Below are 63345 nucleotides of genomic sequence, written 5' to 3'. Positions count from 1 at the left end.
TTTCATTCTGTTTTTCTTCATCCTCCTCCTATATTATAAGTAATAAGCAGTAAATGAAAATAAAGTGAAGTACCTTGATTGTTTTTATAGTCTAACTTTTTTTTTTTTCACAGACCAGTTGAAAATTGCAATGGGTCTTGGCGGACCACTTAATGATCTTTCCAAATATTATTTGTACCGTTAGCGAACTATTGTAAAGCACTTTGGATGAGAGTGCTTTATGAAAAAAATTTAAACAAAATTGTGGTGCGGGGTCTGGCCAGGAGTTAGAGTGTGGGAGGGGGCTCGGGGTTGGGATGTGGGGTCTGGGAGGGAGATAGGGTGCAGGAGCGGGCTGGGGGTGCAGGGTCTGGCCAGGAGTTAGAGTGTGGGAGGGGGCTCAGGGCTGGGGCAGAGGGTTCGGGTACAGACCGCTTACCTGAGGCAGTTTCTGTTTGGTGCAAGGGGTGCAGGTGGCGATGGGGGGGCAGGAGTTCCCATTTGGTGTTCAGGGTGGGGATAGGGGGTGCAGGAGTCAGGGCTGAGTTTGTGTGGGGGTGCAGGAGTCAGGACAGGGGGCTGGGGGCGTGGGTGCCACCCTAGTCCCCTGCCCTGAGCAGCTCAGGGGCTTGGGTACACAAGGGACAGTGCACAGAGCGGGGGGGAAAGCTCCGGGTTGGGGAAGTCCCAGTCGCAGCCACTGGGTTACCTTACCTGGCTGGCTGGTGGATGCGTCCCTGCCCCGCCGCTGCTCCTGTTCGCTGCCAAAGGGAGCTGTAGTGGCAGCAGCACGTGAGAGCTGAGACCCCCCGCAGCCTGCCGCTCCCTTCCCCTGGCCTCTTTCCAGGAGCCGCCAGCAGCAGTGCACGCCCGGGACTGCACCTGCGCTGCCAGGCGTCCAGAGGAGCAGGGCAGCAGGACAGGCCCAGGCGGACGCCCCAACAGGGGAGCGCGCCCACCTCCCCTACAGCACTCCCCCAGCCAGCCCCTCACCTCACCTGGCCACCAGCGCCGGCCTGCAGCAGGAGTCCTGGGAGAGCGCACTGCACACCGCACCTCCTGCACGGCTCTTAAACGGCTCCCTCCCTGCTCTCCCGCACAGCTCCTGCACCCACCCCCTCTGCGCTGTACGGGGTGCTGGACGGTGCTGGGCTGCCCGGCCCTGGGGCCCCCTGTGTGTTTCATTGTAAATCCGCCTCTGACATTAGAAATGAACTCTAGGGTAAGAATGGGGAGGTGAACAAAAGTGCTGAAATTCAGTGACACGAAACGGCCACATGGTCATACCAGAGCTTTGGAGGTGGCCATGCTGGCAACTAACCGATAGAATTCTGTCTACTTTATTTACAAGAGCCAGTTGTCTCTCCAAATGCAGCAGCATTGCAAGGGTTAAATGGGAGACATGCCCCAAAGCACCCCCGGAAATGTAATGCTGTCATTGCCCCGAGGGAGCACCCGTCGGGGAGTTACCCAGAAATTATTTATTGTTCATATTCAGGGGCGGCTCTATGTATTTTGCTGCCCCAAGCGCGTGCCCGGGGCGGCAAGCCACGGGAGGTCTGGCTGATAACACGGATTCGGCAGCATGCCCGCGGGAGGTCTGGCTGGTAACACGGATTCGGCAGCATGCCCGCGGGAGGTCTGGCTGGTAACACGGATTCGGCAGCATGCCCGCGGGAGGTCTGGCTGGTAACACGGATTCGGCGGCATGCCCGCGGGAGGTCTGGCTGGTAACACGGATTCGGCGGCATGCCTGCGGGACGTCCGCCGGTCCCACAGCTTTGGCGTACCCACTGCTGAATTGCCGCCAAATCCGCGTTACCAACCAGAGCTCCTGCAGGCATGCTGCTGAAGGTAGCCTGACTGCCAACCTCACAGCGACTGGCAGGCTGCCCCCCCCCCCGTGGCTTGCCGCCCCAGGCATGTGCTTGGATCACTGGTGCCTGGAGCAGCCCCTGTCCATATTACAATAGCACCTAGACCTCCCTCCCTGCCCCCATCAACCAAGATCACCTCCCCTTTCCGATTATGGCAGACAGCACACAGACCCACACCCTTCCCTGCAGTCAAGATGAAGGACCTGTTGTGCCGGGTGCTGCCCAGACACACAGGGAGAGACAGTCCCTGCCCCAGCTGAGATCAGGGCCCCGTTGTGCCAGGCGCTGCACAGACACACAGGGAGAGACAGTCCCTGCCCCAGCTGAGATCAGGGCTCAGGTTATCTGGCCCCACTGCCTGTAAAATCTTCCACAAACTTGTCAGCGTGTTGCAGGTTGGGGTTGAGTTTTTCGTTTCTTGTCCCAGTTCCTCTCCATGAGCTGCGTCGGAGGGCGGAGACGAAGGACTCGTGAGATGTAATCTATCCGATTGGCGCTGACAAGGGTGTAAAACAAGGGTGTAATCCCCCTTCCTGGGTGGGGCCTGGGGATTTCAGCCCAGTGCCAGAGGGATGTTCGTGCTGAGAGCAATGGCGAGGGTGACAATGGCAGGAAGTTCACTGTTGCGTCGCAGTGCCTCTCAGGCGGGCACGGACAGAGCCCAGCAATCAATGTGATTGGAAGCAAAGTCATTTATTTCTCTCCAGCATGCTCTTATATACAATTATGACAGGCAATCATGCAATTGCTAATTGGTTAATAAGATACACACAGGCACAGCTGTAACTTCATAGGGTAATTATCATCCTGTACTACTTTCTAATTTATTATCCTGTTTACTGCCTAGTTGGCAGATAAGAACCAGCCCAAGGTCAGCGTCCTTGAAGCCTAAACAACTCAGCTTCTAACATACCCATCTGCCAAATTCCCACAATTCCCCCCTTTTGTTAAAATCAAAAAGAAAAGGAGAGAAGGCATTGGCAGGACATTCCCAGCTTATAAAATCAATAGTACAATCTACACAAGCCAAAGCTAAAAGGCAAATAAAAACACCAACTGCCTAACTAAACCGTAACAATATCTTCCGCAATGCCCTGCTTTGACCTAATACATCCCTCCTCCAGGTAATGGAAGTGGCCCAAGGGGCCAGGAGGGTTCTGCCAATGTGCGTGCCACACAACAGCAACGGCGGCCACACAAATAGCAAAAATACAAAAGGCAAGCAGCAAGGTTTACTGGTTGTCTCCTTCAACCCTTCTCTTGCAAACCAAATCATTATTTTTTGTGATAGCTGCAGCTGTCCTGGTTCGCGGTCCCTGTTGTGTGAAATGGTATCCAAATTTAAGGATATTTGTGTTCTCCTCAAGCATTTTGGCAATTTCCGTTTCTACAGGTGTTCCCAACTGCTGCCTCTGGTTATCGATTCTGACCTCTGACAGGGTTTCATTCTCTTTTAGTGCATCAACCAGTGCCATAATGCCAACCCCAGTGATGAAATTTGATTCTATATTTAGACTTTTCAATTTTTTGTTCACTCTCAGCATATCTGCAAAAGCAACAGCAACAGGGTCATTGCTTCGAGTGGCTGCAAGGCTGAAACTCTTCACATGGGTGTTGGTTTCCAAAGCTTTAGCAAATTCTTTCAATGTTGGAATCGGGATGTTCTTTATATTATTCAAATTAACTTCAACAAGACGAGAGTCATTATCTTTAATCCTTTGCAAACTCTCCTCTACATGTGTGGGATTTGGTGGTTCATCTGAAAATGGTATCGTCCTTTCACCTTTTACTACGTCTGTGAAGCTTTCATTGCTGACACCATTACTACTTCCTACTATGTCACAGAACTGAGTGTTTGTTATCAAGTTGTGCATTCCCAGGATAGCTGCAAGGTCACACAGTTCTGTATCTGTGGCACTTGTCAAAGCTTCCTCCAGTTCTGGATCAAGAAACACTTTTTCTTCCATGAAAGACTGTACAGGCTTCTGCTTGGGGATAAATATTTTCCCTTTCTTTTCCCCTGTAAAAGGAACAAAATCCTCCCTGTCTTCCTGTTCCAGTGCTTCCTTCTCCAAATAAGCAAGGAGTTTCTTTCTGTCAAAAGTGCCCGAGGCCTTTTTAGCAGTCTGGTCTTTCTGTCGGAAGCCTGCTGGCAAAAGTGCATTCTCAGGGTCAAGGTCATCCAGAACAGTTTCCAGTTATTTCAGTTCTTCTTCTGATAGCTTGCCAAGAATTTCATCCTCATCAAGATCCTTGTACTTGTCCAAATCTTTTCGGAATGGAAGCGTCATGTCTTAATAGTAGAAAGTCACTAAATTTTTAAACTTCCAATAAAGACTGATTTCTGTTCTTAAATGAAGCTCCCGGCACTGGCAGGCACCCAGCGTCCTCCACCTCTCCTCAGCAAAACTGTCCCCCTCCCCCCCCACACACACAAAAAAGGGCATGCAAAACAAAGCAAAAAAAAATTAATAACAGGGCTCATCTATAACCATGCAATTCATAACATACAACACCAACAACATCAAACACAACAAACATAAATTAACAAAAATAAAACAAAAAAATGGTGTAAATTCTGCAGGGTTCCCCCCTTCTCTAGTGTACACCAACCTGTAACAAATTTCTATTACCAATCCATCCCTCATGTGTCAGGTGATCAAACTGACACTGAGGGGGGGGGGGGTCCTAGCAGGAAAAACACAACATAAACCACATAAACATTTTAACAACACCACAACAATTCTGGCCAGAAAACAAACACCACAAAACAAAACATAAAACACAAATCATAAATTACACTCTATAAATAAATGCATGGTACATTAAATGCTATGCAGCTAGCAACAATTTTCTATAATATCTAAAAAACAAAAACAAATCTACCCCTACTGGGCAATCAATCATTAAATAAAATATACAAATACCCTTATTAATATCAGGCAAAACAGGGGAAAATACTTCATCAGTAAATCATTTACATTAATACAGTTGCTTCTGGCTTGCTTCTGGATTCAAAGCTATTCACAGCTTAAGGGTTCTTACTATTAACTTCTGCTTTTAAACACTAAAAAAAAAAAAAAAAAACCATCACCACTTATATGCCCTTAAGCCTAATACAATTACAATTACATAGCACTATATACATTCTTCAGCTAATACAACAAAATTATTCATAGCCAAACAATTACAAACTAATATCTTTGCCTAAATTTATACACAAACATTTCAAAAATACCAAAACTTTTCTCTTAGCATCTTTACAAAATTCAACTGCTGTTCCCTCTAGCAACCACAAAATTAACTTTGTACTCTCCTAAAAATTACTAGCTTGTCTTCCAACAGCCACCTTTCTCAACTAAATCACCATTCCAAGTATCCCCCTGAATATTTGAAATTCCTAAGCTTGTGCTTAATTACCTGTTCTGTCCCCAACACCCTCAAAAATTTCCAACCAGTTTTCTAAATTCTTTGTCTCTTGCCTGCCGCCTGGGCTCGATCCTTTTTTCTTCTCCAAATTCTTTGTCTCTTGCCTGCCGCCTGGGCCCGATCCTTTTTTCCTCATCAAGTTCTCCGTCTATGGCCTGGCCGCTCGGGCCCGATCCTTTTTTCCTCTCCAAATTCTTTGTCTATTGCCTGCCGCTTGGGCCCGATCCTTTTTTCCTTGCAGAAACGTTCCGTCCATGGACACTAGCTTATCCCACCATCAATTTAGCTAGGAAGGTGTACTTCTTAACTAGCCCCTACCCTTCTGGTCTCTTCTGTGAACAATTATCTGTACTTTCCCACCGTGGGGGCTACATTCTCAAGAATATAACTTTAATTACAACATCTACTTTCAATCTATCTATTTCAATATAGGCTACATCTAGTAACAAGCAATCTTACAACTACCAATAATCAGCACATAACACAAAATTTACAAAAATCTAAAAAGGCTAACAAAAGCACTTTACATAAAGGTACTTTGGGTCACATAAATTCAAAGCCATTCTCCCAAATTACCTAAATTTATGCCTAGTAACCTACAACTCCCCCCTGTGAGAATACTCAGCAAACTTTTTGGCCGAGTTTTCTCAAACTCTAAAAACAAAAAACAATTAGGCTCTAGAAAACTGGGGTTAGTAATGGGGGTGGGGGAACATCATTTACAATCCAGTTGGGGGTGGGGCAATACATGCTAAAATTTTTATCCAAAACACAGGGCGCTGCCTGTAGAATAAATCCCAGAATCCAATTAATATCACATTTCTTAGCAGGAGTCCCAAATTTCTTCCTGCCAGTGTACAATTCTTTGTTTCTTCATCAGGGTCAATTCTCAATGTCCTTTTAGTCAGGAATTTCTGGACTTTGGCAATATCAATGATGTGAGTATTTTTTCTTCTTTTCCAGCACCGTCGTGGTTCAGCTTCTATGGGGGAAATTATCAGGACATTATTCTGTAGTGGTTTTGCTTCTTTCAAAAAAAAAATCCAATAACACAATGGGGGCTGCAGCGGACAAGGGAGAGGTTTGCTAGTACGTCACCTTGTCCTTTTTTCCTGCTGTTTAAAAGCACAATGGAGCTAAAAATATATATATATATATATATATATATATATATATATATAGGCCAATCATCAGTAGCAGAATTCTCCTGATGTAAAGGGGTCTCTTTGCAGTAAGAAGCATGGGTCCAGGCAGTCAGTCTCCTGGTTCCAAGGAGTGGTGGGGGGCTGCTAGGATCTTTGGGCAGCTCTTCCATACCTGTGAGAAGAGACAGCCAACACATTCCGTTAGTGCCTGGCAGGGTTTTTCAGCTCTCATTAGATTTTTGGGCGGTTTTTCAGCTCTCATTAGTCTTAGCTGTGAGCAATATGTCCTTGACCGGGGCCAGAAAAGAATGAGCTGTCTCCGGTTAGCTCATTCTGTTCCTTTTCTTTCCCTGCTTGGCTTCTTTTAAACTGTAAATCCTGTGTCAGAACACCCAGCTGTTGCTGCTCATACCGGAGAAGCATAACGGCTTTCCCGGCACTGTCCCAGGCTCAGACCAGCCAGCGTAGGACGCCTTCTCCGGGCTCCTGCCAAAACAACTTACTTGCTTGTAGGTCCGAACGACCTCCGGGGCCACGGCACGAGCCTCTGCCTGCGCCGTGCACTCCAAAGTTTTCCCGTCCAGGGCTCGCTTCCAGCGGAGCATCTCCTCTTCGTATGCCCAAAGGGCGGTCCGGAGCCTCTCCAGCTCCCCCTCTTTCCACGATGATGCTGGAAGACCTTGCATTTGATCTAACTTATTATTAATGGCCTGCAGCTGTTGACATCGGCGCTCCATTTTCTTATAAAAGGCATTAAACTGGGTAAACTGAATAGGCGTAGTCAAATTGGGATAGACCTGTGATGGCACGTGTCTCACTTGAGCCTTCTTTATTTCCCCGCATTCGTGACACCCCCAGGTCCCGTGGACACGGCATGGCTTGGGAGGGGGTGCATACGGCAAAGCTGCTTTTATAGGCTCGGGCGTATCGGGGGGTAGCGGGACCGTAGCAGGATTAGTTATATCGGGGCCGAGGGCCACATTGGAGGGTAATGGAACCATAACAGGGGCAACATTATCCAGGTCGGAAGCCAAAGGTATCACCGTGTCCTCGCCCCCGAAAAACTCCCTGGCTCCAACCAGCAACACAGAAGGCATTTCGGGCGTTGGGCGGAAAAGCTTAGAAAGGGCCGCCTGCACTCCTGCCTCGGCCGCGAGAGTTTTTACTATCTTCTTTGTCTTATTCCATACTGGACTCGGGGAAAAGGCTTCCTCATCGCCCTGAGCCACCGACTTCCAAAGCTTGGAGCCTAGCCGCTCCCACACAGTTTTATTAAAAATTGTACTCGGCTTAACAAAAAGTTCCCTTCTCTGTCCCCACCGCAGCAGGCAGGATAACGTATCAGAGGGGAGCTTTTCTCCCTGCCGCTTCATAATGTGCAATAAAGGCTTCTGTGTTATCTTTTCTTCCGCTGATGCAGCGGTTCCCATGTTAGCTGCTCTGCCCTTCTCCTCCACGGCTTATAGCCGCCCTTCTCCTCCGCGACTTATAGCCGCCGCTTTCCTCCGCGACTTATAGCCGCCGCTTTCCTCCGCGACTTATAGCCGCCCTTCTCCTCCGCGACTTATAGCCGCTCTCCTCAGGGCTCAGGTGCGCCTCTCTTTTCGGACGCCCGGGGGCTTCTCCAGCACTCCCCGCCGCAGCTCCTCCGCCTGGAACAGGCCACCGACTCTAGGCCTCCGACACTATCATCATTCGATTCGAATCACGTCGGGGTCACCATTTGTTGCGTTGCAGTGCCTCTCAGGCGGGCACGGACAGAGCTCAGCAATCAATGTGATTGGAAGCAAAGTCATTTATTTCTCTCCAGCATGCTCTTATATACAATTATGACAGGCAATCATGCAATTGCTAATTGGTTAATAAGATACACACAGGCACAGCTGTAACTTCATAGGGTAATTATCATCCTGTACTACTTTCTAATTTATTATCCTGTTTACTGCCTAGTTGGCAGATAAGAACCAGCCCAAGGTCAGCGTCCTTGAAGCCTAAACAACTCAGCTTCTAACATACCCATCTGCCAAATTCCCACAGTTCACTAGCCCCACTACCGGTTTGCAGCAGCTGCTGTCAGAGCTCCGTGGCGTGGATCTTTTTCCGGTGCTGGTCCCGCTGCTGCCTGGGACTCGGCGCTGGGACCCACACACGAGACTGGTAAATTTCCACTGCTGCTTATGGCGGCACTCGGGCAGGGACCCCCCAATTCTTCCCCACCCGCTGCACAGCTTGGCCCCTGCAGTGCTGTCCCCCCCTCCAAGGCTCTCCCTCCTCTCTACCCCCCTCGCTGCCAGGGCCGAGCCTCCTCCCTGCGGGGGCCACTGTCCCCCTGTCTCTGCCCCCTTGCTGGGTCTCCCCCAGTCCCTGCTAGGGTAGAGCGCATCTCCCTGCCCCTCCCTCTGCTGGGTCTCTCCCCCCCCCCCCACTGTTCCAGGCACTAGCTGACCAAGCACGTGCTTGGGGTGGCACCTTGGGGCAGGGGAGGCGCAGGGTTTGGGGGTTTTTTTGGTTCCTCGGAGCCAGGGCCGGCTCCAGGCACCAGCATTCTAAGCTGGTGCTTGGGGCGGCATTCTGCAAGGGGCGGCAGTCCCTGTTGTTTGTCCCCAAGCAGCGCGCGGAGCCCGGGTGTGGGGAGGGGGAGCAGTCCCTGTGCCCTTAGGGCGGGAGGCGCGTTTCCCGGCAATTCTGCAGCAGCTTCTATGTTTAGCTGTCCTGGGCGGCTTCAGCTAAATATAGAAGCTGCCGCCAAATTGCTACCGGTGCGGAAATGCGCCTGCCGCCTCCGCCGGAATTCGGTGCGCTGCTTGGGGGGCGAAAACTATAAAAAGGCCGGTGCAGGGACGTGGCACTGCGCTGCGGAATCCTGCACTACCCTGCCGGAGCCTTTGCTCCTAGCCCGCTCCCGGGGCATTTTGCTGTGGGGGTTGCTGATCTGCTCCGCTGAGCGGGGCTGCAGCAGCGGGACCCTCTCCCCGAGCCGGGCAGCTCCCGGCGGGGCCGCCCGTCCCCTCGCTGCTCCCTCTGCCCGCCAGCCGGGTTCGCTCCCAGCCCGCTCCCCGGGGGGCTCCGGCTCCGGGGGACACGAGCCTGGGCGAGCTGCGAGCCGGGCTCCGGCTCCCCGCGGAGCGATCGGGGGCTGCGGGTCTGCGCCAGCAGGTGAGGCGGGGCTGGCGTTGTGCACGGACCGGGGACGGGGCGAGCAGGGAGCTGGGTGGGTACATCGATCACACTGGGGAACCGGGGTCTATTGGGGCGGGGCTGTGCGCTGATCGGGTGGGGAGGGGTCGGGCGGGGTAGTGGGGAGGGGGCTGTGCCCTGATCGGGTGGGGGAGGGGTCGGGCGGGGGGGTCTGTTGTGGTGGGGGCAAAATAAGCGGTTAAACTGCAGGAGCTGAAGTTTCCTCCTGAGACAAGAACTCCGCTGCCGGGTAACAAATCAGGGGAGCGGATGGTTTTGGGGTGGGAGGGAAAATGACGTTTCTCTGTACTGATAAAAGCGTCCCCGTTGTTCCCTTGCTACCCTGGGCAGAGTCTGTTTCTTTGCCTTTGAACTGATGGGCAAAAGCATCCTAATGCCCCCTCTGAACTGCCTCCCCACAGCCAGGGGTGGCTCCAGGCACCAGCGCTTGGGGTGTCAAGCCATGGGGGGGGGGCTCTCTCTGCCAGTCGCTGGGACGGCGGCAGGCAGGCTGGCTTGCCTGAGGAGGGTCTGCTGGTCCCGCGGCTTCGGGGGACCTCCGGCAAGTACAGCTCTGGCTGTGGGTCAGGAGGGGGGATTATGGCAACACCCTGTCTCTGGGGATGAACACAAGAGCTTTGGAAAAGCTCCATCTGATCGTGGGTGGGGCCAGCCAGCCCCCCAAGCAACCGCATGGAAAGGGGACCCTTTCAGCCCTGCTGCTCCAAGCCCTTCACTGGTGGCTCCCACTCCTTGGCTGTCTATGGGGCCAAGTCTCTCCTCTCAATCCCTCCACCCTACCTCAGCTTTTCTCATCTGCACCCCAGATCCCCTGCCCCAGGGGTCTCTCGAGGGCTGAGTCCTTCACTTCTAACCCTCGCACTCCCAGCTACATCTCTGCCCCTCTATGGGGGTGGGGCGGGGGAGGAGTGGAATTTCTTCCTTTTGAGCCCAGTAACTGGTGTTTGGCTGAGGCACTTCTCCACTCTATTTGCAAGGGGAGCTGAGCTCTTTTCACACCCTGGCCCCTGTAATGGGTGCTGGGCTGGTCTGAAAATCCAGGCTGTGGTGCAGTGTGGAGAAACCGGACTGGAAATCACCCAGCAGCAGCGACCCCAAACTCCCTGTCCCAAGGGTTTGCATTGGGAGGAACCTGCTAAGTAAGAAACTCCCTCCCCGCTGCACATCCCCGTCCCCGGGCCAGCGAGGAGGAAGGACCCTGACCCAGTTCTTGGGAAAACAGCAGCAGGGAAGCCAGGCGCAGCGGGAGAAATCCGCAGGGAGCTGCGGACCGAGCAGGCTGCAGGAGCTGAGGCGGGGAACAGGGTGGGTGAGGCAGTTTTGGCTCAAGGGGGGGGGAGGGGCTCCAGTCTTGACTATAACCCGCTCCTGATTGACACATTGTTTCCGGCTGTGGTTGTGAACAGAAGCTCCATAGCCCCAGGCCAGGTGAGAGGGGACGGGACGAGGGATCCGAGATCCGAGCTTCTTCCCGCTCCGGGCTGGGCGGGACTGTATTTGTTTGGGGGGGACCAGGCTGGGGCAGGTGGATATTTTGTGGGGGCTGTAACCAGGCTGGGTGGGTTTGTTTTCAGGAGGCGAATGGGGGGGGGGCAGGTCCGATCTTTTGGGGTGATGGGGGGCACAGCGAGCTATGTAGAAACGGAGCATGCACAGTGTGGCTCCTGTTGATTTCCCAGCCAAGCCAGTAGGTCATGGGCTTTCAAACTGTGGGTCGGGACCCCTCAAGGAGTTGTTAGGTTATTACATGGGGGGGTCATGAGCTGTCAGCCCACACCGCAAAGCCCGCTTTGCCTCCAGCATTTAGAATGGTGTTAAATATATATAAGTGTTTTTAATTGATAAGGGGGCTCATGCTCTGAGGTTTGCTGTGTGAAGGGGGGTCACCAGTACAAAAGTTTAAGAGCCGCTGCAGTAGGTGGTGTCTTGGTTCTTTGCTAGCCCTGCCCTGTGGCTGTGGCCTGGCGGGAGTGAAGGCGAGACCCCTCCCCCAGTCCCTGCTGAGCTGGGTGGGAAATGACAGGGCTCCGCACGTTCTGATCTCTACAGTTCTCATCTCCTCTTGTGTTTAAAGAACAGGAGATCTTGCTGCACCTTAGAGACTAACAAATTTATTTGAGCATAAGCTTTCGTGGGCTCCAGCCCACTTCATCGGATGCATGTAGTGGAAAATACAGTAGGAAGAGAGAGATACAGAGAACATGAAACAATGGGTGTTACCATACACACTATAAGGAGAAGAGGAGTACTTGTGGCACCTTAGAGACTAACAAATTTATTTGAGCCAGGGGGAGCTATTATCAGCAGGAGAGAAAAAGAACAGTTTATAGTAGTAATAAAAATGGCCCGTTGCCAGCAATTGGTAAGGAACTGTGTGTGTGGGGAGGGGGTTGGGGTTTAGGGTGGGAAATAAGCATGGGGAGATAGTTTTACTTTGTGTAATGGCCCATCCACTCCCAGTCTTTATTCAAGCCTAGTTTGATGGTGTCCAATTTGCAAATTAATTCCAGTTCAGCCGTCTCTTGTTGGAGTCTGTTTTTTGAAGGGTTTTTTTAGTTGTAATATTGCGACTTTTAGGTCTGTAATGGAGTGGCCAGGGAGATTGAAGTGTTCTTCTACTGGTTTTTTGATGTTATAATTCTTGATGTCTGATTTGTGTCCAGGCCAGGCCTTGCTTATAGACAACCCCCAAACTTGAATCAAATACTCACCAGCAACCACACAACAAAAATACTAACCCAGGAACCAATCCCTGCAACAACCCCCGTTGGCAGCTGTGTCCACATATCTATTCAGGGGACACCATCATAGGACCTAATCACATTAGCCACACTATCAGAGGCTTGTTCACCTGCACATCTACCAATGTGATTTATACCATCACTGCCCCTCTGCCATGTACATTGGCCAAACCAGACAGTCTCTAATGTAAAAGAATAACTGGACACTGAGTTAGTATTAATGAGCAATGGAAAGGTTCAGCCTACCAATCTGTGCTTCTCCAAACTATTAGTAATTTGGGGGATAAAATTACTTCATGATCAACACCTTAAAACAGCCCTTTCATTGCATCCAAAAACACCACAGAACTCCTTCCAATGGATTATTGATTTGATCCTCAGGAGATGGGTCTATCACAGGAGTGGGTGGGTGAGGTTCTGTGGCCTGCAATGGGCAGGAGGTCAGACTAGATGATCATGATGGTCCCTTCTGGCCTTAATGTCTGAGCTTTGCTTAATAACTTTCTGTTACTTCCTTTGCAGGAACGTTCCATTGGGCCTATGGACAGACTCTCACTGAGCACTGACTGATCAGATAAGTATTGTCCAGTCACTCTCCTCCTGCTCAAACAAACTCTGTTCCCAGTCTTGGTTCTCTGTAGGTACCATGGATTCTTTAGAGGATCTTTCTGCTCTCTCCCCTCAGGTTCAGCTCAGAGACCAGATCATCATTGGTCCCAGGAAATGACAGTCAGTTTCACTACTGGGGAGGATTAGGCTGCCCATCGTCTGCTGGGACATCTGATAGCTTAGGAAGGGGTCAGGAATCACAGAAACAGATGGGAATCAGGTGAGTGGCTTCCCTTCTGACTGACCCCAGGGATTCAGGCCTGGCTGCTCTGGTGAAGGTTACAAACCAGTTCACTTTGTAGCTCCCCTGTTCTCCTGAGTTTGTTGATTTCCCAGAGCTGGGAGGGAGCAAGGCCTAGATCTTCAACGGTATTTAGGCGTTTAACCCAAAATCTGGAGGGGTGTTTCAGTTTGATCCCAGCAGTGAGCCTGCCTAGTAGATGGAGAGGGGCCCCCCAGCTGGAAGGAGGTTCTCTGGCTGTGGGCTCCTCTCTCCATGAGTAGCTGTGAGCACGGTGTGAAGATACAGCTGGTCATAGGGTTCAGGTGTTCTCAGCCTAGGAGGGTTGTGAACGGCTGTCAAACAGCTGCATTGGTACCTCCCTACTTGAGAGCGGGGTCCCAGCTAGACAGCAGGTCTCAAGGGTTGGGGTCCCTGGTATGGAAAAAGGTTATAAACCTGTCATGGTGATAACCCTGCATCTGTCCAAGTAATGAGAGAGCAGGAGCGAGTCTGTTTGTGAGTGGGATTGATCAGGGCCACGTTATCGACTCAGACTAGGGCCCTGGCTCCTGGAGTCACGTGACTACCTCAGACTGTTGTTGTTTTTTTGCATCTCAAAGGGGTGTTAACCCCAAAACCTGCTGTTGGGGAGCCCCCCCCCCATCAAGACCACTCCAGTAAAGGACTCTGCATGTGGCAGGAGGGGACGAGTGCACCATCTCCTTGCCCTCTTCATTCCCCTGCATCATGGGAAGAAAGTGGTGCACAGACCCTGGAGTGGGAATTATGGACTTTTGTGAACCCTGCAACCAAGGGGAGATGCTGGGAAGAGGACTGTGGCCCAGGAAGGGTGAAGGGCTTGTGTTAATTTGTTTGGATTCTCACTCCTCCCAGAAGAGGGAGGACACTTGTTGGCATGGTGACTGTGGAGAGCTACACGGAATTTATTACCCAACTGCCGAGGGGAAACTGAGGCATGGCCAGAGCTCAACTGAGGAACAGGCTCCCCAGATGCCAGGCCAGGTAAGGGCCTCTTCCAGAACCCAGTCACTGAGAACTGGTGGCTGTGTGGATTATTTTGATGCAGAGTTTTATGGTGCTTTGCAAGGTGGTGGCATCAAACTGTGATTTCATATGTGGTTGTTCAGGTTATTGTACCCACCATCCCCGTTGGTGTGGATTGCCACGGACTCGCAGGGGCGAAAGAAAAATGCAGGCCTGTTATTTACCAGGCTGCACGTGGCAACAGACTATATTGGTAAGGGATGCAAGGAGAGTGTGGGTCACGATGCAAACTGCAGACACACACACACACACACACACACACACACACACACACACACACACACACACACACACACTAAACTTAATCAATTTAAAAGTTTTATTGGGGATAATTACAAGGGGTAAGGGAGCAGCGTAAGATTAGCTAATAGAGTTAATGAAACTTAAAACACACAATGACTAAAATATCTACTAACAATATTTATAAACAAAGATGCAGCATTTAGTAATAACTGATACTTACAAATACAAACCAACGCATAACGACCGGCAAACGTAGAAGCTCTATTTGAAACACGTGAGCTGAGAGAGAGGCTTCGAGGTGATCAGGCTCGGTTACAGGTATACACGGGTATACACAGGATACACGGGTATACACAGGATTCGTTTTTCTTTCTCCTCTCCCTGCCTGCACATGGCAGGCAGGCCATAAAGTACCCACTATGACATCATAGAAGTGTCATAGGGGACGGGGCCCAAAACCTGTTTGTGTTCGTTTCTGATTGGCACAAGCAAAGTTTACACCATGTAGGGGAGCAGGTGCCTTAAAGTCTGGCTTCGCCCCCAAAAGGTGAGGAAATGCATATTGGTTTAGAATGCGTTCAACACTGAATGACAAAAGAAGAGGCCAGGGCAATACCGGTATGGGCAAGTTTTACAGGATGCAGACAAGAACTCATCTCAACAGTGGGATCTGTGTGCTAGCAAAGTGGTGTGACTAGCACCTGTCTGAGCTGCCCATCCTCTGCAGTATCTGAGCATCCTCCGTGGGAATCAGTGTTTTTTCCTTTGTCTCTGTTTCCCTCCCCAGAAGGAGAACTGCCTGTCTCACTTTACTGTTCTGTATTGACACTCTTCACTGTGGTGTCTATGCACCTCCCATGTAAAATCAATAGTTAGACCCTTAGTGGTCTTCATGGAGTCTCCTGCACTCTTCCCTTTTGAGGTAAAACTCTGCGTGGGGCACGTTTTGGCTTTTTTTGAACTGGTTGGCTGGCTTGTTTCAGAGTTTTTTGTTCTGTTATTGGGGGGGAGGGGGTGTCAGTGTTGAGTGTCGTCATTGTTACAGGGCTTCCCCTCTGCTTGTTGGGGAATCTCTGGCTGGGCACTGCTGCACCTGGACCTTCCTCAGTCTCTGCTAGTGAATTGACACCTTTAGTTTCTTTGGCTTTAGTTGAAATGTAGCAGCCTGGTACAGGGAGACTCCGTGCTCCTTGTGCTGAGTTTGCTGCTGAACGTAAGAATGGCCAAACTGGGTGAGACCAACGGTCCACACAGCCCTGTATCCTGTCTTCAGACTGTGGCTGTTGCTAGATGCTTCAGAGGGAATGAACAGAACAGGGCAATTATTGAATGACCTGTCCAGTCCCAGCATCTGGCAATCAGAGGCTTAGGGACACCCAGCATGGGGCTGTGTCCCAGACCATCTTGGCTGATGGCCATTGATAGATACATTCATGGAGGATGGGTCCAACTCTTTTCTGAACCCAGTTATAGTCTTGGCCTTCACAATGAGTTCCACAGGTTGACTATGTGTTGTGTGAAGCAGTTCCATAGGTTTGTTTTTAACCTGCTGCCTGTAGCGTCATTGCGTGACCCCTGGTTCTTGTATTATGCAAAGGGGTAAATAATATGTTTTCTCTAACATTCAGGATTTTATAGACCTCTGTCATATTTCTCCCCCCCCCCGAGTTGTCTCTTCCCCAACTGAACAATCCCAGTCTTCTTAATCTCTCCTCGTATGGAAGCTGTTCCACACCCCAGTCATTTTTGTCACCCTTCTCTGTACCATTTCCAATTCTAAAATATCACTTTTGAGATGGAGCTGCCAGAATTGCATGCAGTATGGAAGGTGTGGGGGAGCCCTGGATTTGTATAGTGGCATTATGATAAGAAGACAGAAAATATCTCTCCCGTTCTAAAGTCTGTTAGCTGTTTTTGACAGCCGCTGCACAGTGTAGCTAGTTCTTTGAAAACATCTGCTTAGTGCAGGGGTCTCAAACTCAAATGACCACGAGGGCCACATGAGGACTAGTGCATTGAACCAAGGGCTGCATCACTAACACCCCCCACTTGCTGCCTCTGGCCCCATCCCCACTCCACCCCTTCCATTAGGCATCATACCTGCCCCACGTCTTCCCACCCCAATGCTGCACCCCCTGGGGGTGCAGAAAGAGTGCAGGGTGTGGCAGGGGCTCAGGGCAGGGCATTGGTGGGTGGGATGCAAGAGGGTGAGGGGTGCGGCAGCTGGCTCAGGACAGGGAGTGCAGGAGGGGTGTGGGATGTCACAGGGGGTTCAGGACAGGTGGTCAGGGTGTGGGATGTGGCAGGGGGCTCAGGGCAGGGGTTGGGGTGCAGGATGCGAGCTCCAGCCCAGCGCCGCTTACCTAGCGCAGTCTACCCTGGCCCCCCAGCTGCTCCGTTCCAGGAAGCAGCTGAAACCCTGTCCCTGCAGGTGCAGCTGTGTGTTTGAGACCCCTGGTTTAGTGACTCCAAGATCTTTCCTGAGCGGTAACAGCTCATTTACTCCCCCCGTCATTAGCTCTGTGTAGCTGGGATTGTTTTCCAACCTGCCTCCTTTCCCCAGCGCGCACAGACAGCGGGCTGAGGGCGGGAAGGCGGGTTCTGCACCCTGCAGTGCGGGCCCTGGCTTGTCCCTGGGTCAGGTTCTCCCTGGTAGGGAGGAGACCGGGACGTCCTTCCTAGGCGCGGGGTCCCCGCTACTAGCGCCGATTGGCTCCGCTCTGACTTGGAGCCAATCAGAAATGGGACGAGAGGCTCTGGCCTCGCTTTGGGGCGGGTCACTTCCTTGGGTGCTGCGCACGCAGGCAGTGGTGGTTCTGCGCAGGGCTCTGGGTCTGCTCGCTCGGGTCTCAGGTGAGGGCCGGGCCGGGCAGCGCGTGTGTCTGAGCCGGGTCAGGGACGCGCTGAGTCAGCTCCAGGGACGCAGCTACCCCCAGGCACCCCCACTCCCCCCCGCTGAACCTTGGGCTCCGTCCGCTGCCTATTCCCGGAACCCGCGGTGGGGGGACGCGGCGCAGCCGGGCGGAGAGAGCGGGGCTGGGGCCGCAGGAGCTGGTTTCCCTGACGTTGGGGGGGGAGCAGGGCCCAGCTGGAGGCTGAAGGGGGGGCAGTGGCTTTGCTCCCCCACATTATGGCGGCGGTGGGAGGGGCGGGGAGGCAGAGAAAAGCGGAATCCGGCGCCGCGTGGGGCGGCGGAACTTCCGGAGCGATGGCGGCCCTTGGTGCAGGAGGGGAAGCGCCCCGAGCTCCCCGCGGAGGAACACGGGCCCGGCCCAGTGACCCCTGCGGCGGCCGCGGGGAGCTCAGCCCGGGACTGGGGGGAGAAGCAAGTGAGCGCAGGGCAGGACGTGCAGCTGTAGCCCTGGGTGTGTGTAACCGGGAGCCCAAACCCTCCCCCCACCCCGCCTGGTCCCAGAGCTGTCAGTGCGGGAAGGGGGAGTCTGCCCCCCCAACCCACGCAGAGTCCCCCCCACACCTCGCCCCCAGAGCTGTCAGTGCGTGGGGGTGGGCTGATGTCCCTCCAAGCCCTACACTGGGATAATCAATAGGTGAACCACAGGCCAATCCGGACCACCAGAAACTTTTGAATGGACTGTGAAATCTTTTTATTTACTTATCATTACAGTTGGTGTTTTGTGGGGGTTTTTTCGGGGGTTTTTTTGTATTATTTTCTCTAGTGTCTGGATCTTTACTACACCTTGACCAGGAACTGTGTACCTTGACAAAAAATGACAGACCACCCCTGCCCTAGTCAGAGCTCCCCCGCCCCACTTCCCGAGTTGTCAGTGCAGGGGGGAAGGGAAACCCCCCAGCCCCAGGCAGATCCCCCCCCCACCCCTCAGAGCTGTCAGTGTTTGGGTGGGAGGGATGAAGGCAGATTGACTTAAATTAACCAGATTTTATATTTCCACTGTTAATCATGATTTAAAGCAGCAAGCAGGTACCTCCACTTAAACTGACAGTTTTCATCTAATTTGCCATTTTTACTTTTTAGTTACTTTTTCCTAAAGGGAGGCTGATTCTCAAACTGATAACCACTAAAACCTGTAGATCTACATCTAAATAAAGCTTTTACAGTAAATTTGGTATTTTTTCTTAACCAGGAGGATACACTATATCTACACACATTAATTGCTTAAATAATATAGCTACATGTACAAATATTCAGATTTTCAACTTTTTAATTTTGGGGAATTTTTTTTGGTTTTGGTCAAGCTTTATTTGGATGGGACTCAGATTTCAATTAAACTTAAATTCAGCATTTTATTTTATTTTTAAATAAAAATACCTTAAATATGCTGGATACGTTAGGGGGGAAAGGGTTCTCAAAACATGTTTTGCGTTTAAAACTGATTACTTAAAGTCATGTATCCTGGCCATGAGCAGGGATCATAGCTGCTATGACAATATAAATAAATAAATAAGGTAATAAATACCTGTAGTTAGTGAATTGAACTAATTGCTTTTAGTCACCATGGGTGGGATCAGCAAAAGTACTTAGATGCCTAAATCCCAGTTTTGGCTCCGCTGCAATCCACAAAACTTCTGATAGGCCCCTAAACTCACTTGGCACTTAAGTTTATGAGACTAAAAGTTCTCTAGGTGTCTGTTTTAGCCTTTGAGGATATGCATTGTTGCCTCATGTGACTCATCTGGACGTCTCATGTGATGACCTAACCACTGGACTAGAAGTTATAATGTGGCATCTCCTCTTTCTCTGGCATTTGTAGTCAATAGCCTCCCTGTGGTCTGGATCTAGGTGCCTGTCTCTAAGAGGGGCAGAGGTTAGGACACACCCCACTGGTCAGCATCTCCCATTGGTTGGCTTAAGTGGCTCCCCAGCTAACGTGTTGGCTCCCCATTCATTTGATAGGCGCCTGTGAGCCTAAATCAGCTTTGTGGATCACAATGGTGTTTCTTGGATTTTCTAGCCGCCTACAAGCTAGGAGCTGTGGTGCAATGCCCGAGTCCTTCATGGCTCCCACTCCATGTTCGTTAAGACTTTCGGGCAGTGGTTCTCAGCCCATGTACCATTGTGGGCCGCATCCAATACTACCTGTATGGCCCTGAGGATGTCACATGGGCCGCAGCCGTGTGCTGATTGGCCTGCAGGTTGAGAACCACGGCTCTAAAGCTCACCTTCTCACACCTAGTTTTCATCCATAGATTGGACAAGCTAAACAAGCTTTGCTGCTTCTTCAGCTTCCAATCGGTTTCTTAACTTTTGAATAAACTGAAATGAAGAGCATGGTCTCTCTGTACCTGCACAAGAGGCTACTGCTGTCCAAAGCTGCTTTAACAAACTGTCACCGGTGCGTAGCCAGTGACTGGCACCAGTTCAGTGGCCTGACTTTCTTCAAGACTTCACCAGCAAATATGTTCTGCTGGAATATTATTCCTTTTAATTTAAGTTATTTTAATGGATTATAATAATTTTAGGCCATAACATAGTGTTATTTCAAGTTTAATTTTAAATTGGTTTCTTTTAAAACCATATTTATTTAAATAAAAAAATCAAAATTTAAACCACTGATTTTTTTTATCCAACCAAGGGGGTGGGGAAGCCTGTGTCCCTTAGAGTCCTTCCAAGGTGCTGTGTCTGTGCCCCTCCCAAAGCTACATCTCAAACTCACCCCCCTCCAGCTTCCCAGAGTTGCCAGTGCAGGGGGAGGCACTACGCACAGCTCTGCATTGTGTACCAGGGCACACCAGACAGAAAAGGCGTGTGCACATCCCTGCCTGCACCCCACATCCAGTGTTCTCCCTCTCCTGCCCAGCTCCGAATTGAGGAGTGAGAGGAAATGGGGACTCTTCAATGAGGGGCCTGATGGCACAGGAGGGGGTTGGTTACTGCACTAGTCTTAGCTCTGGGCTTTTGTTCTGATGAATGGGGGATGGGACACCACAAACAAACCCACCGACCCTTATGCTGTCCTGACTGTGTCATTGCAGATTCTAGGTCAGCTGGGAGAGGAGCCAAAGCCAGGGACACTGCACTGGCTGGAGCTGATTCTGCCATGGCTGCTAGAGCCATTTCTTGCAACTGGCTCCAAGCTGATCAGAGTCCAGCACCCACCGCTGCCTCCCTGAGAAGAGAGATGGGGAACTGGGCGGAAGCAGATCCCCCTGGACAGCCTCTTAACAGCTCCATAGACTTGAAGAGTGGAGAAGAACCAGGTAACGGAGCTTCCCTGCCTAGGAACAGGCTGGAGGGAGGAGATGCCTTTCAGGGGTGGGTGTAGCTGTCTTTCCTCCTCCTCATTCCCCCACCCCTGCCCCATGCAGCAGAGGCTGTATTGCTTCAATGGACTCGGATTGTGCAGCACATGCTCTCTTGTGTGGCAGTTGCACGTATGGTTTTTAGGACTGTACGTGTTCTATCCCCTTGAAAACGTTTGGCTCATGTCTCCCTGGGTCGCTCCTGTCACTGCTCTTTCCTTTTGGTTGTTTGTCCTTCCAGTGTGTGAGCTGAGGTGTTTGCACTCATAAGCCATGCAGAGCCCTGCCTTTGTGCATGGCCAGGAACAGGTGTAGCTACCAGTGGCCACAGCACATTCATTTGTATTTTGCCAGTGAATGTATCATGCCCTCAGATGTGTCTCTGGGCACTAGGGAAGAGGATTTGCTAAGATTGAACTCCAGCAGAGGTTCCCTGGATTTACACTCCCGGGGACACAGGCGCTCTTCCAATGTTCCTGCCAACCTTTGGTTGTTAATTATGGCAACTCTGGATATTTCATGTTAACCATATAAATGCTCAATCCCTTTTTTAACTTTCCTAAATTCTTTTTATCAATTTCCTGTGACTGTGAGTTCCGCAGTCTAATTATACATTGGCTGGAAAAAATAGTTCCTTTCCCAACTCTTCAATCTAATTGAATATCCCTGTCACACGGTCTGCACAGGTTTTCACTCTATGCCTGGGCCCGGTGTTGGCTGGTTAAAATAGAGTCCCCACATCACCACCTTTGGTGCTTCACCCTTGTGTCTTTATTTACAGTGCAACAGTGTTATCTCCCCTTCCGCCCCCCCCCCCCCAACAACAGCTATCCCCAGTCAGACCCTCTCAGGGTCTCCTGGCCCGTAAGGCTCCTTTCCTTTGGTGAGGGGACAGAGATGTAACCCTCCCAGGCTAGCCTCCTGCCTGAGCTTTCCTCAGGGCTTTTATAGCCCTCCTCAGCCCAGCTGTCACTCCTTAGCTCATAGCAGTGAGCCAGCCCTCATCTAGGCCTGCAGCTGGGCTCTCTGCTGACTACCTGGCCTCCCTACCAGACATTAGGGCTTTAGCCAGCATTTTAGCAGGGCATTCCAGGGATTTACCCCTGCCCTGCCACAATCTCCATGTGACGTTACTGACATAACCTGTGACCATATAGATCATTGTTGCAACCACTGTTATATATTTGCAGCCAATATTGTACAAAGGGTGTCATGTCAGGTGTCTATAGAAAGCATGATCATAACCAGCAAATCATAACCTATCTGTGTGTGTGTGAATTTTTGTAGCTGAAGTTATAAATATTGGCTACATACTTGTATATCAAGGTGTTTTGATTCTAAGAAGCCTCAGTAAAACATTTGGTCAGCTAACTCTTGAGAAGGGACTATTCTCAGTAAGTGCCCAATCAAGAAACACTTAAGAGACAGTGAACCTTGGGAGATGCCAATCCACATCTGGGCTTTCCTGAAACAGTTCAAACTAGCACGTAAACCAGGGCTAGGCAACCTATGGCATGTGCGCCGAAGGCGGCACGCGAGCTGATTTTCAGTGGCACTCACGCTTCCCGGGTCCTGGCCACCGGTCCAGGGGGCTCTGCATTTTAAATTAATTTTAAATGAAGCTTCTTAAACATTTAAAAACCCTTGTATACTTTACATGCAACAATAGTTTAGTTATATATTATAGACATATAGAAAGACTTTCTAAAAACGTTAAAATGTATTTCTGGCACGGGAAACCTTAAATTAGAGTGAATAAATGAAGACTTGGCACACCCCTTCCGAAAGGTTGCCAACCCCTGATGTAAACAATGGCTTCAGCCTACAAAGGAGTCGTGCATGGACATGTGACTTGCCCATGTGACTCCAGATGCCATCTTGCTGCTGGAATTTTCCACAGTAAGAACAAAGAGATGTCCTCCAAGGCAGAGAGTGTTAAAAGCCCTGGAAACTCCTCCATCTTGTCTTCCCTCCTGCTTCATACCTCTGGAGGGACTTTGTACAAACTGAAGCTCTGAACAAAGGACTGAATGACCCATCCCAGCTGTGGATGTACTCCAGAGACTTTATTTGAACCTGCAGTTTATTCCATCGCTGCTACAAGCCTGAACCAAGAACGTTGCCATTACTGTATGTAATTGATTCCATTTAACCAATTCTAGCTCTCATCTATATTTCTTTTATGAATAAACCTTTAGATTTTAGATGCTAAAGGATTGGTAACAGTGATTTGTGCGTAAGATCTGATTTGTATATTTACCTGGGTCTGGGGCTTGATCCTTTGGGATCGGGAGAACCTTTTTTCTTTTACTGGGGTATTGGTTTTCATAATCACTTGTCCCCATAACGAGTGGCACTGGTGGTGATACTGGGAGACTGGAGTGTCTAAGGGAATTGCTTGTGTGACTTGTGGTTAGCCAGTGGGGTGAGACCAAAGTCCTTTCTGTTTGGCTGGTTTGGTTTGCGTTGGTGTGCAAAGGAACCTCAGCCTTGGGCTGTAACTGCCCTGCTCTGAGCAATTTGTCCTGAATTGAAACTCTCAGTTGGGTCCCACCAAAGGGTATCATTGTTACACCCCTTGCTCTTGTGTTACGAGACAGGGAGAGCAAAGGGAAAGTGATAACTACCCCTTTAAGGGACAGGCAGGAGGCTACATCTGCCTCAGATGTAATCAAGGCAGGCCTGTCCCATTAAGCATACTGCTGCCAATCCAGGGAAATTAAGGAGGGGTGCACCCACAGTACCACACCAGGCCACAAGGGGGCGTGCAGTGACTGTTCACAGCTTTATCACCAGAAGCTCCCAGTCTGCCTTCTGCCCCATCTGTTATTGCCTAGACTGTTTATCCTGTCCCCTCTTAGTCACCTCCCCTCCATGGCGAACAATCCCAGGCTTTTCAAACTCTTGTCATGGATTTTCCAGGCCCCTGATCATCCTCTGAATCCCTCTGAATTCTGCAGGGTCCTTTCTGGGGATTAATTGAACTGGTGGTTTGGGGGGTGATGTTCTCCTTTGCAGTCTGAATGGGAGTTCGAGTTAATATTTGTGTCCAGAGCTGAGACAGAGCCATTTAAGAGGTCAAAATAAATATCTGGTGTGTGTCAGATCAGAGCCTGATGGCAAACAATTTTAATTTGAGTCAGGATAGCTCAGTGGTTTGAGCATTGGCCTGCTAAACCCAGGGTTGTGAGTTCAATCCTTGAGGGGGCCATTTAGGGAACTGGAACTTTAAAAAAAAAAAAATTAGCAACGGGTTGAACTAGATGATCTCCTGAGATCCCTTCCAACCGTGATATTCTATGATTGGTTTTGATCTTCCAGGTCATCCAGCTAATTCCAGCTCCAGGAAACCTGCAGTATGGGATCGTCCAGCTGCCCTCAGAGCCATAATCGTGGTTACAATGGTCGTCATCATCGCTCTAGTAGCAGCTTTGATAGGTAAGTTCCCAACCCCTGATGATTCAGTCTCTGGGTGTGGAGCTTTCTTCCTTCACGGCTCACAGCTCCACCTCATCTCTCCCCTGGCCTCTCTGCTTTAGCAGTCAGGTCAGACAGGAGTGTCTCTAGGCTCTTTCATGGCCCCCCACTCCCTTCCATTGTCGTACCTGAGAGTATCACAGACACCAGTGGATTTCTCCGCACACCCCTGTGAGGCAGGGACGTGTCCTTGTCCTTGTTTTGTGGCGCGGGAGCCAAGGCACCGGGGCTGGTTCCACAAAGGGCATTAAAGGGTCGAAGTTCCTGTTTCAGGCACCCTGTGATCTGCCAACCGGGGGGCGCCTGAGCTCACCTGGGGATGACCCTTTTGCTGTGGAAGTTCCCTCAGTGCTTCATGTTCTGCCTCTGGGCGTGTGCTGCTGCTTGGCCCTTGGCACCCAGAGGCCTGTCGTACCCGTGGGGCAGGATCTGGCAGGTTTGCTTAGGCTGCCGGCCTCTGTGAAACAGGTGGGGGACAAGGCCCCCCCACCTTTAACCCTGCCCCAGTGGTTAGGGCACCCCCCTGGGATGTGAGACCCCAGTTCCTGTCCCCTCAGTCTGAGGGGAGCCAGGATCTGAATAGGGGTTGCCCACCCCACGGGAGTGCCCAGCCACGGAGCTGTGGGACAGTCTGGGGGGGGGGGGGTCTCAATATTTCCTGCTGATGTTGTTCCACTTTGATTTAATTGAATAATTAAATATTAATTGGGCCAGAGAGTTAGAATCCCTCTGATCGTTGAGTAGGGCGCCCACCTGAGAGGTGGGACCCCCTGTTCTCCAATCCCTGCTCACCAGGAGAGGGGACTGAAGCAGGGTCTCACGTCGGGGTGAGAGCCCTGCCAGTGGGTTAAAGGTGATCAGGGAGGTCGTCTTCTCTCCCCCTGACCCCCCAGCCAGTTTCACTGGATTTAGGTGCCTGCTGCACTCGCTCTCCCAAGAAGTGACTTAGGTACCTGACTCCAGGGCGGGGGGTCCCCGCTGCAGGTTGTTAGCAGGGCTGGGCCCCTCCCTGCAGCCAGGGCTGAGGGGCTGAGCTCTGAGAGGGGCGGGGCGGAGGGCACAGGCCTGGTCACTGTCTCCTATTGGCTGGCTTGGGCAGCCCCTGTCTAGCAAGCTGGCTGTTGTGGAGCCCGTTCTTAGCCCCCCCCCCCATTCACTGTGTGGGGCACCCAGCTCAGGCCCTGTGGGTCCTGTTGTTGTTCCAGGGGTTTCCTAGGCTAGTAAAAGTTCAGTGTTGTGATGCTGAACCTCAAATGCCTCCGTCCCTTTGTGGATCCGGCCTCAGGGACTTGCCCTGGGTCAGGCAGGGAGTCTGGCAGAGCTTGGAACTGAATCCAGATCTCCTGAGCCCCAGTCGTCCAGGGCAGCAAACACAAGACAGTCGCTCTTTTCCCGATTCCAGCCCCTCTGTTTCTCCCTTTTACACTCGGGGACTCTCTCTTCACACCCGTTTGGATGGATGGACTGACACGGATCCAGTGTCCGATCTTCACTGAGCAGCGTAACTTGTCTGCAGCTCAGGGCTCTGAGGTTCCGTGCCTGGCCTCCTCTTCCAGCCTCCCTTCCCCCCAGTTGTCCCCACAGCAGGGCTGGCAGGGGCTACAGCATCGCTAGGACGAGCTTTATTCAGCTGGGGGGGGGGGAGCCCCATCACTGCAGGGTGTTGCTGAGCATTTAACCCCCAGGGTCAGGGATCTCCAAAGGGAAGGCTCCTCAGGGATGTTAAACTTGGCCAGTTGGTGCACACGTGATGTGCGATTACAGGCTATTTCCATTCAGTGTGAGTCTCATTCTAATGTGGAGCAAGGGGTGGGGCTGTGGGGCTATCAATGGGGCGCTGGAGGATTTAGCAGCTGGATGAGGGGTCTGGGTGCTGCTTGCTGGGGTTATTATGTTGTACTTAAAGTCCTGCACAGGATCTTTTCAGGGGGAATAAGGCAAAACGCCACATTTATTAGTAATACATGTATTAATTAACACTGTCCAATATGCATATGATACATTAGACTCATATGCCCAAGCACACTCTGTCATAATGTTGTTACCAACTAGCTGCTCCCCTGAACTGCACTGGCCAGGTGAGTTAGATGGGGGAGGGGTGGAGCCGGGCTTCTGTTGATCCGGATCGATGCTCCGATGGTGACAAGACGAGACCCTGGGTCGTCTGCAAGACACCTCACGTTTATAGCAGCTTCCCTCTCATGCAAATCTGCACCAGATTCAAAATCTGAATCTGTGTCCCTTGGTCCTTTGTGCTGCTTCCCTCAGGGTGTTGTCCCAATGCTGCAAAGAGGGTGATTTCCCAAAGAAGGTGCTGGCTTCTAACCCCGGAGGCCATCAGTATGTCTGCTTGTCTTTAATGAGCCCACTTGACAGGTTTTATTGTCCTTGGGTCTGGCTTCCATCCCCTCTGCAAGGGTTGCAGCTGTCTGGAGGTGCTGCCTTCCACACCTTCCTCATTCACACCTCGTTCTTTCAACAGGGCAATTGATCAAGGGAGTTGGGGGAACCTTATTCTACTCATAGAAAAAAGACATTTGTTCTGCTTAACTACCGTTAGGGGCTATAACATTATACCAAGGCTTAACACAAAGTTTTTACATGAGGCTTTGATACAAAGTCTCCATATCAAAGGACTTGATACAAAGTTATATGAAAATAGCTGAATACACAGTTATATGAAGAGGCACAATGTAAAGTCATATGAATATTATCAGATTTATCTACAATTAGAAGATGCTCTCACTGCCCCCACGTTCCCCTCCAGTGTAGTGTCAGGCTGCAGACTGCGTTCCAGGGGATCTGATGCTTTGATACGTAAGATGGGTGAGGAGGGAAACCTGCTCAGAGAGGCTGTTGGATCTGAGGGCCCCTCACCTTCAAGGTGTCCTTGTCTGGGGCCCAGCAGGTCTGGCAGCTTCTCTGCTGCCGCCTGCTGGTGTTTTGGGGACTCTGAACTTCTAACATTCTGCCGCTGCCTATTGTACCTGCTCCCATGAGATCAGTCACAGAAGTGACCCGCTCGGTGTTCACCCTGCGCTGCCTCCTGGACTGAGCTGCCCAGCTCTGTAGATGTGGCTGTGGAAGGTGTGAGCACATGACACTGCCCTTAGCCCTGTACGAGAATCCATGTGCTGGGCAGCAGGAGCGTGGGACCTGCTGGGGGGGCGGGGGGAGGCAGAGCACCGGTGCAGGAACTGTGGCCCCTCCCCCACTCCTTTCCCCCCAGGGCCGGTGAAGTGTCTGGGGCTCCCCACAGCAGCCCAGGTTCCCTGGGTGACTTACCACACCCCGGCTCTGGCTTCTGGCCTGGGCAGGCTGCGGGGGAGAGGAGCAGGGGATGGGGCCCCATGGAGGGGGCTAAGGCCCACCTCAGCCCCCCCACCAGGAAGAGGCTGGTGCCGCTAACAGGGGCTGCGCATCATGGCAGGGGAGCTGATCCCCCTTCTCAGCTCCCTGGCCGTGAAGCGCAGCCCCTGCCGCCGCCAGCACCGTGCCTGCCCGAGGCTCTATGCCCAGGTTAACAAGTGGGCAGGCCTGGCTTTCCCAGGTTAAAACATGGGGGAGGAGGGGAATGCCCCCCCCTTACCACTCCAGTTCCAGCGCCCCTGCCAGACACACTCCTCCCTTGCTCTCACCTTCCCCACTCCCTTGGCTGCACACTCTGTACATCCCCAGCCCGATGGGGGCTGTGGCCTGGTTGGCCTCTGGCACTGCCGCAGTGTGTGTGTCATAACAAACTCCAGCTACGCTGCTTATCTGATTGCTGGGCCCTGGCCTCTGGTGCAGCTGCTGCTGGCCACTCTCAGACTGGCCCATCTCTCCCATCGGGCAGTTCTTGTTTCTGTCCCTGCTCGTTCTCCACAGAGATGACAGAAGAGACGCTCCTCTCCCCTTGTGTTTTGTGTTTTCTAGTGGTAACATCTAAGCAGCCTCCTCCATGCCCCCCTGCTGCCTCCTGGTGCCCGGACGGCTGGATCCGGATCCAAGGGAAATGTTACTATTTTTCTAAGGCTGAGGAGAACTGGACCTACAGCCAGAGCTTCTGCTCGTCACACGGTGCCTCCCTGGCAGGGATTGAGAGTCCGCAGGAGCTGGTGAGAAGCCGGTTAGATGCTTTGTGCCAAGCCCAGCGATCGCTGGCACCACAGACAGGGCTGGAGTCAGGCTGGGCTCAGCCCCTCTAGGGCTGAGAGGAGCCCGGGTGCCTCCCAGGCTGGGCAGCCAGAGTCAGTGCGGTTCTGGCAGCTGAATCCTGGCTGGACCTGGGGCTCCAGCCCCTCGACCCTGCGTCTGCCAGAGCCCAGGTGGGAGACTCGTCGAGTGCAGAGCAGGGCTGGCTCAGTCAGCTCCTGGTCAATGGGCTGCCTGGGGCTGGAGCAGGTGAGAACCTGCCCCCCCCCCCCCAGCTCAGCCCAGCCCCAGGGTTCCCTCATGGGTGGGGTGGGGGGAATCCAGCTGCAGGTGAGGTCTGCTTTAGGCCTCTTCCCCTCAGCTTCCCTGCCCTGGTGGCAGGGGTCTGTCTGCCCTCCCCCTGCAGCTCCCTCTCCCTCCTGGCCCTGCTGTGCTCTGAGAAGGGGCTGCTGGGCAGACAGTGACCTTGCAGCTCAATTCCTGCTACACCCAGTAGGTGCCACAGCCCCAAAAAGGAGGAGGGGGGAGGGTGAAGAGTTAATACTTATCTGATCCCTTCACCCAGTAACCATGGAAGAGGCCTCTAGAAATCCCCTGCAGCCCAAGGTGGGGGAGTAGCACGGAGTCAGGGTCTAACACAGCTGATGCTTTTATTGGGTTTCTAAGGGTTCCCTGCTGCCATACGAAGGCAGACTGGACCACTGGATCGGCCTCCGGAAGGACACGGGCCAGGTCTGGAAATGGGCCGATGGGACCGAGTTTGACCATTGGTGAGTTTTGTCCCCCACCCATTGATCAGAGGCTCTGGAAATGCCCCACTAGCTGCTTTAACATCCCTTCTTGCCCAACTGGGGCCTTGTGCTGGTGCAGGAAGGAGGATCCTGAGGGGCTGTGAGTGCAGCTCCCCTCCCTGACTTGGGGTGTCTCCCCTGGTCTGTGCCTGGCACACACTGACTCTAGCTCCAATTGCTTCTGGGTTACAGGTTTGAAATACACGGAGGCGCAGACTGTGCACAGCTGGACGAAGATTTCACTGTTGTCACATCAAGCTGCAGCACACCAAGAAAATGGATCTGCAGTAAACCTGATACCCCTGGGAAGGGAGAGGAGGGAGCAGTGGGAGGGGATTCGTGAACTCAAGGGAATTGGAGACCAGCTGTGACAAAGCCTGGTTCTAGTCCCCTCCATGGTCCCTCCATGCTGCAGCCTGGTTCCTTGTTTCTTAGGGCAGGTCCATACTCACCGCGTCGACCCGCGCGGTGAGTTCGACTTCACGGAGTTCGAACTATCGCATCTGATCTAGACGCGATAGTTCGAACTCCGGAAGCGCCGCGGTCGACTCCGGTACTCCACCACTGCAAACAGCGGTGGCGGAGTCGACGGGGGAGCCGCGGAGTTCGACCCCGCCGCGTCTGGACGGATGAGTAGTTCGAATTAGGGTACTTCGAATTCAGCTACGCTATTCCTGTAGCTGAATTTGCGTACCCTAATTCGAACCCCCTTTTTAGTGTGGACCAGGCCTTAGTCAGTCTGTCTCCAGGATTTTATCCAGTCCTAGTCATCAATTACCCTAATGCTGCCATTTGTGACCCTTCTCTCGGGGAGACTGGCGCAGTTTCACGGTAACTGGATCTCTATCCCACCTCCATCAGGTCTTGAGTCTCCAGCCTGAACCCCGATGCCCTTTACCTTGGTGTTCTGCCCCCAGCAGTATCCCCACACTCTGATCTCCCCTCCCAGGGGAACCCCCAACCCTTTGACCCACCTTGCCTCAGTGGCTACTGCCAGTCATCATCTAGCCCCCCCCCCCGTCACTGGGGCAGACGCAGTCTGTAATGGCCACTCATTGGCAAGGGGGTAGGTCCAGCTGCCTCTGCCTATTCCCAGGCTGCACCTCTGCGGCCCCAGTACCTCTCTTCAGCCTTTAACAAGGCCTCAGCTGGGGGAGTTACCAGGCTGGTGCTCCCCAGCTCCTGTCGCCTCTGCTCTGCTCACTCCAGTACTAGAGTGAGACTGACTTAGCTCCTGGCTCACAGTCCTTGTATAGGGCAAGCTGTGGCCTGATGGGGCCCGGCCCCAGCTGTGGCTGCTTCCCCAGTCAGTGTAGCTTTTTCCACCGGAGCGGGGTAACGGCCCTGCTACAGGCAGTGGTTCCCAAACATTAACAACCCGTGAACCCTTTTCATGAAAATTATCAAATCACGCGAACCCCCTCTAAAAATAAATATTTCCAGGGATTTTCTCCCTTACCTGAGCACAAATTACACTGGTCTACAATTTTTGAGAAGTCGTCTGCTTCAGAGATAAAATGTGCTATTTATTATGTATTTTGATGTGCTGAATTCAAATATGACAATTAAAACAACTGATTGGCTACTGTTTCTAAGATATTTAAGTTTTTACATTTTATGTCTATGTATATTGTGTAGATAGTAGAGTTTTAATCATAAATTGTAAACCTAGGTCTTTTCATGTGTTTATGGTTGCTTCGCATGATAATATTTCACCTGTCCTGTTTATGTAACACTTTAGATAACCCTTTTGCTGATTTTTAACTAAAATTTATTATGAAACAAAAGCCAAAAAACTATTATGTACATGGTGTAGTCCTATTCAGTGTCTACTCGGCGCTTCTTGGCTTGTCTCTTGTATTCATTAAATGGAGCATCTCTTGTCACTGTCCAGCAATAGTCTGCAAGCATTGATGGGCTCCATTTGCCCTGATAGCGTTCCTCCATTGTTGCAATGTCCTGGTGAAATCGCTGTCGCTCACTGCTCGCAGTTCGGTGGAAAAAAAACTACATGAGAGTGCAAAAAATGTATCAATAGAGACATGTTGCAACCAAGGCTTTTGTATGCCTCGAGGAGGTTTTCCACCAACAACCTGTAGTTGTCTGCCTTGTTGTTTCCGAGAAAATTTATTGCCACTAACTGGAAGGCTTTCCATGCCGTCTTTTCCTTGCCACGCAGTGCATGGTCAAATGCATCATCTCAAAGAAGTTCACGAATCTGAGGACTAACAAAGACACCTTCCTTTATCTTAGCTTCACTTCCTCCGTGGAAAATTTCCAAGGTTTACTTGAAAGCTGCTTGTGTTTTGTCAATGGCCTTGACAAAGTTCTTCATCAGACCCAGCTTGATGTGTAAGGGTGGTAACAAAATCTTCCTTGATTCAACAAGTGGTGGATGCTGAACACTTTTCCTCCCAGGCTCCAATGACTGTCGGAGTGGCCAATCTTTCTTGATGAAGTGGGAATCTCTTGCACAACTATCCCATTCGCAGAGAAAACAGCAGTACTTTGTGTATCCAGTCTGCAGACCAAGCAAGAGAGCAACAACCTTCAAATCGCCACAAAGCTGCCACTGATGTTGGTCATAGTTCATGCACCTCAAAAGTTGTTTCATGTTGTCATAGGTTTCCTTCATATGGACTGCATGACCAACTGGAATTGATGGCAAAACATTGCCATTATGCAGTAAAACAGCTTTAAGACTCGTCTTCGATGAATCAATGAACAGTCTCCACTCATCTGGATCGTGAACGATGTTGAGGGCTGCCATCACACCATCGATGTTGTTGCAGGCTACAAGATCTCCTTCCATGAAGAAGAATGGGACAAGATCCTTTTGACGGTCATGGAACATGGAAACCCTAACATCACCTGCCAGGAGATTCCACTGCTGTAGTCTGGAGCCCAACAGCTCTGCCTTACTCTTGGGTAGTTCCAAATCCCTGACAAGGTCATTCAGTTCACCTTGTGTTATGAGGTGTGGTTCAGAGGAGGAGGATGGGAGAAAATGTGGGTCCTGTGACATTGATGGTTCAGGACCAGAAGTTTCATCCTGTTCCTCTTCCTCGTCTGACTCAAGTGAGAATGATTCTGGTGCATCAGGAACCGGCAGTCCTTCTCCGTGGGGTACTGGGCGTATAGCTGATGGAATGTTTGGATAATGCACAGTCCACTTTTCCTTCTTTGACGCACCTTTCCCAGCTGGAGGCATCATGCAGAAGTAACAATTGCTGGTGTGATCTGTTGGCTCTCTCCAAATCATTGGCACTGCAAAAGGCATAGATTTCCTTTTCCTGTTCAACCACTGGTGAAGATTTGTTGCGCAAATGTTGCAGCATATGTGTGGGGCCCACCTCTTGTCCTGATCTCCAATTTTGCAGCCAAAATAAAGGTGATAGGCTTTCTTAACCATAGTGGTTATACTGCGCTTTTGTGATGCAAAAGTCACTTCGCCTCAAACGTAGCAGAAGTTATCTGCACTGTTCACACAAGTACGAGGCATCTCTGCTCACTTTGGCTAAACAGAAATGTGTCCCTTTGCAAAATCAAACACTGACAAATAAGAGAGCACGACACTGTATGATTTCTAGAGCTGATATAGGGCAATTTGTTCAGCAGAGTGATGTAAGCTTCGTTATGATTGCATCATCCATGACTTCTAGGAATAACATGATGCAATTCCTATCATGTATGACACAATACCAGCTTCAGATTGCATCATTCATTGTTTTGCCTAAAAAGCAAGTACTGTCCAAACCCAGTCATAGATTTATTCATAGATCCAGTCAAAGATGTATTTTAGTCATTTCTGGTTTAAATTAAGATCTCTTCCCTTTATAACTCACTTATCCTTTGCTATTCCCAAGTCAAGGGTCGTATATACTGACCCAATAGCATAACTTGAAAACTAGAGCCAATCAACAATTTTAAGCATCATTTTCATTCTCAGTGACCCAGAATTAGTAACGGTTGACTACATTTATTTCAGAAGCATTTTGCCTGTAGAGCAGTGTAATAGAAGTAGTGATCTTGGAAATAATTTGGATTTTTTTATGACATGCTTATTACACACTATTTATTATTGCATTATTTATCATTACATTATTTATTTTATTACATTATGAAAATGGCAACACTCTTCCAAGATTTCACTTTTTTAGCTCATATCACTTTGATTAAACCTCCTACATGTTTCATCAAGGAGCACCAGATGTGAAACCAGCAGGAAGCTATTTAAGAAGCCAGCTCACATACAGAATTCCTCCCACAAGCATTTGGGTCTTGAGCAGTCCAGGCAAACCATGCAGACTACAACAAAGCTTAAACTTGTTTTTCATGCTAATTTAAAAAACAACACTAGATGGATCAGTGCACTAAAACCAATATAACTGCACAACTGAAGTTTATGTTCTGCCAGGAAGACATGGTCGCAGGGATCGGGCTACTGGCCCCCTCGCCTGGGGTCCCTAGGGATGTCTCTGTCTGCCATTACAGAATTTTTTCCAAGAACCCCACTGTTCTAGGGCAAAAGCATTATGGAGAAAATGTACAAAAATCACTAAAAGTTCCCCCTCACTAAACCCACCAGAAATCATCCCTCTTCCAGAGGGGAGTCAAGTAGCAAATGACACTTCCAGGCCCTCCTTGTGGGGTTGGGGTCCCCTCCCCCCCGGATGGAGAGGAAGTCCTGTTTGAATCAAAATGGAGGTTGTGAAACTGTTTAAACTCAGCCTCTGAGTGTCCTAAGTTCTGTCTCAGTCTCTGGAAAACCCCCTGTGAGCCAGTGTGTGGGAACCAAACGTTCCAGGGTGCGATCCCAGCCAGGGAGCGGCTGGGTCACCGCTTGCCTGTGGCCTGGGGTGTGTCACAGTCCTGTGCAGAAGCTCCCAACCTGGGCCAAACAGCCTGCAGGTCACGTCCTGAGTGGCTGTGCCTGGCCACAGCCCTGGTCCAGCAGCCTGTCACCTGTGCCACACTGGGTCCACCAGCCTTGGTCACTACGTGCAGGGTGACCCCAACACACTCCCAGTCCTGGACTTCCCCCTAAAACATGTCCTGCCCTGTCCAGCCCTCTCCTGGACAGTCCAGATCTACTCGGCCAATTGTCCCTCTCAGGGAAGCAACATACACAGTCTGCTACCTTAAATGGAGTTACCCAAACAAGTCACAGCACTGGGTTAGTTAAATTAAAGACTAAAACACGTTTATTTAACTACAAAGAGAGATTTTAAGTGAGTACAAGTAATGAGGCATAAAGTCAGGAACGGCTGCAAGAGCAATAAAGATAAAACACTTTCTACACTAAACAACTTAGACTCGGCACAAGGTGCCGTCCCTCACCACAGGTTCACAGTGATGTTGCTGATCAAACTCTCAAGCCAGGATCTGCTCCCAAAGTCCAACATTTTTTTCTTTTGTCATCTTAGGTGAAAAGAGAGAGCTGGGTAGGGAGAGGGAACATGGGGTGTTTTGCCCCTCACGTTTATAGTCCAGTCACTGTTTGAGATGCAGTTTCCTGAAGGTCACCCCTCAAAGCAAAGTTTATTCACAGTAAAGATGGCGACATGATGTCTGGTGGTGAAAAGTTCTGTGCTGTTTCTTCTCACTTCTGTTTCCTGAAATGCAGATTTTTCCTTGTCTCCTGTCTTCTCTCTCTCGCTGTCTGAGGACTGTTTACAACTTGTATGTAAACTCAGTGGTGGATTTAGAGTTAGTGGGGCCCTGTGCTCAGCTTCATTTTTGGCACCACCCCCCACCCCAGACCTAGCCAAGAAAAAGAACATTCTCTCTTATCTCCCACATTCCTGTTTTTCATTCTGTTTTCCTTCATCCTCCTCCTATATAATAAGTAATAAGAACTAAATGAAAACAAAGTGAAGTACCTTGATTGTTTTTATAGTCTAACTTTTATTTTTCCAAAGACCAGTTAAAAATTGCTATGGGTCTTGGTGGACCACTTAATGATCTTTCCAAATATTATTTGTACCATTAGCGAACTATTGTAAAGCATTTTGGATGAGAGCTCCGGGTTGGGGAAGTCCCAGTCGCAGCCACTGGGTTACCTTACCTGGCTGGCTGGTGGACGCGTCCCTGCCCCGCCACTGCTCCTGTTCGCTGCCAAAGGGAGCTGTGGCGGCAGCAGCACGTGAGAGCTAAGACCCCCCCTGGCTGCCACTCCCTTCCCCTGGCCTTTTTCCAGGGGCCACCAGCAGCAGTGCACGCCCGGGACTGCACCTGTGCTGCCAGGTGTCCAGAGGAGCAGGGCAGCAGGACAGGCCCAGGCGGACGCCCCAACAGGGGAGTGCGCCCACCTCCCCTACAGTGCTCCCCCAGCCAGCCCCTCACCTCACCTGGCCGCCGGCGCCGGCCTGCAGCAGGAGTCCCGGGAGAGCGCACTGCACACCGCACCTCCTGCACGGCTCTTAAACGGCTCCCTCCCTGCTCTCCCCCACAGCTCCTGCACCCCCCCACCCTGCAATGCAGGGGGTGCTGGATGGTGCTGGGCTGCCCGGCCCTGGGGCCCCCTGTGTGTTTCATTGTAAATCCGCCTCTGACATTAGAAATGAACTCTAGGGTAAGAATGGGGAGGTGAACAAAAGTGCTGAAATTCAGTGACAAGAAACGGCCACACGGTGGTACCAGAGCTTTGGAGGTGGCCATGCTGGCAACTGACCGATAGAATTCTGTCTACTTTATTTACAAGAGCCAGTTGTCTCTCCAAATGCAGCAGCATTGCGAGGGTTAAATGGGAGACATGCCCCAAAGCACCCCCGGAAATGTAATGCTGTCATTGCCCCGAGGGAGCACCCGTCGGGGAGTTACCCAGAAATTATTTATTGTTCATATTCAGGGGCGGCTCTATGTATTTCGCTGCCCCAAGCGCGTGCCTGGGGCGGTAAGCCGTGGGAGGTCTGGCTGGTAACACGGATTCGGCGGCATGCCTGCAGGAGGTCTGGCTGGTAACACGGATTTGGCGGCATGCCCGCGGGAGGTTTGGCTGGTAACGCGGATTCGGCGGCATGCCTGCGGGATGCCCGCCGGTCCCACGGCTTTGGCATACCCACGGCCGAATTGCTGCCAAATCTGCGTTACCAACCAGAGCTCCTGCAGGCATGCGGCTGAAGGCAGCCTGACTGCCAACCTCACAGCGACTGGCAGGCTGTCCCCCCCACCCCCCCACCGCATGGCTTGCCGCCCCAGGCATGTGCTTGGATCACTGGTGCCTGGAGCAGCCCCTGTCCATATTACAATAGCACCTAGACCGACTTCCCTCCCTGCCCCCATCAACCAAGATCCCCTCCCCTTTCCTATTATGGCAGACAGCACACAGACCCGCACCCTTCCCTGCAGTTAAGATGAAGGACCTGCTGGGCCGGGCGCTGCACAGACACACAGGGAGAGACAGTCCCTGCCCCAGCTGAGATCAGGGCCCTGTTAGGTAAAAAGCAAGTCCTTACTCACCTCTCCAGCACCCGAGTTCGTGCGGAGTTGGTATGGGGCTCACAATCTGTCAGAGACCAGACACCACTTCGTTGATCAACGGGCTCACACTATCCTTAGCTTAAAAGGCTTCGGAGTAAGTGTGGCAAGTTTATTAGGGGTGAGCATCAATATTTATACACAGAAGTAAACAAAGTGATTAACAGATCATAATGGTCATGCATAATCAATCAAGATTCTACAGGATAAAACAGGTTAAAATGTAAATTTAAAAAGACAAAAGGGGAGATGGCTACTTAAGGGGAGGGGGGGTGTCATGAGTAGTTCGCAGGTCAGAGCTTTGATTAAAAGTTTCAGACAGAGACATCAAGTCTGGGTTAAGTTTAAGCTCATCAAAAGTTCAGACTCAACATTCCTCCATTTGTAGCTTTGGGATAACTATCTACCAAAAGCTACACCCCATTTTAAGGAGCCAAGGGCCGCTATAATTTCAGCCTGGGCCAACTCGAAGAGAGTAAGGCCTTTGGCTGAAGTAGGAAAAGAATAAACTGACCCACATGAGTCTATGAGGGAGGGGACACACTGAATACAGCAACACAGTATTATAAGGATTACTATGGCCCCAACAATAGCCACCAAGAGTTTTTTAACCCACCCAAATCCAGGCAGCCAATTCCATAAGGCTCCCCACCAATCATAAGGTGGCTGGCCAGAGGAGTAGTTCTTAGCTATTTCCCTTAGATGTTTGGTACGTTGAAAAGTGTCAGGGTAGGTGTCATTTACAAAAACACAGCATTCTTCATTTATGAGGGCGCAAGTTCCTCCTTGGGCTGCTAACATTATGTCTAAAGCCATTCGGTTTTGCAAAGCTAACTGGCGCAGCTGGGACATTTCCCCGGCCTGATTCTCAAATAGAGTCGCAGTTTCATTGGTTAAAGATTCTAGTAGTCCCTGTAGACGGATGACACCACCCCTCAAGCTAATGAGACCAGCCCACCGCTGCCACGACAAACCATCACGGATATTAATATCTCTGAAAGTTTCACGGATGTTACGAACGTGGGGAAAATGAGGGGGAGTGAGGGAGATGCGAGAAGGCGGTGTTAGCCACGCTAAATAACATGACCCTGCCCAATCAGGGAAGAGAAAGTAATAAGCTTTGGGCCCGCACACCCAGTATGTTTCATACATTGCGTTTCGGGTATTTCATTTTTCAAAGTAGGAGGTAACCCACCACCCGTTGGACCACTGTTCCCCTGGTAACGCAGAGGGGTCGTTGTGCGAACTGCAGAGGCACAATTTGGTAGTGGTGTTTTCAAAGTGCAGTGTAGTACTGCTTGAGCAGTTGTAGAAGGCAATCGTATATCCCTTAACAATTAGTTGGACACCCTCGTGATTTGAGCAGGGCTTCTTAAAAGCTGACTCTGAAGGCTTGTGGGGGATCCACATATGGGATAAGTGGGATGCGCAAGGCTTGAAGCCAAGATTTTTACTAAAGGCGGTGCCATTAAAATACATGTTGCATTTACTTGTTCCCACAAAAGTTGACCCCTTTTTTTTAACAAAACACAGTGATCCTGTCTGATTGGTTACCCTGAGATATCTGTTAATTGGCACTCCTGTTTTGTCCCATGTAAGATTGTGTTGGACTGGATCTTTTACTCTAGCCGGTGGCATCCAAGTCATATTAGCAGTGGTCAGGGGAATGGGTGTGAAGGGGAGTCCCTGTTCTGCATTTACTGGAAATTGAGTACATACCCAGCAATTACTTCTATTTCCTAAAATACGAGTTTTAACCTCGTGGGAATATCTAATAAAAGCATTATCTTCATAAGCAGAAAATAAACTAAAAAGGCATAATAAAAAACATACAGTTGTCAGAATAAAAGGTCCTCTCATTTTTTTCGAGTTAATTTAAGTCTGATGTCTGAAAGAGGTAAGCTGGTCCACTGGTTAGAGGCAGTGTCTTCAGTGGTGGCAAGAGCTGTTGGTCCGTCACTGTGGTCCACTACGGCTGGCTTGACGTGGGAGTGGTGGATCCAGGATTTGCGTCCTTCCAGGAACACTGCAGTCTGGGTTGTTAAAAGAACCTGGTGAGGTCCAGTAAACCTCGGCTGGAGGGTGTTGCCACGAACGAACTGTTTGGCCCAGACGAAGTCCCCTGGTTGGAACGGGTGGATCTGTTCTTCTAGTGGCACGGTCTGGGAAAACTGCGAGGCTTTTCAAAGGGTACGGAGGCGAGCCTGTAGGGAGAGAAACTGGCACGCGGTCATATGATCCCCTCCCAATAGTGAAACATCAGCACGTGGTAGCGCCCCGCCTTTGAAAGGGGGGTGTCCATAGAGTAGTTCAAAGGGGGATAATCCCAATACACGGGTTGGGCGAGTACGAAGGTGAAACAGGACCAAGGGAAGTACCTGAGGCCACTTTAACCCTGTTTCCTGACAGTATTTAGCCAATGTGAGCTTAAGCTTCCTATTCATACGCTCAACTTTCCCGCTAGACTGGGGGTGGTAGGGTGTATGAAAGGAGTGTGAAATGCCCAGTCCTTGTTCTAAACGGCCAAGGACATTACCAGTAAAGTGGGGTCCGCGATTTGAGTTAAGCACGAGAGGGATGCCAAAACAGGGTACAATGTCTCTAAGGAGGATCTTTGCCACTGTGGCAGCAGTACAATTAGCAGTAGGAAAAGCTTCGACCCATGAAGTCAGAGGGCAAACCAAAACAAGGAGGTGCTTTTTCCCAAAAGCCTTTGGCATATCTGCAAAGTCAATTTGAAGATGTTGAAATGGAGCAGCAGGCGGAGGTCTTTTACCCTTAATTTTGTTAAGAGGCGGAGCAGGTCCATTACGCTGACATGTGCTGCATGCTTTTACTATTGACAGCCAGTAGGGTTGAATGCCTGGAGCATACCAAAAGCGAGCGATGGTGTTCACAAGGGCGTGCGTGCCGTAGTGACCCCCCTTATCATGGTGCCAGCGAACTGCCACGGGGTATGTGGAGCGAGGGAGGCAGGCTCGGCCATCCGGCATAAGCCAGGTCCCTTTGACCAGAGTGGCTCCGAGGCTCTCCCACGACTGTAGTTTAGCAGCGGGTACCGGTACGGGGTGCAGTGGAGTAAAGGAGGAGGTTACAATAGCCAACGTGGGCATGGCTAAGGGTAAGACGGCAGCCGTCCTGGCAGAGGCGTCAGCCAGGGCATTCCCACGGGTGACGGGGCTATCATCTTTAGTATGGGCCCGGCAGTGAACTACAGCCAGGACCGAGGGTTCTTGGAGGGCGTCCAAAAGCTTGTGGATGAGGGGGAGGTGCTGAATGGGTTTACCGGCAGCTGTCTGGAAACCTCAAAACTTCCAGAGGTGGATGTGACAATGCACAACTCCAAAAGCATACTTGCTATCAGTAAAAATGGTAACGGTCTTACCAGCGGCCAACTGGCAATCTCGGGCAGGGCATAGAGTTTGGCAGCTTGGGCTCCCCAGTTGCCTGGCAGTGAGGCGGCCTTTTGAATGTTTCATTCAGAGGTGACTGCATAACCGGTGAAACGCTTGCCATCAACATAGAAGGAGCTTCCGCCCAAGAAGAGGATGCAATCAGGGTTGTCCAGTGGCACGTCAAACAGGTTGTTCCTTATCTGTAAGATGCTATGAACTACTTCCACACAATCATGCTGATCCTGGAGGACTGGCAGGTCAGGAAGCAAGGTAGCTGGATTAAGGGGCCCACACCTTTTAAAAATTAGGTTAGTGTTTTCTAAGAGTTCGGCCTCTAGCTGTTGCTGACGATGGGCCGAAAAGACTTGGGTCGTGCCCCTACGCAGAAGGGCTGACAAGGCATGAGAGGTCCAGACCGTGGTAAAATGACCCAGGGTCAGGCTCTTTGCCTTTGTGATCAGCAGGGCAGCTGCTGCCAGAGTCCGGGTGCAGGATGGGGTTCCCTGAGCGACAGGGTCGATCTGCTGAGAGTAAAAAGCAAGCGGGAAATGGTGGGGCCCGCTCAGCTGGGTAAGGACGCCACTAGCAATTTCGCCCCTCTCGTGGACAAAAAGGTGAAAGGGTTTGCTGTAATTGGGGGGGGGGCGGAGAGACATGGAGGAGGCCACACTGTCCTTGAGTAACTGAAAGGCTTGGATCGTGTCTGGGGACCACTGCAAAGGGTCAGGAGCAAGGTTAGCAGTGAGTCGGTGGAGCGGTTTGCTTAACTCCCCGCAGGACGGCAACCAGGGGCGACAGAAGCCAATTAATCCTAAGAAACCTCGAAGTTGTTTCTTGGTGTTTGGCAGAGGGCAGTTTTGGATAGTTTTTATGCGGACTGGGTTCATTTGTTTCCCCTCTGGGGTTAACAGGAAGCCCAGATATCGGACCTTTTGTGAGACCCACTGAATCTTGTTAGGGTCTACCTTGTGGCCTCTGGTGTGTAGGTATAATAAAAGTGCCTTACCATCGATGCGGAGGGCGGCTTCTTCGCGGTTACCTAGTAGGATGTCATCTACGTATAGGACTAACGTGGATCCCTGCGGACTGGTGAAGCCTTCCAAGTCGTGGCGGAGGCATTGGCTGAAAATTGTGGGGCTGTCTTTGTAGCCTTGAGGAAGTCGTTGCCAGACATAACTTTGTCCCTCCCAGGTGAAACCAAAGAGATATTGAGAGTCTGGGTGCACAGGAATGCTGAAAAAGGCTGATTTTAAGTTAATAACAGTGAACCACTCAGCATCCCAGGGGATTTGGCTGATGATAGTAGCTGGATCAGGAACTACTGCATGAAGAGGGACCACATACTGATTAACAACCCGTAGATCCTGTACAAAGCGCCAACGAATAGGATCTCTGTCCTTTTTAGGATGCTTTTTGACAGGCAGTATAGGGGTGTTACAGGGAGTGCGCTGAGGGCGGACTAGCTTTTGTGCAATGAATCCCTCGACAATGGGGCGGATGCCCTCCCGGGCTTCCAGCGACAGGGGGTATTGGGGGACTGACGGGGGGGTTAAGGAGGGCTTCACTTGAATCCTTACTGGCTCTGCCGAAAGGAGCAGGCCAACATCAGTGTCAGAAATTCCCCAGAGGGTTGAAGGCAAGTCAGTGAGGTCAGGGGAGAGAGAGAGGGGGTTTTCCCAATTACCCTGAGTTGGGGCCGAATCTCCTAACACTGTCATCAATAATCCTACCCCTTCAGGAGTGCAGGTTAAAGTAGCCTCAAGCTTACAGAGTAAATCCCGGCCCATCAAAGGGATCGGACAAGCTGGGGAAAAAAGAAAACGGTGAGAAAAACATTTATCAGCATAAATAACATTTAGAGGCAAAGTGAGTCCCAGAGACTGTGGGTTGCCCTCCACCCCAGTTGCAGTTTTAACCTCAGAGGATAGCCAGGGAGAGGGGACATGATTTAAAAGAGAGAAAGTAGCTCCAGTATCAATGAGGAAAGAGACAGGCAGTCCTAGGACTGAAAGGGTTAGACGAGGCTCTTTGCTGGGAGGGGAGAAAGTGAGGAAGGAGCCGGCTAAAGACATTAAGGAAATAAGACCATCACATTGTTTGCCTTCGCCCCCGGGGTACCGTCATTGAGAAGGCTGAGTTTGCTGCAGCTGCTGCTGTTGCCCGTAGTTGATCCAGGCCTGAGGAACGGGCTGGGCTGGTGGTGCAGGTGTGTATTTGTCCCTGGTGTAAGTATCTGCGGATGCGACCGGACCCTCTGGGCGTCCCCAGGGGCATTCACGTTTAAAGTGACCGGGCTGTCCGCACTGAAAACAATTCCCTGGTGGCTGGGGTTGCCAGGACCCTCTTCCCCGAGCACCCTGAAATCCCCTGCCACGGCCACGACTTCTGCCTCGAATACCACCGTGAAAAGCTAAAGCCATCAACTTATATTCTTCCTTTTTCTCTTTCTTTTTACTACTTTCCCTTTCTTTCTCCCATGCAAAACTCCTCCCGAGGTGTGCCCCTCCAATTCCTCCTTATCCCTCTGCAGAGATTCCAATCTGGAGTCCTGCAGATTCCCCTCTGCGCTCTGGAGAGAGTCCCCCTGTGGAGGAATAGGGGCAGGTGCAGTGGGGACCAACTGACGAGTTAAAACACGCCGTGGTTTACACCCTTCATCGAAATAACATGGAGGGGGTTCACTCTCGGAAGAATACCTGACTGCCATAATTTTTAAAGATTTCCACAGCTCTGCTGCTGAGTCCCAACAAAACCAGTAACATAACTGTCACGGATGGTCTTTTTCGATCTGGCTCCTTACTCCTCTTAAGGCAGCCTGTTCGAAAGAGCCATACGAAGGCCACCTCATCTCCGGGTCGGCCAATACCGCGGTATACCCAGTCCAATTTCTTACACACAGTGTGTACAACTTCCTCCTAGACATTCCTGTCTGTACTGGGAGTTTCCCTTCGTTCCATAACTTATTTACAATCCCCAGCGGACTCTCAAGAGGCACGCTAGTCCCTTGACCCATGGTGTCTGACAGGAGCCCTCCAACTGGCGTTTATCCTGCTGTCCAGTACACGACCCCTCAATATTGAATTGGCTGGGAGAAATCTCCCGTGGCGCCTGCCAATTCGTATATGAGTGGTCTGACCACTGGACAGAGGCACCGCAGCAGAAGGAAATCCCGGACGAGCCCCCAAATTGTTAGGTAAAAAAGCAAGTACTACTCACCTCTCCAGCACCCGAGTTCGTGCGGAGTTGGTATGGGGCTCACAAATCTGTCAGAGACCAGACAACACTTCGTTGATCAACGGGCTCACACTATCCTTAGCTTAAAAGCCTTCGGAGTAAGTGTGGCAAGTTTATTAGGGGTGAGCATCAATATTTATACACAGAAGTAAACAAAGTGATTAACAGATCATAATGGTCATGCATAATCAATCAAGATTCTACAGGATAAAACAGGTTAAAATGTAAATTAGAAAAGACAAAGGGGGAGATGGCTACTTAAGGGGAGGGGGGGTGTCATGAGTAGTTCGCAGGTCAGAGCTTTGATTAAAAGTTTCAGATAGAGACATCAAGTCTGGGTTAAGTTTAAACTCATAAAAAGTTCAGACTCAACATTGGCAAGTGTAATAAATGGTGAACAGAAGTTACAATACTGAAACAGTGCAAGTCTCAGTGATTTAAGCAGGAATTGGACTGACAGTGAAACTTACAAAGGCAGCTGACTGAACAGCTATGGCTCTTAACAAGCATTTTTTATTGTCATTTAGCCAGTTATTGGGGTAACCAGTTTTATGAATGAACATTGTTTTATTCATAAGACTTTACTTATGAAGTTACATTAATAAAATGAACAATTAAAACAATTTCATTCATCAGTTCTACACAGAGGGGAGGGATCCAGTGTGTCTGCACGCCAAGATAGACCAGACCAATCCTTTGTCTTTATTGTTAAATAGGACACCCCCCCGGTTGCAAAATCCACAGGAAGAAACAATCTCCCACTTTGCACCTGGCTCAGTACACAAATAGCATCCAATACACAGCTGGTAAGACAAGGAGATAACCTCAGTTATCGCCTGCCTGACAAGAACATCTCTGAGTTGCATCCCCTCCTGGTGACCTGCCTTAACTCCAAGACCTTAAGGGAAACGTTTTCAATACAGATACACAGCTCTTTACATAGTATCCATGCAGACATTTCACACTATGACGACCAGTGAGCTACTGGCTCTTGGTACAGACCTCATATGCCCCCTTCGGTGAACTATTATGTAGAGATCAGCCCCAAGGGATCCCTGTAAACCCTCTGCCAGTTGGCACCAAGGGGTCCCTGGGTCACATACACCTGGCCCCCAAACCCCCTCTCTGGGCTGGCTCAGCTCCTCTGTCCCATAAGAAGGGAACTCAAGCCAAGGCCCTGCTATCATGCTGTCTGCAGTGTGTTGAGAGGGCACGTGCCAATGTCAGCACAGACTGCTGGGAACCTGGGCACAAACCCCAAACTGGCTGAGAGTTCTAGACTTAGATTTCACCAACCAAACATCCAGTGTAAACTCCTCCGGCACCGTAACAGCCTAACAGAGTCACAGACAGGCCCCTGGGGGACTCCGGTCTGTCTTGCCACCCAGCTGAGCCTGCCTGTGTGATAGAAGCAGCAAAGAATCCTGTGGCACCAGGAACCAGACTAACACGGCTACCTCTCCGATACTTGTGTGATAGAAGGTCCTTTACACCCAGAATCACAGCAATATTCAGGTTACTCCCAGATCCAAAGGTCCAGTCACTTACCCCAGGTCAACTGCTCCTTAAATCTCAAACCAAGACAGCTCTTGTCACCAATATTATATGACAATTCATTAAAAATAAAAGCTGTTATTTATAAAGTTAAAGCAGGTAAGTATGTAAACACAAATAGGTTACAAATCTTAATTTTCAAAAGATAACAGAAGCACCTAGAGCAGTGATACTCAGACCTCAGTGGTTCAGGAGCCAAATTAGCAATCAGCATTACCCAAAAGAGCCACAGGAGTGCGAATCCATTGTTTCATTTGCGATAGTGCAATCCCTATTTAAACAGTATGACAGGGGAAATATTTAGTTATATATATAAATTATTCCCAAAGCAAATAAATTAACATAGTGAAAGTTGATAACTTAACCCTTAACATAGTAAAAGCATCCTGATTGGTTAATAATTAAGTCACCCAGTGTTTTAATATCATGTGCTATAAAGACACAGGAGACACATAAAGAGCCATTTGTGAGCTGCAGTCTGAATATCACTGGTCTGTACTAAGCTCTGTGTCCTTTAGGGCTAACCTAGGCTAAGCAGCTGGGGATCTCTTGCTTATGCCTAGAAAACCTTGCCCCCCAGCATCCAAGCAGCACCAAGATACAGTCCCTTCTTGTATCCCACCTCCTCCTTTGTGCTCCGAGCTTTTGGGAGTTCAGCACTTCGCACTAGTTAATTCACTCTCCTGTCTGGTGATTTTCACAGTCACAGAGGCTCCCAACACAAATGCTCCAATATCACCTTACAATGTGCAGTGGCATAGCCAGGTTCTAACAACAGGGGGAGCGAACACATTAAAAAAAGGCGCCACCTGACATATCAAATTACTAATTACATACTCATATTCGTTATACATATTTATTTTGTACTTTAAATAAAAACACAAGAATGATCCAGCCACAGAAGGGTTTGCACAGCCAGCATTTCACAGGAGAACTTTAGATTATACTTAGATATACTTCAGATTCTAGAAAGTAAACGACAGAATACAGTAGCTTATAATTGTCACAGGTTTAAAAAGAATACTGGCCATTTTTTCCAGTTACTAATTTCATTTTAAAATCAATGAAATGCACTTTATTTATAATAGATCGTAATACTAAAGCCACCAAAAACACATGAAAAGTACAAGTTTTATGAGAATTGGTGAGTGGAGATCTCATGGCTCTTCAGGGTTGGACAAAGCAGTAATTTCCCTTAAAGTAGCTTTATTTTCAGCTTTGCCAACAGGGGCTGCTAACAGGGAGTTTCGCAAGGGAGTGAGAAGGGAGCGGGGTCCCATGCCGGTTCTATCTGTTTCCCTTTAGTCCCCTTAAAACCTATAAGCCAAACTACATTCAAAACTTCTTGCTTTAAACAACCCTTTCATTAACTAGAAGAAAATGCAGGCAGAAGTCCAGGTACAAAGTGGGGGCTATCCAGTTTATTGTGCTGAGTGTAGCATGTATGATTACCTGCCCTGTGGGTGGGTGGCGTACATGTGCATTTGGTGCAAGGAGCTCCTGGCTCTCAGAGACCACGTACGGACTTTGGAGGGCAGGGTGGCAGAACTGGAGGAGCTAAGAGAGGCATGTTGATGAGGCTTTCCGGAACACTGTAGAATTGTCCCACCTCTAGTCAGACAGTCCCTGTGCTGTTGAGGAGGAAGAACGTCCCAGGGAAGCAGAGCAGTCAACAGGAGCAGAGGGAAACCTTCCCATAGTTGGGATCCTCCTTCCAGATGGTGCTGGGGTTGCCTCTCGCACTGAGGTTACCTCTCCGGGGGAGGAAACTCCAGTTGCTAGGGAAAGGCAGGTGTTAGTCATGGGAGATTCAATCATTAGAAACGTAGATAGCTGGGTTTGTGATGACTGGGCGAACCGTGTGGTCACTTGCCTGCCTGGTGCGAAGGTTGTGGATCTCTCGAGGCATCTAGACAGACTTATGTGTAGTGCTGGGGAGGAGCCGGTGGTCGTGGTACATGTAGGTACCAATGACATCGGGAAGGGTAGGAGAGATGTCCTGGAGGCCAAATTTAGGCTGCTAGGGAAGAGACTGAAATCCAGGACCTCTACAGTGGCATTCTCAGAAATGCTCCCAGTTCCATGTACAGAGCCAGGTAGCCAGGCAGAGCTTTGGAGTCTCAATGCGTGGATGAGACGATGGTGTAGAGGGGAGGGGTTTATGTTCATTAGGAACTGGGGAAACTTTTAGGATGGGGGGAGCCTATACAGGAGAGATGGGCTCCACCTAAACCAAAGTGGAACCAGACTGCTGGCACTAAACATTAAAAAGGTTGTAGAGCAGTTTTTAAACTAGGAGATGGGGGAAGCTAACTGCTGCAGAGGAGCATGTGGATCGGACACAGACTTCTCTTAGGGGAGAGTCTGATGTTAGGGAATCTCCAGGTTATAGTCAGGAGCAGAGGACGGAAGAGGATAATGTAAGGGCCGGATCAGATGATAAACAGTCACATAAAAAAGAATCTGACACATCGGAAAAGGGCAGACAAATAAACAGGGACAAGTTTTTAAAGTGCTTGTACACAAATGCTAGAAGTCTAGAGTGCCTTGTGATAAAGGAGGATATAGATATAATAGGCATCACAGAAACCTGGTGGACTGAGAGCAATCAATGGGACACAACCATTCCGAGGTACAAAATATATCAGAAGGACAGAACAGGTCATGCGGGGGGAGTGGCAGTATATGTGAAAGAAAATGTAGAATCAAATGAACTAAAAATCTTAAGTGAATCCACATGTTCCATGGAATCTCTATGGATAGAAATGTCATGCTCTATTTAAAAAGGGCTCTAGGGGCTCTAACGTCGGTACTGGGCAAATTAGTCCAAACAATAGTTAAGAATAAAATTATCAGACACATAGAAGAACATAAATTGTTGGGCAAAAGTCAACATGGTTTCTGTAAAGGGAAATCATGTCTTACTAATCTATTAGAGTTCTTTGAAGGGGTCAACAAACATGTGGACAAGGGGGATCCAGTGGACATAGAGTACTTAGATTTCCAGAAAGCCTTTGACAAGGTCCCTCACCAAAGGCTCTTACATAAATTAAGTTGTCATGAGATAAAAGAGAAGGACCTTTCATGGATTGAGAACTGGTTAAAAGACAGGGAACAAAGGCTAGGAATTAATGGTAAATTCTCAGAATGGAGAAGGGTAACTAGTGGTGTTCCCTATGGGTCAGTCCTAGGACCAATCCTATTCAATTTATTCATAAATGATCTGGAGAAAGGGGTAAACAGTGAGGTGGCAAAGTTTGCAGATGATATGAAACTGCTCAAGATAGTTAAGACCAAAGCAGATTGTGAAGAACTTCAAAAAGATCTCACAAAACTAAGTGCTTGGGCAACAAAATGGCAAATGAAATTTAATGTGGATAAATGTAAAGTAATGCACATTGGAAAAAATAACCCCAACTATACATAAAACATGATGGGGGCTAATGTAGCTACGAGTCAGGAAAAAGATCTTGGAGTCATCCTGGACAGTTCTCTGAAGATGTCCACGCAGTGTGCAGAGGCAGTCAAAAAAGAAAACAGGATGTTAGAAATCATTAAAAAGGGATAGAGAATAAGACTGAGAATATATTATTGCCCTTATATAAATCCATGGTATGCCCACATCTCGAATACTGTGTACAGATGTGGTCTCATCTCAAAAAAGATATACTGGCACTAGAAAAGGTTCAGAAAAGGGCAACTAAAATGATTAGGGGTTTGGAGAGGGTCCCATATGAGGAGAGATTAAAGAGGCTAGGACTCTTCAGCTTTGAAAAGAGGAGACCAAGGGGAGATATGATAGAGGTATATAAAATCATGAGTGATGGGGAGAAAGTGGATAAGGAAAAGTTATTTACTTATTCCCATAATACAAGAACTAGGGGTCACCAAATGAAATTAATAGGCAGCAGGTTTAAAACAAATAAAAGGAAGTTCTTCTTCACACAGCACACAGTCAACTTGTGGAACTCCTTGCCTGAGGAGGTTGTGAAGGCTAGGACTATAACAGCATTTAAAAGAGAACTGGATAAATTCACGGTGGTTAAGTCCATTAAGGGCTATTAGCCAGGATAGGTAAGGAATGGTGTCCCGAGCCTCTGTTTGTCAGAGGATGGAGATGGATGGCAGGAGACAGATCACTTGATCATCACCTGTTAGGTTCACTCCCTCTGGGGCACCTGGCATTGGCCCTGTCGGTAGACAGATACTGGGCTAAATGGACCTTTGGTCTGACCCGGTACAGCCGTTCTTATGTCTTTTGTTTAAAAAACCCATCTCTATGACACAGGTTGGCAATCTAACATTTTTGAAACACTGAGAACTGAAAGTTAGGGTTTTTAACCAATTTAAGCTGTGTACACACACACACACACACACACACACATTTGTGCAAGGGTTTGACAAGGCTGAGTTCCAGCACCTGTAAGCTTGGCAATTCATAGCCCTGGTACCTTTGGGCTTGCTGCACCAGTTATGAAAGTAAAAAAAATTGCTTGAGCCCTGGCACCTTTCATTATGGTAGGGGCAGGGTGCTGGGAGAGAAGCTGAGCCCTGCTTATGGGGTGGGGTTTCTCTGCTTAGGGGTCCTATAAAGGGAGCCAGCCAGTCAGGCAGCAGCACAGACAGCTGCAGCAGCACAGCAGCCAGCAAACAGAGCTGTAAACAGGGGAGTTTCACTGGGAGTTTGCGGGGGAGACTTAGAGACCTAGGCAGAGGAACTGATAGCCTAGTGAAGGGAGTGGGTGGTGGTCTGCCAGTGTTCTGGTGCCTGTTGGGGGTTTGTGTTTCTTGTACTAACAGGTTTTAGGTGGGAAGGCTATGACCGATACAGAGGCAGCAGTGAAAGACACAATGAGGATGGCTGGATGTGGAAGCTGCGGCATTTACACGATCCTGGAGGGGGTACCTGAAAAGAGTTTCATCTGCATGAAGTGTCGCCTGATAGAGCTGATGGAAGAAAAGATCCGAGGACTGGAGATGCAGGTGGAAACTCTGCTCGAGTTTAGAAGGGGGTTCGAGCAGATAATGGAGCAAAGACATGAGGCTGAAGGGATAAGCTCAACTTGCAGATGGAAGCAGGACCAAAGAACTCTGAGGGGAGACTGCTGGGTGAGGCAAGTGGATGGTGGAAGCATGTGACTAAGAGAACCAGGCAGAGGCAAAGACGGGCCAGTGAAGGAGAAACAGAGCTCAGGGACAGGTTTGCAGAGTTGGAAAATGAAGAAGGGGCACAGCAGGTGGTCGCTGAAGGTGAGAGGGCAAGGAAAAAGAGAAGAGCAGCTAGTCCTATAGGATGAGGGGAAGAGTCAATGGAGATGACACCAAACATGAGCTCCAGGAGGATACGGGATGGGTTGCAGAGGATTGCAAGGGTGAATAGGAATCTAGAGGACTTGCAGCCAGTGGGGGTGCAGGGGATAGACTGGAGAATCACACTGTCACCAGGAAAAGGCAGGTCTACGTGATTGGGGACTCCTTACTGAAAAGGATAGACAGGCCTGTAACTAGAGCTGATCCGGAGAACAGAAGGGTGAGCGGTCTGCCGGGTGCTAAGATACGGGATGTGGACCTGAGGCTGAAAAGGATCCCAACGGGAGCAGGAAAGAATCCGTTGATTGTCCTTCATGTGGGAACAAATGATACGGACAGATTCTCGCTGGAATGTATCAAGGGAGACTATGCCAGGTTGGGAAAGGTTTCAGAGTAGCAGCCGTGTTAGTCTGTATCCGCAAAAAGAACAGGAGTACTTGTGGCACCTTAAAGACTAACAAATTTATTTTAGCATGAGCTTTCGTGAGCTGCAGCTCACTTCTTCGGATGCATAGAATGGAACACACAGACAGGAGATATTTATACATACAGAGAACATGAAAAGGTGGAAGTATGCATACCAACAGACAGAGTCTAATCAATTGAGATGAGCTATCGTTAGCAGGAGGAAAAAAAACTTTTTGAAGTGATCATTAAGATAGCCCATAGAAGGTGTGAGGAGAACTTAACATAGGGAAATAGATTCAATTGGTGTAATGACCCAACCATTCCCAGTCTTTGTTTAGGCCACAGTTAATAGTATCTAGTTTGCATATTAATTCAAGTTCAGCAGTTTCTCTTTGGAGTCTGTTTTTGAAGTTTTTTTGTTGCAAAATTGCCACCTTCAAGTCTGTCACTGAGTGGTTAGAGAGGTTGAAGTGTTCTCCCACTGGTTTCTGAATGTTATGATTCCTGATGTCAGATTTGTGTCCATTTATTCTTTTGCGTAGAGACTGTCCGGTTTGGCCAATGTACATGGCAGAGGGAAAGACGCTTAAGGAAATCGCAGCTCAGGTGATCTTCAGTGGGATTCTGCCTGTTCCTAGAGAAGGGCAACAAAGGTGTGACAAGATTATGGCGATGAACAGATGGCTCAGGCAGTGGTGCTATAAGGAGGGCTTTGGGATTTATGGCCACTGGCAAGCATTCATGGACAGAGGACTGTTCTATCGGGATGGACTTCACCTGAGTAAGGAGGGAAATAGACTTCTAGGATGGAGGTTGGCACAACTGATTAAGAGAGCTTTAAACTAGGAATTTGGGGGAGATGGCTGGGAGATGTCCAGGTAATCTCCACGCTGGAATTTAACATTGAGAGGGAAGAAAACAAAGTAAGAGAGGATACAGCCGTGGGCAGAAGAATGGACATAAGGAGGAAGGGTAGTGTAGATACCAGTCTAATAGGTGATACTGGTGGTAGAATGTCTGTGCCTAACCAGGTAAAGAATGTCAGTGAAGCCAGACAGCAAGAATTAAGATGTCTGCACACTAATGCGAGGAGCCTAGGTAACAAAATGGAGGAACTAGAGCTACTGGTGCAGGAAGTGAAACCGGATATTATAGGGATAACAGAAACATGGTGGAACAGTAGTCATGACTGGAGTACAGGTATTGAAGGGTATGTGCTGTTTAGGAAAGACAGAAATAAAGGCAAAGGTGGTAGAGTAGCATTGCATATCAATGATGAGGTTAACTGTAAAGAAATAAGTGATGGAATGGATAATACAGAGTCTGTCTGGGCAAAAAATCACACTGGGAAAGAAAGCTACTAGAGCCTCCCCTGAGATAGTGCTTGGGGTGTGCTACAGACCGCTGGGATCTGATTTGGATATAGACAGAGACCTCTTTGATATTTTTAATGAAGTAAACACTAATGGGAATTGTGTGATTATGGGAGACTTTAATTTCCCAGATATAGACTGGAGGACAAGTGCTAGTAAGAATAATAGGGCTCAGATTTTTCTGGATGTGATAGCTGATGGATTTCTTCACCAAGTAGTTGAAGAACCAACAAGGGGGGATGCCATTTTAGATTTGGTTTTGGTGAGTAGTGAGGACCTCAGAAGAAATGGTTGTAGGGGATAACATTGGTTCGAGTGATCATGAGCTAATTCAGTTCAAACTAGATGGAAGGATAAACAAAAATAGATCTGGGACTAGGGTTTCTGATTTCCAAAGGGCTACCTTTAAAGAATTAAGGAAATTAGTTAGGGAAGTGGATTGGACTGAAGAACTTGGGGATCTAAAGGTGGAGGCGGCCTGAAATTACTTCAAGTCAAAGCTGCAGAAATTATCAGAAGCCTGCATCCCAAGAAAGGGGGAAAAAATCATAGGCAGGAATTGTAGACCAAGCTGGATGAGCAAGCATCTCAGAGAGGTGATTAAGAAAAAGCAGAAAGCCTACAAGGAGTGGAAGATGGGTGGGATTAGCAAGGAAAGCTACATTATTGAGGTCAGAACATGTAGGGATGAAGTGAGAGGGGCTAAAAGTCATGTAGAGTTGGACCTTGCAAAGGGAATTAAAACCAATAGTAAAAGGTTCTATAGCCATATAAATAAGAAAACAAAGAAAGAAGAAGTGGGATCGCTAAACACTGAGGATGGAATGGAGGTTAAGGATAATCTAGGCATGGCTAAATATCTAAATACTTTGCCTCAGTCTTTAATAAGGCTAATGAGGAGCTTAGGGACAATGGTAGGATGACAAATGGGAATGAGGATATGGAGGTAGATATTACCACATCCGAGGTAGAAGCCAAACTCGAACAGTTTAATGGGACAAAATTAGAGGGCCCAGATAATCTTCATTCAAGAATATTAAAGGAACTAGCACATGAAATTGCAAGCCCGTTAGCAAGAACTTTTAATGAATCAGTAAACTCAGGGGTTGTACCGTATGACTGGAGAATTGCTAACATAGTTCCTATTTTTAAGAAAAGGAAAAAAAGTGATCCGAGTAACTATAGGATTGTTAGACATCTGTAGTATGTAAGGTCTTGGAAAAAATTTGGAAGGAGAAAGTAGTTAAGGGACATTGAGGTCAATGGTAATTGGGACAAAATACAACATGGTTTAACAAAAGGTAGATTGTGCCAAACCAACCTGATCTCCTTCTTTGAGACAGTAACAGATTATTTAGACAAAGGAAATGCAGTAGATCTAATTTACCTCGATTTCAGTAAGGCATTTGACATGGTTCCACATGGAGAATTTTTAGTTAAATTGGAAAAGATGGGGATTAACATGAAAATTGAAAGGTGGATAAGGAACTGTTAAAGGGGAGACTACAACGGGTCGTACTGAAAGGTGAACTGTCAGGCTAGAAGGAGGTTACTAGTGGAGTGCCTCAGGAATCAGTTTTGGGGCCAATCTTATTTAACCTTTTTATTACTGACCTTTGTGTTACAGCCACTCCCCTTGCTCCCCCCAAGCTACACTACTGACAATGTGGGATACAACTGTCAGAAGTGGGATTAATGCTCCAGCAGCTCAAAAGCATTTACTAAAGTCTAAGCACATTCTTATAATTCTAATACCTATTTTAACACACAGGTGAGCCAGCTTGACCCCAGCTGAGTATTTGTCAGTGTCCCATTGAGACATGGGGACTTTGACATGAGCTGATACCTGGTCTGTGTCACACCTACTCACTCCCCTGCCCCTTCCAAGCCACTGGGCTCCAGGAAGCGAGTGAACAGGAAATTTAACCTCAGTTCCAGGGCTAATTTTTGATAATACTCTTGTTATGAGCCTCCTTCCACTGCCGCCTCCTTTGCCTTTGTAAACGCATCAGGTTTGCTGCAGATCCAGTGTCTCTCGCTGGTGCATCGCAAGCTGCTGACCCTATTCTCGTCATTCAGATACGCGCAGTCACCATCAGCTGTTATCGGAAACCTGCAAGACAGAAGCTGGGGTGCTGGTGTCAGGCAGGAGTTGGGCGTTTCCCGGCAGTCGCAGACAGGGGGAGACACTCGTACAGCACAGGGAGCTGCTGCACTCACAGCCCCTCCTGATTCCCCCTCCTGCACCAGTTACAGGCCCCGCCCTCCACGATTCCCCCTCCTGCACCAGTTACAGGCCCCACCCTCCACGATTCCCCCTCCTGCACCAGCCACAGGCCCCGCCCCCAGAGGGGGGGGGCAGTGGGCAGCAGGGCCAGGAGAGGTTCTAAGATCAACTGGCCTCTATGGAGCATTTATGCCGGGGGGGGGGGGGATATTTTAACCCCAGTTCCTGCTCCCCCCACACACACAGCTGGGTCTGGATGGGCCCCTGCAGGCCCAACCCACCCAAACTGCCCCAGGGGGAGATTCCAGGTGAGTGTCAGCATAAGGAGCTGCAGTAATAACACACAGAAGAGCTGGATCAAAAAGACTCACAGGCGGTTGAATTTGGTGCCGTTGACCCATTTCCAGGGCTGGCCCAGCTCCTGCTCCCTCCGGAGGCCAATCCAGTGGTCAGATTTGCCTTTATAGCGCAGCAGGAAAGCCTAAAAACAGCAGAGGGAGAGGCGGTGTCAGAGCCCGACCCTGCTGCTCCCCCAGGCTCTGGGCAGGGAATCCCAGGTGGACACGGAAGGGCTTGAGTGTTTCCAGGGGGTGGCTGGGGATTTTCTCCTCCCTCTTACCCAGCTCTGGGTAATTCAGTATTAAACCTCCCACCCCAAACCCAGCCCCCCTCACCCCAATCTGCCTTGGGCTGGGGCAGCTCTTGGGTGCTGCTGGGTCTAAGCTGCATGGGGGGCTGGGGGAGGCAAGGCCACGTTCTGTGTGCAAGCCTCTCCATACAGAGCAGCTGAGCTCCCCTCACCAATGCAGGGGAAGAGGAAAGAAGGAGCCCAGCTGATCTGAATAAGGGATGCTGGGAGGGGCCAGGGATGAGAGAAGCCCCCCACCCCCCCAGCAAGTCAGAAGGGACCAGGGCTAACAGGAGCCTCCCCCATCCTCAGCTGGCTGCCCTGGAGCACTGGCTCTTCAAGCTGAGCTGGGATCTCAACCCCCTCTCCAGTCCCATGCAGCCCAGGAGACACCTGAGCCAGCCCAGCCCTAGAGAGGGACAGTCTCCTGTTGGGAAGGCTGGCAGGGGATGATCCCCACGGTCACACACTGACACTAGAGGAGCCCCGGATCCAGCCAGGCCTGGCATTCAACAGCTGGAAATCCAGTCCCTCTGGCCTCCCAGCACGAGAGGGCTCAGAGCTGCTCCTCGCCCCACAGGGGCAGAGCCCAGGTCCTACAGCAGCAGCTACTGCTGAGTCAAAGCCAGGCCATTGCAATGAGAGTCTCTCACCAGGTCCTGCAGGGTGTCGATCCCAGCCAGGGAGGCACCAAGGGAGGAGCAGTGTCTCTGGCTGTTGTTCCAGTTCCCTTCGGCCTCGGAGAAATAGTAGCATTTCCCTCGGTATCCAACCCAGCCGTCCGGGCACCAGGGGCCCAGGGCAGCTGGAGGACGCCTAGACAGCAACACTGAAAATGGGAACATAACAGATGTTGTAAGAGGAGACCTGCCCGTCTGTGGGGAAAGATGAGCCCCGGCACCCCAGGCTTCTGACACTCCCCTGGCAGCAGCTGGGAGGGAAGGATGCTGGGAATCCAGCCCCCAAAGGGGGTTATTTGACCCCCATCTCACTGGGCTGCTGTCTCAGGTTCACATTTAACAGGGATGCAACTGACAAACAGCTCCTGCTTCGAAGCACCAGAGAACCAGGCCCAAGGGGAGTGTTAGAGCAGAGGGTGGGCAGGGAGCTGCAGACAAGGGAACAGTTATCGGGCCAGCAGCAGGGAGAAGAGTGACACTGGATAAGTGGTCAAATTCAACATGATTTGCCAGGTCTGTTACCCCGAGGAATCCTGCTAGCCTGGGCCACTGCCCCCTCTCCCTGCTCTGCGCTCGGCTCCCCAGGAGAGGCAGGTTGAGATGAAGATGGGAACAAACTCCCTTCCCTTCACCAGACTGAACACCCGCTGCCCGGGACCATCCAGCACAGCCAGACGCAGGGCGATGGAGACGCTTGTTGTGATAAGTCTGCCTGGCAGGAAGGATTCCAGGGACACTCCCAGCCTGCGGGAACTAACACAGCTCAGAGCTTTTCATCCCAGGCACAAGAGCAACACCCGCAGGTTCAACAGAGCAACAAAAGCCAGGTGAATAGCTGAGAAGTGAAATAACTTTCAGTCAGGGACACGAAATTGAGCTCCAGTCACAGGAAATGGCCAGTTACACTGACTGGCCAATTGCAACCTGATGCATTTCTCACCTACAGACATTTCTGCCCCCCAATACAGGAGCTAGCCGCTCTCACCTCAATGTCACCCTTTCAGTGCCAGGGAGAGCAGCAGCAGCGGGGCCACTCATGACTAACACCAAGCAGCTATTGGCAAGGTCAGTGCAGTAGGTGAATAACCAGAGGCAGGGTTATTAGGGTCAATATGGGGAAGAGTGGCTAAGCCAGTCCAAACACCATGTCAGTTAGTCTGCCCACCCCCACACCTCCCGCCCCCAATCACTCCTGCTCACTCTCAGCCTCAGGGGAATTTTGTGTTATCTCCCAGCCATTTTTGTGCATGTCACTTTTTTTGTACCTCATTTTGCACCACAATAATTCCGTAGCTAGTTTAAGCCTTCCCCTGGGGCTGGGCCATCAGTACATACGATGCTTTATAGTCCTGCTCAGTGTGTGATTTGTGTCACTCGTTTCAGGGAGCAACTGCAGCAGGGGCACAACTTCACATCCTGTACAGAGCTGGATATGGGAATATACAGGCCCCTGGGAGAAAGGCTGCCAGGCCTGTGGGCCCTTCCACTATTGCCTAGGAGGGACAGGGCACAGCAAGGAGCCCCTGACTGGTGCCATCTCCACTATATGACCCCACTGCATCCTGGGGGCTCCCTGTACCCGCAGGTTGGGAACCCCAAGCTCTCAGATCCCACCTTATGCTGTGTGAGCCAATGCTGCCCATTCCAATAGCCGGCCAGTGCAGCAGCAGAGAGCTGGGACTCACGGCCCACTTGTAGCAGAGCAGCTGGCACTGGTGTAAGGATGGGGAGGAAGTTACATTACTGCAAACCCCTTGCACAGATGTGCCAGAGCAGCATGTTCTGCTCTGGTAACTTACTGCAGCCAATTGCACCAGGGGAAGCCCCTTTCTGCACCACTGCAGTGCATCTATGTGAGCAGTTTGCACCAATCCAATTGCACTAATGTCATTACATTGCACAGAGGGTTCCTAATGCAGACAGACCTGGCTTCACCCCCTCTGCCAGCTGCTAAACCCCCCTGGGGCCCAGTGATCAGATCCCAGGGCAACAGATAAATCACATACCAGATGGTCTCAGCCCCCCCTTCCCCCAGACTATTGGGGGATACAGCTGGGTTCACGCTCACCATGAACAGCCGCCCTCTGCACTAGCACTCGCTGTCTGTGCAGGTGGGGCAGTCAATGGCCCTATGGGACCCTGCACTGCCGAGGTCACTAATTGGTGGGTTTCACACGGCGTTAATGGAGGTGTCTGTGCTGCGTTCTACAGCTCATTTCAGTGACACGCCAGCACCTGCCAGCCCGGCCCTGGGCACGACCCGGGGATGCAGGAAGGCCAGGCTGGTACCTCAGGGCAACACGCTGCAGGCAGAGGGCCCAGCTCATCGCTGCCCTGCACCTTCTCCTGTCAATCACCCCCACTCTGCACGGGGGTACCAGTGACTGTGCCTGGGGCCCGGCAACAGTGACTTGGCCCCAAGGGCTCAGAGCTGGGCTGGGGGGAGCTAATGTCAGTCAGATCATCCGACACAGAGAGCGCCCAGGTGCAGGGGTCTGGGGGGAGCAGGAGGAGGGTCGTGGAGGAACATCCCCCAGGAATCCTCTGTCCCAGGGGCAGAAGCCAGACAGGCCAGGAGGAGAGACTGTGACTGTGGTGGCTCCAGGGGGAATGGGATGTGCAGAGAGGGGGCAGGGAGGGCTGAGAACTCACCTGACAGGACAATAACAGCGATGATGAGACCTAGGGACACGGCTGTGAGGGCGACTGTGCATCCCCTGCAGTTACGAGGAGGTTCTGAAAAAAACACAAAGACCCGTCAGGCCGGGCCGCGAGGACACGTCTCACCGACAGCACCAGGGCTGGAGCTGCCCTAGAACATGCCCCGTTCTGTCGATGGCTCCTCCCATCAGACGCTCTGGGAGAGGAGCCCGGAGGCTCAGGCAGGCTGGGGCTGGCAGAACAGTCCCTCCTTCCCCTCAGCCCAGTGCCCTCCCTGGCACCCCCAGCCAGGCTGTCACGGGGCCTGGTGAGCTCAGGGGCACAGAGACAAGGACCCGCATGTTCTGGTGGCAGGAGCTCAAGCTGCCCCCACCCCTGCTCTGCCCCCTGCCGAGCGCTGGCTGGGCCCACACTGCCGAGGGCGCCTGTCCCCGCACACTGGGGTCTCACACTGGCCACACACAGCAGAAGGGGGGAGAAGGAACCAGGCAGAGATGGGCCAGGGCTGTGACAGGGGGTCTGACACACCCAGCCCAAAAGGCCCCTATCAGGGCCGGCTCCAGGATTTTTGCCATCCCAAGCAAAAAAATTTTTGACTGCCCCCTTTTTTGTGCCCTCCCTAACTCCACCCCTTCCCCAAATCCCCAGCCCCGCCTCCTCCCCCGGGCCTGCCGCATTTCCCCTGCCTCACTGCTTCCTGCGGCCCCCCTGCAACCCGGCGGCCCCCCTGCAAGCTCACCTCCACTCCACCTGCTCCCCTGAACATGCCGCCACTTGGCTTCTCACCCCTCTCTGCCAGGCTTGCCACGCGCAAAGGAAGCGGAGCGGTGGCGGCGCGCTCCGGGGAACAGGCAGAGGCGAGCTGGGGCAGCGGGGGCACATTTCTAGGGGCAGCATGGCCAGCGCTGGAATGCCACCCCTAGGAATGTGCCGCTCAAAGCACCTGCTTGTTTTGCTGGTGCCTAGAGCTGGCCCTGTCCCCTGCACAGCCCCATGGCCACCGCTGTGTGCACAAGACAGCAGCCGTGAGCCGGGATCGGTGCCCTGAGAGCCCCTGGGGGAGGTCCAGTCCCTGCTGCCCACAGATAGGGGGTTGCTGGCGGCAGGGCCGGCTCCAGACCCCAGCGCGGCAAGCACGCGCGTGGGGCGGCCCTTTCCCGGGCGGCAGGCTGGGCGGCGGCCCTGCCGCTGTCAGGCGTGCGGGTGGTCCCCCGGAGCCCCGGGACGACCGGCCCTGCCGCTGGCATGACTGCGGCGGGGGGGTGCGTCCCGCGGCTCCTGTGGACCTCCCGCAGGCATGACTGCGGGAGGTCCACGGGAGCCGCGCGACCAGCGAACCGTCCGCAGCTGCGGGAGGTCCAGCCGAGCCGCGCGACCAGCGGACCCTCCGCAGTCATGCCCGCGGGAGGTGTGCTGCTTCCGGGGCGCCTCCCGCGCATGACTGCTTGGGGCGGCCAAAAAGGTAGAGCCGCCCCTGGCTGGCAGGGGTGGCGCTAGGCATTTTGCCGCCCCAAGCACAGCAAACAGGCTGCCAACCTCCCACAGGTGTACCTGCGGGAGGTCCGCCAAAGCCGCAGGACCAGCGGACCCTCCCCAGACAAGCCGCCGAAGCAACCGGCCTGCCGCCCTCGCAGCGACTGGCAGAGCCCCGTCCGGCTTGCCACCCCAAGCGCTGGTGCCTGGAGCCACCCCTGGCTGTGGGGATGCAGTTCAGAGGGGGCATTAGGGCGCTTTTGCCCATCAGTTCAAACGCAAAGAAACAGAGTCTGCCCTGGGTAGCAAGGGAACAACGGGGACGCTTTTCTCAGCACAGAGAAACGTCATTTTCCCTCCCACCCCAAAACCATCCGCTCCCGTGATTTGTTCCGCGGGCAGCGGAGTTCTTGTCTCTGGAGGAAACTTCAGCTCCTGCAGTTTAACCGCTTATTTTGCCCCCACCCCAATAGACCCCCCTCCCCACCCGATCAGCGCACAGCCCCCTCCCCACTACCCGACCCCCCCCGCCCGACCCCTCCCCACGCGATCAGCGCACGGCCCCCGCCCCAATAGACCCCGGTTCCCCAGTGTGATCGATGCACCCACCCAGCTCCCTGCTCGCCCCCCTCCCCGGTCCGTGCACAACGCCAGCCCCGCCTCACCTGCTGGCGCAGACCCGCAGCCCCCGATCGCTCCACAGGGAGCCGGAGCCCGGCTCGCAGCTCGCCCAGGCTTGTGTCCCCCGGAGCCGGAGCCCCCCGGGGAGCGGGCTGGGAGCGAACCCGGCTGGCGGGCAGAGGGAGCAGCGAGGGGACGGGCGGCACCGCCGGGAGCTGCCCGGCTCGGGGAGAGGGTCCCGGTGCTGCAGCCCCGCTCAGCGGAGCAGGTCAACAACCCCCAAAGTGAAATGCCCTGGGAGCGGGCTAGGAGCAGAGGCTCCGGCAGAGCAGCGCCGCTTCCCTGCACCGGCCTTTTTATACCCTCCGGGTAACCAACCCCAGTGCCTGAGGCTCTAACTTTTTTTTGCCGCCCAAAGCAAAACAGAAGAGCCCCGCCCCGCCAGCCCCGCCCCGCCGAGCGTCACACCGCCCAAAGCCCCGCCCCTGAGCCTCACGCCGCCATAAGCCCCGCCCCCTCAGAGCCGCGTGCCGCGCCAAGCCCCGCCCCCACAGCGCCACGCCCCAAGCCCCGCCCCTTCCGAGCGACGCACCAAGCCCCGCCCTCCAGTACCTCGCACTAAGCCCCGCCCCTAATAGCGACGCGTTAAGCCCCGCCCCAAGCAACCGGCACCAAGCCCCGCCCCAGGCACCCCATGCCGCCTAAGCACCGCCCGCCCGAAGCCCCCAGAGCCCTGGCACAGAAACAAAAAAAATCCCCCCAGCGCTGCCCTGAGGAACCAAAAAACAACAAACCCCTGCGCCCCCCCCCCAGGTGCCGCCGCAAGCAGGTGCTTGGTCAGCTGGTGCCTGGAGCCGGCCCTGCAAACAATGCAGCTGCTAGGATCACAGTTCACTGTCAGTTCCTAACAAAATGTTCTATTTTCTGAGTAGTTGCTGCAATGTTGAGTCTCCACAAGGTGTCAGCACTGAACAACATTATATTTCCCTGCTTGTTAATCAAGAACAGTTTGAGAAGCCCTGTCTTAGGGCTTGTCTACACTACAGGACTATTTCGAATCTACTTAAGTCGAATTTGTGGATTCGACCTTAATAATTCGAATTTGTGTATCTATACTAAATACACAAATTCGAACTTCTGAGTCCACATTCACGGGGCCAGCTTCGACTTTGGAAGCGGTGCACTGTGGGAAGCTATCCCACAGTTCCCGCACTCCCCGCTGCCCATTGGAATTGTGGGATTTCCCCCCAATGCATGCTGGGGGGAAAAATGTGTCATCATTGAACCGTCAATCACGCCCTCCCTGTCTTCCTTGAAAGCGCCGGCGGGAAATCTGTTCGCGCCCTTGTCTGGTCGGTTACAGCGCGGACGCCACAGCACTGCGAGCATGGAGCCCGCTGCGATCATCGCTGCACTTATGGCCGTTGTCAACTCCTCGCACGTTATCGTCCACCTCTTCCACAGTCAGATGCTGAGAAACCGGGCGAGGAGGCTCCGGCAGCACGGTGAGGAGAGTGGCGCAGACCTCTCAGAAAGCAGGGTACGCCGGGCAGTGGAGATCATGGTGGCAATGGGTCAAGTTCATGGTGTGGAATGGCGATTCTGGGCCCGGGAAACAAGCACAGACTGGTGGGACCGCATAGTGCTGCAGGTCTGGGATGACACAGAGTGGCTGCGAAACTTCAGGATGCGTAAGGGCACTTTCCTTGAACTGTGTGACTTGCTGTCCCCTGCCCTGAAGCGCCAGGACACAAGGATGCGAGCAGCCCTGAGTGTGCAGAAGCGAGTGGCCATAGCCCTCTGGAAACTTGCCACGCCAGACAGCTACCGGTCAGTAGCGAACCACTTTGGCGTGGGCAAATCTACCGTGGGGGTTGCTGTCATTCAAGTAGCCCACGCAATCGTGGAGCAACTGCTCTCAAAGGTAGTGACTCTCGGAAATGTCCAGGTCATCATAGATGGCCGCGCGATGGGATTCCCAAACTGCGGTGGGGCTATAGATGGGACTCACATCCCTATCCTGGCACCAGCCCACCAGGCCAGCGAGTACATTAACCGAAAGGGCTACTTTTCAATGGTGCTGCAAGCTGTGGTGGACCATAGGGGACGTTTTACCAACATCAACGTCGGGTGGGCGGGCAAGGTTCATGACGATCGTGTGTTCAGGAACTCTGGTCTGTTTAGACGCCTCAGGCAGGCACTTTCTTCCCGGACCACAAAATAACGGTTGGGGATGTGCAGATGCCTACAGTGATCCTCGGGGACCCGGCCTACCCGCTAATGCCCTGGCTCATGAAGCCCTATACAGGCGCCTTGGACAGTGAAAAGGAACTCTTCAACTACCGGCTGAGCAAGTGCAGAATGGTGGTGGAGTGTGCTTTCGGACGTCTCAAGGGGAGATGGCGGACCTTACTGACTCGCTCGGACATCAGCGAAAAGAATATCCCCATAGTTATTGCTGCTTGCTGTGTGCTCCACAATCTCTGTGAGAGCAAGGGCGAGACCTTTTTGGCCGCTTGGGAGGTTGAGGCAAATCGCCTGGCTGCTGTTTACGATCAGCCAGACACCCGTGCTGAGAGAATATCCCAGCGGGAAGCGATATGCATCAGGGAGGCTTTGAAAGCGAGTTTCCTAGCAGAGCAGGGTAACCTGTGACTGTCCACTTGATTTTAAGAGAGCCTGATCATAAACCAAGTTTCCCCCACTTCCGAAGGACGTTTTAAAACTAAGGACATGTTTTAGTAATTAATAATAAATCTTTCGTTGACTTTGCATTTCTCTTTCTTCGTTGAAACATGGAAGCATTCTGTGCTGGTTAAGGTGTGCACTGATGGGTGGGTTTGCAGGAAGGGGCGAGGGGTGCCGTCTTTGGATAGGGGTTAACATGACGGCTGTGGGTTTGGGCGTTGGAAGGGGTGAGGGGTGTGGGGGAAGGGTGAGTATCTGCCCCTGGATGAGGTCTCTTTTTGGGGCTCAGGGCACCGGGGAGGATCGTGACTACGGTCCAAGTGCATGTGAAGGGAAGCCTGCCTTTACATTCGGGGATGGCAGGCACCAGGACCCTGCACAAGCATACACATCAAGGAAAGACCCGGGGCAGCATACACCACACAGACTGTCCCTGGTGCCTAGTGACTGCAGTCTGTGTGTGCCCTGCAGTTGACCCTGCAGC

The 63345-nt window shown here is 51.1% G+C and overlaps 3 protein-coding genes across 3 annotated transcripts in view; 1 reads left to right on the top strand and 2 right to left on the bottom strand.

Moving 5' to 3' along the window:
* Positions 1-2802: 2802 nt before the first annotated feature.
* LOC120392851 (tropomodulin-3-like) lies at positions 2803-4220 on the bottom strand. Its single transcript, XM_039517530.1, is given in 1 exon segment — positions 2803-4220. A coding segment is annotated over 1 exon segment (1059 nt). The 5' UTR covers positions 4148-4220; the 3' UTR covers positions 2803-3088.
* A 16187-nt stretch (positions 4221-20407) lies between these two features.
* LOC120392856 (C-type lectin domain family 2 member D-like) lies at positions 20408-29544 on the top strand. The gene is made up of 5 exons (XM_039517534.1): positions 20408-20686; positions 24050-24166; positions 28121-28302; positions 29006-29109; positions 29323-29544. The coding sequence occupies exons 1-5, from the start codon at positions 20527-20529 to the stop codon at positions 29471-29473; spliced, it is 714 nt and encodes a 237-aa protein (XP_039373468.1). The 5' UTR covers positions 20408-20526; the 3' UTR covers positions 29474-29544.
* A 24301-nt stretch (positions 29545-53845) lies between these two features.
* Positions 53846-63345, bottom strand: part of LOC120392868 (C-type lectin domain family 2 member D-like) — a 12124-nt gene continuing 2624 nt past the window's right edge. Inside the window, exons 2-5 of the mRNA XM_039517543.1 lie at positions 58071-58154; positions 55392-55567; positions 54482-54591; positions 53846-53996 (exon numbers count right to left, since the gene is read on the bottom strand). Of these exons, the coding sequence (XP_039373477.1) occupies positions 53846-53996; positions 54482-54591; positions 55392-55567; positions 58071-58154 (521 nt within the window). The remainder of the gene's footprint in view (positions 53997-54481; positions 54592-55391; positions 55568-58070; positions 58155-63345) is intronic.

This window comes from Mauremys reevesii, unplaced genomic scaffold (genome assembly GCF_016161935.1).
Source record: "Mauremys reevesii isolate NIE-2019 unplaced genomic scaffold, ASM1616193v1 Contig12, whole genome shotgun sequence".
NCBI lineage: Eukaryota > Metazoa > Chordata > Testudines > Geoemydidae > Mauremys > Mauremys reevesii.
The sequence above is the reverse complement of the archived record's forward strand: the minus strand, read 5'-3'. Positions and strand labels throughout refer to the sequence as shown.

Excerpts from the sequence above, each read along its gene's own strand:
- LOC120392856 (XM_039517534.1), top strand. The coding sequence starts at position 20,527 with ATGGCTGCTAGAGCCATTTCTTGCAACTGGCTCCAAGCTGATCAGAGT. Across the intron at positions 20,687-24,049 it reads GAAGAGTGGAGAAGAACCAG|GTCATCCAGCTAATTCCAGC; the intron begins GTAACGGAGCTT and ends TTGATCTTCCAG. Across the intron at positions 24,167-28,120 it reads TCTAGTAGCAGCTTTGATAG|TGGTAACATCTAAGCAGCCT; the intron begins GTAAGTTCCCAA and ends TGTGTTTTCTAG.